Source organism: Copadichromis virginalis, linkage group LG14 (genome assembly GCF_057382275.1).
Source record: "Copadichromis virginalis isolate Kocher_CV1m ecotype Utaka linkage group LG14, C_Virginalis_male_GT1.1, whole genome shotgun sequence".
Lineage (NCBI taxonomy): Eukaryota > Metazoa > Chordata > Actinopteri > Cichliformes > Cichlidae > Copadichromis > Copadichromis virginalis.
This window is the reverse complement of record NC_140631.1, coordinates 37,524,867-37,585,814: the sequence shown is the minus strand read 5'-3', so window position 1 is coordinate 37,585,814 and position 60,948 is coordinate 37,524,867. Positions and strand designations below refer to the sequence as shown.

Here is a 60,948-nt window from a genome sequence, read left to right as displayed (position 1 = left end):
AACAGTTACAATGCCAAATATTGACTTTCAAGCTTGTTATATTGTTATAAACTCTATTTTACGTATATTTCCATTTATGTTTGCACATGTTCAAATAAATCATTGCCCCTGAGGCAACGAGGAATGGCTAAAGATTTCTGCCAGTACTCCATAACAAACATTAACTAAAAGTGTTTGATAAATGCATTCTATTTGCTTTTTTAAAAATCACAAAGTGAGAGATTTTTTTTTATTTAAGTGAGCATTATGTTAATGTTTTAAATGTCATGGCATAGGATCAGATAGCTTCAAAGTAAATTATATTTTGAAATGTACAATCCCTTAAACACTGTGTCCTGATCTTGAACTAATAACTACTGAGATCTCAAGTCTACTGCATAATAAGACAAACAGCACCATTTAGAAAATGTCTTTTTATTGCAAGTATTCTTAATGCTTTGATGTTTTGTACAGATTTTCATATTTACAGTGATAATTAGTATTCCTCTAATAAATAGTACAACTGAAAGTCATTCTCTAGCCTACATGTTTAAATACTGCACGTGCAAAGTATGTATAATATGTGCTTGTCCAATAGATATGCTGTCTTAGTAGCTATTTACAATGTTACATAAGAAACAAATGTGGGATCCAACCACCATGCTACTAAAGAGACACTGTGCGTTTCCCCTCCAAAACAAACCATCCACTTCAGTGATGGAGTCATGCAATCATTCTACTGGGGTGAAGACAGTTTAATTACAGCATCACTGCAATAACAGTATCCATCCCAAAAAAAAAAAAAAAACATCAAATAAAATTTTAATTATTTCTAAATAAGAAATTCGTGATAAAACAGTTTTCCAATTAACCACTACATAACAGTAGTGTCTAGTTCTTTTTTGGTAGGAAATGTCCACCAGTGCTGTAACGTTTTCAAAAATAATAGTAAAAGAAAAAAAGCATTTTGATGAAAAACTAAACCAGCGTGACCTACTGTACAAGTTTGTTTAGGCTGCTTTTGCAGCAGTGCTCTTTATGAAGTCTCCAGGGTGCGATAGTAATAAATCATCTGTGAATGAAACCTTTTACACGTTTAAAATCACTTTGTCTGCCATAGGCAAGAAATCTGTTCCTATAAATACACCGTTTAATTATGTGTTCGCATTGCAAGTGCTGCTCTGCCAGAAGTGTAGGTAGAGCAAAGTCAACCTATACATTATACATATCCTCATATTTGAACATTCAATATCAATATATTTTCCACATATTGTGAATATAACGCTGAGTCCTGCCTGACAGCACATTCCCATGAGTGTGCAGAGAGGGAGAAACATGCAAACACCGTGACGAGACATGAGCACGGCCAGTGTGATGTTACTTCACCTCTAGATGGCACTATTGCACAAACCTACAACCTTCTGCATCGTTTCACTGGAATGGATGACAGGTACAGTGCAAAAACAATAACAGGAACAAACGGAGTCCGATATGATATACATATTTATGCCAAAAAAATGCCCGTTTGATCTTGTGTTTCCATGTAGGAACAGGGAAAAATGTCTATATTGTGTTGTCTGGTTCACCTCGGCAGAGTTCTATGGCTTTGGCAGGAGGGTTGAGAGGAAACAGAAAGGGCCTTTACCGCCTGCACCTGGCATGTTTGTGATGAAGCAGCCGCCTCTACTCCTGCTGAGCCTCCTCCCTGTACCTCTGAACCCGAGTGAGCAGAGAGCACCGACGGTCATGCACACACACAGATACTGTACACTTCAACAGACACTGGAGACATTTCAGACATGGGTTACAGTATTTACAGAAGACACTGACTTGATCGCATGCACTTGATAATAGGGGTGTTTCTGACCCCTGGGGGGGAGTCAGTGCAGGAGTTCAGAGCTGTCCTCGGTGGGAGAGGAACCGTCAAATTATTCAGTGCTGTGAGAATGTTTGTACATCGCCTTAGAGAGTTTGTTTTGCCTCCGAATTATTTAAGAGTGGCACGATTTGACTTCTATCGCTGTAGTCATAAAATATAGTCTTCATTATGGTGAGTACTTGAGTCAGTGAGTCAGTGACATGTTTTTCTTCCACACAAGTTGGGTTCTAGCCTTGAAGCTGCATTTAATGTGCACATGATTACATTTTTCTTATTCTGTCTATTCTGCAGCCAAAGGGCTGCAACTTAAAACTGTTATTAGTATCAATTAATTTGCAGATTTTTTTCTTCAAGCGGTCAGAAGGTGTGATCTAAAACTGTCATGTCCAGGGAAATTTCCCAGGATCAAACAGATACAGAGAGCATTATGCATCTTTAAAGAACAGAAATAAAGATCTAGTTATCTAAAACAAGAGTACGAGTGGACTCTTTTAGTTACTCTTGCTGTGAAAAGTAATTAAAATCAATAAGGATTTTTTAAAAATAGTTTATAAATCAGAAGATTTATAAATCAGCGGACTCTGTACAGTTTTGGTTCTGCAGATAATCCAGTCATGTGTGACTGGATTAAGATTAAAATAATGCAAGCTACTTTCAGCTGCTCCCTTAATCACAAGGTGTCACTGCAGCAGGTAGCTCTACATGTTCGATTTGTCAGTTTTTCCATAATGGATGCTCCTCCTGACGCAGCCCTGAAGGGACTCAAACCTCCTCCTGGGATCAAACCTGAAAGTTTTTGTTTAGAAGGCAAATAATGCATAAAGCGCTACACTGTGGAGCCACCCAGATTTAAGTTAATACAGCTGAAAAATCTAAGTGTACCTTGTTAATTTTGAAAAACCCTTTGATTTTAATAATATATACCACATTTATGATGATACTAAACTTTTAAATTTGGGTTTTAGAACTGCTCAGCAATTTTTCACAGCATTAAGAAATCTTTAAATTGATGTGGGGTGATTTAAAGGACAAGAAAAAAAACAAAAAACACCCAAAATTCAAATGAAAAAAATCCACCCTGAAACACTTTATCACTCTCTTGGTGGTGACTTGTCTTTGGTTGGTTGTATTCTTCCTAAACGAGTTATGATGACGATGCCACATGATGGTGTCACAGATGTATTTCCAGATCATAAAATCTTGGTTAAATAAGTATTTAAAACAGTGATATGTTAGGGTTAGGTAGCAGTCCCTTGTCATCAAAGAGTAGCAAAAGACATGGTGCTGGAACTCTGACATGAAGCCTGAATGCTTCAACGCCACAAGACATTTTACTTTTAGATTAAAAGGCAAGATTCAAGTTTTCTCAGCTGGAAAAACGTCTCGCCACTCTGATTCTACCATTATCCTCGCTATTTCCACCTACACATTATGACACAGTTGAATGCAATGGATTCACACCTGTATACCACACACACACACACACACACACACACACACACACACACACACACACACACACACACACAGAGAGTAGTTAGATGGAGTGCTGGAGTATTATAACGTGAGAGAAGCTGTGGCCTGTACAGATCCTCCTGCTTCAGTGGTGGCAAGCTTTGCCATCATCTTTTCTCAGGAGCACTAATAAGAGGGCAAATATTTCCTTCCTTCCTTTCTCTCCTGGGAGCCAGACTGCAGCCCTGATAGCTCGTGAGTCTTCTGGTGGGTGACAGATCAGCAGAAGTGCATCACTTTCGGCTGCTGGGAAAGCGAACAGCTCTTAACTCCTGCATCGTTGTCGGATTTTTTATTTATTTTTTATTACACCAGGGAAACAGAGACAACAGTATGTTATGTGTAATGTCAGCCCTTGAGTGTCCCTGTCAGAGTAAAGGGGGAGGAGTCCTGCGCGACTCCTCATGCTGGCTTCATGGTTTTATTGGACGTCGGGTGGAGACGTGGCCCTCGTTCAAAAACACTAAAAACAATTTTAAAAACAGATTTCGTTGATTATTTCGAGCGTTGCTCCTTGCAGTTCTTTTCCAATCAACAGGGACACGACCTCACCCACTGGCATGCACATGCAGGCTGGCTTGTTTCCAGCTCACAGTGGGCACAGCTACTCCATGCCATTCCTCAGCATCTGATTGGCTGCGATGAGCATGACACTGATGATGAATGCCATGGCAAAGGCGCAGATGAGACTCTTCCTCACGCACGTCTGACGGTTCTTCTTTGAGGGGTGAACTGAAAGAGATGTGAGAAGCGGACAAACACAAATGAAGGACATAAATAAAAAATAAGCAGATTTAAATGATGGTACCACTTTTGCTTCTAATAAGACTCTGGATAAATCATTTATTGTGCCCAGACAACGATAATGAAGAAAAACAGAGGGCTCACTGACACACATCAGACTTTCAATGGTTTATTTTGCTGTGAAGTGTTACTTTTTCAGCTCATTGGTCAACACTTCTCTCCCAGGAAAGATTAATGCCATTCAAAGCTGAATAGTATTACAAAGTGCCCTAAGATGCTTAAAATGTAAGTCTTGCTCTGTTGTCTTTTTTGTGGTTTGGTGTCGAGGATAAGAACTCAGCTTGGACCAAGAGCAAAGGATGGTCCCACGTGGAAAGAGTCCGGATTATTAGAGGGCAGATGTTGAATTCTGGGGCTTGGAGGAAAAAGATCTGAATATGAGCACACCCACGCACAAGAAGCATTCAGGATATTGGCTTTTCCTTCTTTTTTTCATCTTCCTCGCTGGTCGCCTTGCCTCCGTTCCTTTCTTCCTCATTTCCTACCTCATTCCTTCCACTCCTGGTTTGCTATGTGTCCCTCCCTTTCTTACTTCCTTGTTTCCTAACCATCTTCATCTTTTCCTCATATCCGTACCATCTTCATCGGCTAACAAACAAAAGATTTCCCAGCTTGACCCCAGAAGGACACACAAATCCTTTGTGGGTTGCATGAATATTTAATTTGGAAAAATCTGCCAAATCAAATATGTGGTGACTCCTGAATAAGAGAGCAGCCAGTGGTAGCTTCTTCATCTCTCTCTCCATCCCTTCCTTCCTTCCGATCTTCTTCCCTTCTTTGTTTCCTTCCCTTCTTTCTTGAAGCCTTTCTTCTTTAATTTTTTTTACGTCTTCGTCCATTACTTCAGTCTCTTTGTGAGCTTCCTTGTTTTTGTGCCCTCTCCCTTCCCTTCATTCCCATCTCTAGCATTAATTTCCTTCCTGTCTCCCCACCTTCCACATTTCCTTCCCAGCTTCCTCCGTTAACTTATAACTTATTAACAAACCTACTTCGAATTGGGTTCAGCACATAAATATAATTTATTGTGAAATGTTTTACTATAGCCGAGAACAAAAGAAATAACCCTGAGGTGTGATCTCCCATAGGCCATGACAAGGAGAATTATTGCTCTGGATCCCAGCTGAAAGAAGCAACAGAGAGGCCCACTAAGCCACAACTCAGCGGTCCAGACATCACAGCAACAGCCAAATTTCACAAAACAGAGCCCAATTAGTCTAGCGGCTTTAAAGTGATAGGAGAATCTTTAAGCTAAAGATTGGATTATTTAAATAAATAGCATGTATTCTAACATTTCCTTTTAACTCTGTCAAACAGGCTCGCTGTACCTCGTTATATATCAACTCTTTTCCTGAAGCACCTTTAAATAACTCCTTTACATGAGATATTCAGATAAAACCAGCAGAAACGGGTCAGTAAAACCCAAAGAAAAGTACAGAACATGGACTGGAGGAGAAAAACAGATTTTTTAAAAAAAGTATTTTTAATGATTTCACCTATTGTGCAGCTTACCAGAGGGGAGTTTCAGAGCTCGGGGGCTCAGACTGAAAAACCCACCCAGTCACCTTTAGTCAGGAACACCAGATTCATGGCTAATATAGTCTAATACATGCAAAAAAATCCTAATTACCTTCTCAAAGGTAATAATTTTCTTTTCTTTCTTTCATTTTAATTGAAACTGTCTGAAAGGTAGCGATTCGACTCTTGAGCCATTTGAAAGCTGCAGTTTGTGCGGTTTTTTAACCGCATCACACTGAGAGAAGGTTTTAATATTTTTTCTACTCATTCACATAAACAGGAAGGAAGAGTATTATTGTATAATAATGAGCAGTGAGGGGGTATAATGTGTTTGGGGGAGATTTCTGTATTTCATCGAAAAACCTCAAACTCAGGATTTTAAAATCTCGTCTCCATAAACCCTGAGTTTAGACTAAAGGACAGGATGCTGAACTGAAGGTCATGAAATGGGATTTCAAACTGACACACATTTTCACAACAGCAGGCCAGGTTTTTACTTCTGGCTCTATCAATTTCTTTCCCTGACCAGTTATTTAGCAGCTCATCCTCCCTGCAGTGAGTGAAATGATTTTCCGGGCCACAGTAATTAGGGAGGCTGAGCCAAAGACCTGCAGACACACGGCACTATTCTTAACTTTCACACAAAAAAGTCATCAAAAATGCTTCTTGAGTGCTGCTCCAAAGAAAATGTGGAATGTGGGACAGAAAAGGCTGCATCATTTTTGGCTGAGGTGGTTTCATTACTTGGCAATTTTGAGCTGAATAATTATTTTCCAGGCTTTCAAATTTATATAAAACTTGTCATTTTATCCACATCTTAGACCACAAACTGAAATGCCAAGGTTACATAACCCAACACTGGGTGAGTGAAGAGTCTAAATGTGGTTTGCTCCTTGTACACAAACAATTTAGGGTAGTTTTCTAAGAACAGATCTTTTGGCTGCTTCTTTTGAGGAACAGCATGCTGACACCGACAGTTACTCACATTCACAGTGTCATCTGTTAGACATTTGTGTCACATAGATGGAAATTAAGGAGCTGGTAGAGAGATCACTCTCCGCTCAGTATTACCCTCCATAAACCTGTTTCCCTAAATCTTAATCTACTGCTGACACAACATGAAAGTCTTCATCTGTTACAAAACAGCGCTGCTGGCAGGTGAAATGATCTTTAATTGTTTTGCAGTTTCAGTGGAGAAGTGCACCATGAGTCTTCAGACAGCTAAATCTTCCTGTTTCCCATTTTTTCACGACTTCCACCATCTCTCTAAGCTACTATTTCTTAAAGACATTTTGGACAGTGGAAATTGCAAGCTGGAAGTGCTTTTAAATCTTTTTCATAGCCTTCCCCGGCTTTGTAGTCATAAATTTGCTTTCTTTTAAGTTCTTCTTCTTCTTCAGAGGAGCCTGTGATTGTTGAATGTTACCACAATGTCTGAAGGCAGTTTATCCCCAACCAGCTCCAAACAAGTCAATTAAATCTTATGGCGTTAATAGAGTTCAGGGACTTTACACATGTCACAATTTTTGTTAAATCAGTTTCGTTTAAAGTCTTGCTTAAACAAAATCTGCCCAATCTTTCACATACATCTCTGAGGATGAGCTAGCAGGGTACAAATGGAAAGAACATGTGTTCAGCTGCTGGACTGAAGATGGGAGGAGAGTTGTGGTCTAGACAATCGTTCTAAGTCCAGTCAACTGAATCCAATGTCGGCCTCATAAAACACCTCTGCAGCCGCCCAGCCTAATGATACAACTGCCAAATATCCACAGAGGACTTTCTCCGGGCCACTGTGGTCTCAAGGTAATAAAGTGCTCGGTGGCTTAGTGGCTGCTGACTAATGCATTCATCCTTCTGTCCTTATCCAGCGGGGTAACTTTAGCTGACATCCATACTGTGTTGGTTTAATTTATGACACTTCCACTTGTTACTGTTGTGATGCTGATTTCCAAACTGCTATTAAAAGACAATCAAAGAGCATTTGCAGACTATGATGCAGTGATTCTGTATTTGTTTGTATTTGTTCAGCTACTAGCAACATTTCTTCTTGTTCAGTACTGAGAAGAATCAAAATACATTGACTCCTGCAGAAAAGTAAATGTGTGCTTGACTGCTTGTAAACACCATGCATTTTTAATTAAGAAGGTTTAAGAAATATTGAAAAGGTAATAGATTCCCAACCTCATGGCTACAAAAGAACGGTGGTGCAAAAGTATGATTTGTCACAATAAATATTATAAACATATTTGTCACAAATTAAATATGAGCAGGTCAGGCTGTAGGCTGCAGTTGAAGAGTTGAGGTTTAATAAAGCACACAAAATGCTTTAATAATAATAATGGATTGCATTTATATAGCGCTTTTCGGGACCCCTCAAAGCGCTTTACAATACCACTATTCATTCACTCTCACACACTGCTACAGTTGTAGCCACAGCTGGCCTGGGGCGCACTGACAGAGGCGAGGCTGCCATATGGCGCCATCAGCCCTTCTGGCCATCACCAGTAGGCGGTAGGTGAAGTGTCTTGCCCAAGGACACAACGACCGAGACTGTCCGAGCCAGGGGCTCAAACTGGCAACCTTCCGATTACAAGACGAACAGCCAACTCTTGAGCCACAATCGCCCTGAAGCCTTTAGCAGAATCTGTGGTGCAAAATGGTGATAAAGGCATTAAAAAAGGAAAGCGAGTTAAAAGAGAGTTTTGAGGGCTAAACTGGGAATTGCTGCGTAATTTAGTTGCTTTTTAGTTGAACCTGTTAAATGTGTTCCAGGGGGATTTTTCTTTTATGCTGAAAGCAGCAACAACAACGCTGATATTTTGAAAAAGTCAGAAATCACACCTTACATAGCGCAAGTGCACAAACTAACCAGCGTATGCAATATAGAGATTCAATCTATATGCCCTTAAATCTCCACACCTGTGAGGCAGCTGTGACATTCATGGATCGCAGTTGATTTCCACACTTGCAAGTGGCACTCTGGATGGCTGCTGCAGCTCCAGCATGTTTCTCCGCACTTTATGCTATTGGTGCAATTTGTTCAGCAATGAATCAGCGTCTGGTGAACTTCTATGGATCAATGGTTACATTTTTTTCCAGTTGTTTTTCAGCCTCCCACCATATTGATCCAGAACGAGGAAAAGCCAGAGGGAAATCAACTGCCTCTTGTGCTACCTCATATATCAGAAAGCTGAAGTAATAAGCACAAGTGTAGCATGATGAATCGTATTCAGTATGAATCACACCATGACTTGATGTATCGATTTCTCCATGACTGAGCACTTTTTTGGTGTCCCTGTGTGGCAGGTGGTACTTGAAGACCTTGGGCTCAATAGATTCTGCAGTGGGCAGCCTTAATCATAAACCTAGTAGGGTCATCATGTTGTCATCACTCTACACCAGTTTTAAGAGCTTGATAAAGTGCTTGTACAATCTTTGTCCATTCTCAGTGACACCAGTGTTGGCCTAGTAAATCCCTTTTTTATTCACAGGCACGTGTGTTTGTGAGAGACATTAAAGTCTCTTATGCTTCTGAGAGTCATTTTGGTCCACAGAAGAAATATAAACGGCCGTGGCTACAAAGACAAATCTCAACACATTGGAATTTAATTCACACAGTATTAACCTAAGAGACTGATAAGCACAGACTCACTGCATAACGAAGCAGGCTGGGACGCTGCTTTGGGACATGTAGAAGCTGCTGGTGTTATGACTCAGATTTCTGTGCTTCTAAAAGTCATGTTTCTGGTGTTGAAACACAATAGATGCCATTTTTTAATCTGCTTTCAAAACACACATGGAATCAATTAATTTGCACATGCTAAAATGTAACAAGGCTGAATAGACACATGAGTTTAGGTGAGAAACTGGGGAAAAAATTCCAAAACATAACTTTTTATGTGCAGTTTTGAAGAGGCTGAAGCTTTTTTAAGTGGGGAGCAGAAGATAAATACATTCTAGTAACAAAGTTTGCTTGAACATATCTCTCGCTTGCAGAGCATCTGTTCAGTTACAGCCAAACAGATGATTATTAACACGATCCCCCCCACATACATGCTCAGAACTGCCTGGCCTGAATGCCGAGTGCTGTGACAAAACACTGCCAAGTTTCATTTCATTTCAAACTGCAAATGTTTTATGCAAATTGAGTCACTTTGTGGTCTGTTTAAAATGTATTTCTCTCAGCACCCAAAGCAGAGATGACTGAAAGGGATGATTCATCAAATCTGACTCCAAACCTGGCATTTAAAAAACATTTTAAATGGTTTTGAAAGAAACAATTGCATTTCCTGTTTTTATGATAAGAGTGAAAGTCTTATAATACGCTCTGCTGCTCTGATATCCATGAATCTTGGATGGATCTTGGATAGTTCTGCAGAGTGAATTCATGTATATTTCATCTGTGCCGCTTCTAAACAGGTGACCAGCTGACACCAGTTCCCACGAAAGCCCCCAAATTAATAAATCAGCAGGTGTGCTGTGACTGTGTTGGCTTTAGATCTCAATGAGACAGATCAAATTCTTCCTGACAGAATGGATTACTTTCTCTGTCTCTACCTACACACGACTAGCCCAACACACACACACGCCGGCATATATATATATATATATATATCTTCGTGCCTATGTGCAAAGCCAGCTCAGGGAATTCAGCTCACCTCCCTCAAACTCTGTCTGACAGTTGCCAGAGTTTTCCTTTAGGCTTTCTTCCTCATTGATGATGATGTTCTCAATGTCCTTCATGGTGAGGTGGTCACGGAAGGCGCAGAACAGGATGTGTTTCAGCTCCTCCAGGGTGATTCTCTGCATGTCGAACTGAGGGAGAAAGAGATGAGGAGGAGATTTTTATAAAGAAATAGACCATTTTCTCTTCACATAAATAAGCTTGCCGTACGTGCCTGGCAGGGTAGTGCGTGACACAATCCTTCCACTAGGAGTTCCACTAGACTGCAAACCTCAATAAAACATTACAAATACAGTCTCTATCGCCCTAAGCTGTGGAGTACAAAAAAGAAAAAAATAAATCTGAGTAGATTTTTGCTTAGGGCGACTTACAATAAGTGATGTTCCCTGTAAGAAAGGACAAAAAGTTCAAATGAATAAATCACTCTTCATGTTCCAGTACGTCCCTGTACATCTTACAGATGTCACTCCTATACATTTACTTTAATCTGAGCATTGCGTAACGCTGATGCATTGATTAAATTGAATGAGGTAGAGTTATGTTCAAAGAGTGGCTGATTTATGGTTCTGTTTGAGTGTTTACAGACACACCCACTTTTAAACCAGAGGTGTCTGAAGGTCAGATCAAGAAGATCTTGCTGGCGAGCGATGCTTTGCTGGAAAGCAGTGCTTTACTTAGGAGCAGTAGGATAATTTAATTTACTTTTTATTCTGCAACAAGAAAAGCTTCAGAGCCGGACTATGATACAAACCTGACTCATAATGAAATCACAAAGAGCAGTGTGTCCCGAGCCAGTTGCGAGGACAGCGAGTTCCTCTGAATTCGTCTAAACGCTTGTATAAACTCACTGATATTTACTTTCAACAAAGGCAACGTATATTGTTCCTATATTGATGTTGTGTCCATTGTGCACACTGTAGGAATAAAAATTTGGTAACACTTTTAGTTTATAGAGCTACAGAAAAGAATGAATGGATTAAGAAAGTCATGGTAAAAGCAAAATGCATCTGCTTTCAATTCCCAGGTTTCATGTATCAGGATATTACAAAATTATTCTGGTCTTAAATTTTGGTAAGTGCAGCATCAGATTAACAACAGATAACATATTACACCATGTCATTAAGTATTAAGTATATCCTTACTGCCTCCATGGGAATTAAGACATGAGTAGCTGCCAGATGCTGCTATTCAAATTCGCTTTAATTAACTGATCATCAGCAAGTGTGATCACCTCTATAAAAGCAGATATTTTAGCAGTTTGCAGGTTTGGTGGATTCAGGTGTGTGCCAACACAATGCTAACGAGGAAAGATATCAGTAATTACCTTACAAGTAAACTGAAGTCCATCATTCTGCAGTGAGAAAGATTATTTAAGAGCACTGAGTTACAGTCGTTCAGTCTTAGTTATGCTTGATCTCACCACTGCCTTTCGACACTCTTGATTATGATATTTTAATCCAAAGCCTTCATAACTGCTTTTCATCATATCTAAGGACCAGAACATTTTATGTTTCAATTCAATTCAAAAATTGAGGGGTTCCGCAAGGGTCAATTCTTGGTCTGCTACTCTTTAAACTTTACACACTCGCACTTTGTACTATCATAAAGAAATCATAATATATCTTACCATTCTTATGCAGAGGATATTTATCTGTATCAATCTATAAAATGCACATTATATGCATAGATTTTTTTGTCAGTGTACTATTTCATGTAGAAGAGTGTGAGCTCTCTACTCTGGAGGAGTACTCTGTTTTGACGGTCTCTCTGTAGCTCTGCAGAAACCAGAAATATTTGTTGTTGTTCCAAAAATGCGTTCATTTTTATCCCCCCCCCCCCCTCCACACACACACACACTTCAAAACATATTGAAAGTTTGAAAATTCTCATCTCAAACTGGGAAAATGGTCCACGCATTCATTTCAAACAGGTTAGACTACTTTACTCAGTGGTTATCACCTTTGCCGCTGTTGTCAAATACCATGGCCTTGAACACATCAGGTGGTTAGGCCTTTTCTCTGTTATCTGTATTACACACTCACCGCGGTACCCAGGACATGCATGGATGGGAACTGCCCCAGTATGACCCTGAAGTTGATAAGCTGTGTAACAACAGCTGAGCCAAATCAGTGGAGCATAAAAAGCTACGACAGGCAGAAGCACAAGGAGATCTAGGAAGTCAACGTTAACGGGACACCAGCTCTGTCTTCATTAAAATAGTAGCAATAACAACAATGATAACAGTGAAATAATTGCAAAAGTTCCACTGTTATCTTTATAAACCTAAAAAAAATTAAGCAGAAAACTCTGTTATATTAAACCAACCAAATATTTTAAAAAAAACTTAATTAACATAAATAATTAATAACAAAATACAACATCGGCCCAAGTCATTCTATTACAAAATAATTTCATTTTGCCTGCTCTGTGGCCTCATATGTGTTAGTATGGAGTGCACAAATTCAAACTGTGACACTAGTACAGTAAAATGACCAAATATGACACATCAATTTGTAATAAACATGTAATCTTTTTAGATAAGGAATCATGTCTCATCAAGTCTCATGAGCTGAATGAGTGTTAATCCTGGTCTCCTGTTTTTTTTTTTAATTTATGAGACCGAACAGTGCAGAGGGATAGACAGGAAAGTGGGGAGAGAGTGAATGACCTCGGGCTACAGCAGTCCCCGATCTGTCTTCTTTAATGCAGACCTGCTAGTGAAGAGAGAGTGAAGTATGTGCGTGAGGAAACAATAAGGTTCAAATACCTGGTGATATCAAAAATATGCAATCAACAATGATCCCATTCTTTTAACAAAAACAGGAAATAAGATGATGGAAAATACAACATCAATAAGCATTTACATAAAAAAGAAATGTAAATGCATATTCACATTTTTGATGATCATAAAAGGCTCTCACTGAACATGTTGTTTTTGAAACTTTGTGAACGAGGTGAGAAACACCACATCTCTCTCTGCTATACAAATACAGTTTTTATTATTAACATAATTATTAGTATAAACAGAAAGGTTTCCATTCTGGTTCAGTCAAGCAACTCCAGAGAGCTTCTTCACAGACCGTATATATATATATATATCTACATCTATCTATGTATCTATCTATTCATTCATATAGAGTTTATATGATTTACTAAATTTATCCAGCTTCTCAACACATTTGATCTCAGTTTACAAACACCAAATCCAGATTGTGTTTGGTGCACTCGGTGATATGATGATGAATGACACTCGTCCAGAGAGTGAAGGATAACATTCACTGGACTTTCTGGCAAGCCCACTGCATAAATCACACTTGGACACTTACCATCGATGAGATTTGTTATCGCTCAGCCTTCTCAGAGTGAGCTAATGAACACTCGCACCAATCACACCTCAAATGTTAATCAGCCTTCATGAAGATTCATTATCAGAGGTAATTAAAATTTTGGGTCAATGTTTCGTCTTTTGTTTGCCGGCTCATTAATCAAAGGTGAACGTAAATGTAAATGTTGGCAAGACAAAAGTAAAATAAAGTTATGCAACAATAGACTAATAAATCACATACATTGTGAAATGTAATTTAAAAGCAGGTACAGTTAATCCAGTGGAAATGTAAATATAACAGTGACAGAAAACATAAACCCATAAAAAGAAGGTACAGTTACTAAATATTTCCCCTGAAACCACCAGTACAACTAAAGGTTTATACCAATACAACAACTGATACTTCAATATTCTTCAGTTATTTGATTTTCTTCATTTTGCTGCATTTTTGTGAAAAGACAGAAGGAGCAACACGATGCATCACCTGGTTGAACAGGTGACCCATGCTGTGCAGGCTTTAGTCCTTAGTGCTGCACTGCAGGTTCGAGGTTGCTCCAGGTGCTTTTCTATGTGCCATTCCCCCTCACATACAACCCATCTGCCTTTCTACTCTATACTGTGTAAAAAAAAAAACTGATAAAAAAAGAAAATAATAAAATTTATCAATCATTTAAAAGAATAACACAGTAAGCAGAAAAAACTATGATGACCACTGAAACTCAAACACTGACTCCTTGTTGACCACCAAACTCAAAGTTTTCTACATTAGTATTGAACATACTTTTCAGATAATAAAGAGCCCCACAGTTCAGTATTGACAAACATAAACAAACACAAACTTTTTGTGAGACTAAATAGAGTATGGCATTAGTTTAGGCAGGAAACAAAGTCGAGCTCAGCCCATAATCCCAGCCGTTCAGCTAATACTCTTCCAAGCAACCAACTAGTGAATCTCAAACAGAGCCATGCATCTGCAAGCCTCTTCACAACCCATCATTCTCCTTTGTATGTGTTAGACTTGATCATTTTCATCCGCCTGCTCTCTTCAGGACACTGCTGCTGCTGTGGTCCTAACTGGAAAGCTCATACAGCAACAATCTCACATCAGCCACCATGTACAGCAGCATAAAAAGATGTTTTGCCTCCTGTTTCAGAAATGGATGCGATGTTTCACAGACTGCAGAGCTCTGTTTATTTCTCCTCGCATCTCCCTCTGGAAAACAGAGAGAGGATCTGTACTAAACAGACAGATCTACCTGGAGTGCCCCTGCAGCATCTGCCACTTAAAGTTACTGCCAACTTTTGTGTTACTTCCCCCCAAAGGAAAAGGTCGGCAGCCTAATTGTGTTTACCCAACCTTTATGCGGCCTCGCTTCCCAATAAAGACGGCATCGCTGGCACCCATCAAGAGACTGGCAGAACTTCATTTGCCAAGAAAAAGAGGGATGAGCCAGAGGATAGCTCTATTCACAGAGCACTACAGTAGAAGATAAGAAAAAGCCATTTTATTTTCATTTCCCATATCCCACAGACTTTCTCAACCTACATTCACATTCAAGCATGGACTGACCTTTATGGAGAATATGGTGAAAGAAAGGGGAGTAGAAAAGAATTACACACCTGAACCTAAAGTGACTCCCACAGAAAAGACCTTTAGTAGGACACCCAGTGGTTTGTGACCTACAGCTTCATACTGGAGCCCACGCTGGAAACCTTCAGTCTTCTTTGTTACACATTCTCCTAAGAAGTTCAGTCTGAAGTGCAATCACATGCCTCAGGCACAGAGAACTTTAATGGAGACTTTGGAGAAGTTGGAAATGTCACATACTGTTAAGGTCTGCTGTGGTCAAAGCTCAGAAGGAGCCTTGTATTGAAATGAATTGAATCCGTGACAGAGTGATGGGGATAAAACAGATTCACGTGATCATTAAAATCCTGTGATTAAACTGACATTTTCATTGTTGATATTTAAAGAGAAGAAAAATGTCTGGTAATAAATAGCAGGAATGTTACTGTGCCGTTTTGAACTAATCTTTAAAGCATGAACCATTTCTGGTAGGTGCTTTTGGCAAAGTTTTCATAGCTGTTCCAACTCTTGAAAGACATGTTCCTCTTTTGTGTGTCCAAACTGAAGGAACTTAGGGACTACTAAAGTTTGCAGGACCCCGTTTAGACTCTAAGGTAGATATGTGTTGTACAGCACAAGGAGCTTTGGTAAAAGTAAATGAACAGATCAAATATATATAATAAACCTTATGTTGATTGGTCTGGATCCGACATGGACAACTGGCATATTTTTTAAAGCCATGTATGACTGACGGACAAATCCAGGGGTTATTAAACCAATATGTTACACAGGCATTACAATTACATTTTGAACATTTAATTCCTTTTTGAAGGAGAGCAGCTCGGACTTAATGGAGGAAAGACATTCACCAAGGATAGCTTGAAACTCCGTTTTAAGTGTAGCAGCAAAGTCCTCGCGGAGAGCCGAAAGCAGCACCGCTTTGAGAGCGCTGACATCGCTATTGGTGGCGGCCTGGGCCGCAGTCCCCGATTCAGGACGGGTAAAAGGGTAGTCAGGAGAAGCAGGCTGCAGGTGAGGCCAGACCGAGCTTCCTCCTTTAGTCAGCTTTGGTGGCATTTTAGTGAGCAAAATCAAAAAATGTACTATTTTAAAATGAGATAGATATCGCTTGGGGTCGAGTCAGAGAATAATAATAATTTAAAAAAGGCCGACCCTGCAAGAGCTCACCAAAAGCGCTACTCGCACCAAACCGCCATTAGTCGGAAGTCCCTCCCATTTTGAACATTTAAGGGATATACCATAACTGTGACTCCTAAACCTACAAGCCTGTCGCAGGGTTAACAGAGAGACAAACAACATTCACACTGACATTAACCTAACCTCACTATCTGCATGTCGTTGGACTGTGGGAGGAAGCTGGAGTACCTGGAGAGAACCCACGTAGACACATGCAAACTCCACACAGAAGCAGATGGTTGATTTAAACCCAGGACCTTCTTGCTGTGAGGCAACAGTGCTAACCATCGCGCTTCCATGCTGCACCACATACACTGTGTGTGAAAAACCACCTGTTGTGGTTGTCAGGTTTTCCTCTTCTCCAATGCTAAAGTTCAAAGATTTTCAACAAGAACAGATGCAAACTATTTGCAAGAGAGACTGGGTTTGTTTATTATAGCTGGACTCACAGAAGTTTAGGGTCCAGTGTATAATGCTGATAAACTCTTTACAGTGTTGATAACATAAGTCCCACTCCTTTCTGAATTTGATTGGCTTGCGGGAGAAATTGTTCCAAAAGTTTTCAACTGACAAATCTTTGAGTAGAGAAAATGGACACAGGCCCTTACAATCACACCACTAATAATATTACTGCATTGACATAACTTTATACCATTTTAATAAATGCATGAGGTGTCATAAAGACTCAAATAATACAGTTACTTATTAAGAAGTGGACAGGTTATATTTCAAAATATGGATTTTCTGCTTTTAATATTCTCCTCAATTATTTCATGGGAACAGTGGGTATATTATAACTGTACTATAACATATCTGAGTCACTGTGAGAGCCTTTGATGCAAGGTTTAGAAACACTTTTACTAAAAGAGTCTTGAAGTTCATTAAAACTGTAACTACCATAAAATTCAATAAAATCAGTGTAAGGAGATGCACTGAGATCGTATTTGCCCACACATACAGAAGCACTATCCTTGAATTAAAACCATGAATTTATTGACTTTTTGCAAACTCTTGAATATTTGTTAAGACCGCAAAGTGGATTTGGGATTGTGGAGAAAGCCATGTTCATCTTTACACCCATAAATGAGGCGTACTCAGCTGCTCACACACACAGGCGGTGAGAAGGTGCCAAGAGCCAGCATCCATCCATCTGCTGAGTTCAGCCCTTTGCAGTACAGCCAAATTATAGAGCTACAGATAACATTCTCCACACACTGACGAATCCAATTATATGCATTTGCTAATGTAAATCTAATGCAATGAACTTGCAAGTCCTATTTTTTCCAAATGGTAGAAATATTAATCCATTTAAAACGTGCTGCAGCTGAGGAGGCACATCCTTGAACCCTGTTTGATTTGAATGCAGAAGAACATGCTCTATGCTTGTTTTAATGTAAACACTATCTATAGAAATAAGAGATATTTCATTTTTTTCATTTCAGTGTATTGTCAGAGGCTGATTATAAGAAAGTGTGAGGTGGTGGTTTTCCAGGGATCTGACTGCACCAGGGTTTTTGTTGTTTTGGTTTGTTTTTTTGCAGGGCAACATGACAGTAACAGAAACTGATCATGTAATCTGTGGATGCTGTTGTCAAGCTGGAGAAAGGAGAGTTCTGGACTTTGGGGGAGAATTTTACAGAAGCTTGACAGACAAGGCTTCAAATATGTCAAATATGTAATGTGATTTCCAAGTCCGACGAAATGGTTGTAAGTAACAAAAACTTACAGTTGATTAAGACACCTGGCATGGCCTCTATAGTGCAAGATCACACACACGTGCAATACTGAAAGGTGGTTTATACGCAAACAGCTGTGCACGTATGGTGTTCCCAGCTGTGCACTGTCTGCAAAATCAAAACAAAACAAAAAACACTCATCCATTACTCATATATCCAAATCTCAGTATTTTCACGATATCATGTCTGCTTAAAAATATAAATTTTCTAAATCTGAAAATTAAAATACTTGTCCTAATTAGGATGTTCAGAAAAAAAGGCTTACCGTCAAAACATGCATCTAATTAGAATAAAGGGAATAAAGAAAGCATTGAAATTACAGACCTTTAAAATTAAATGTTTTTTCTAAAGTAAATTACAGTTACAGAACACAAATGGAAAAAAAACTGACTCCTGAAAGAAAACAAAAGCAGAGCTGAAGACTGAAACTAATAAAGGTCAGAGTGTGAGAAAAAGGCAGTTCTCTTGTTAAATGAGGAGCGATTCGGTGTAATCGGGATGACCGGGAGTGATAAAGAAAGAACAAACAAGAGCCGTAGAGTGACAACAAAATCAAAGGTAAGGGAAGTGAGATAGAGGGAGAAGAAGAAAAAGCAAAGAAAGACTGCTGATCCAACTAGTATTAAATGGAAACAGACTCCTCCACTACGGAGTCTGCACAGTTACATCCTTAACAACCAAAACTTGTGATGGTGCACATCTGTTTTATGTTAAATACAGATGAAACTCCACAAACTTACAAGTGTGATTTCTGTGTAATTATTTCAGTGAAGACTAAATCATATGACTTTATAGACGTTTTTGATTAGCGCTTCAATTTATTAATATAAATGCTAATGATGAGGAAACCAAAAAGAAGAAAAGGAGGATTAGAAGTGGAAGCATTTCGTAAATGTTGGATTTATTGTCTGACTGACACTGTAAATAACTAGCTGTGTTTTCAAGCAAGTTCAGCCCCTGATCTTAAAACATCAGTCTGACAGCAGTATATAAATTACTGCAGATGTTATTTGTGAGTTCCACTGGAGAAAAGTGACGGCATCCAAAAGCTGGTTGGTGTATTTCTACCCTGCTCCTTATTAAGAGACCCTTCAACAATCGACATTGTGACTACACACAGGTACACTTGTTGCAGTGTGGGATGGTGCAGTTTGGAAGTGTAAAGTAAAGAGAATAGAAATCTTCACTAACACTAAGTATGCAACCTGTAAGGCAATTCAGTTTAGTCAATTATTTATGCCCTCCTCTGCTCAACACCCAGGTCTAACATGCACACATTCTCTTCCCTGTTAAAATGAATGCTCAGCGTCTTTATCGATCTCTGCAGCCTATCTGTTTCCGTTAAAAGGCCCAAAGCCTTCAGGAGAAATTTATGTCTCCATTACCGCTGCGTCACCAAGCCGTCAAAGGCCAGAAGATTAATTGAGCAAAATAAAACATAACACGTACCACGAGGGTAACAACAGGCGGGAAAATGAATTGTAGCTCATTTCTGGAACCAGTCATGTAGTGTTTTGAATTTACACAAACATTGGCCACATGATGAAACTGACGAAAATGACTTGCAGTGAGACTCTTATGGGCCACAAAAAGAGTTACTTCTGTCTTGAGGTCTGTAACCTCTACGCTCCAGTGCACATTTCATTATAGCCCCACGACCAACACACGGTAGATTAAAAAACAAAAACAAAAAAACTCATCCTAAGAATTTTTACAGCTTTTTCATATACAAGCAGTAATATCTGATTGAACAGTTGCAGATAAATGTTCATATTAGGCACTTAAAGTCTGCAAATCCTGGCATGATACTTGGATCAGGACAGCAGACTTTAGACAGTTTATTTCACAGACAGTTTGAGGAAAATACGGGAAGAAGGGAAAATGCCTAAGGCCACTTAGAAAGCTACCAATAGCCAATTACTGTTAGTATGATTAATCAAGGTGAGATTACTCCCATTAACCCCTGTACTGGAGCAGACTACAGGAGCAGCCTGAGGGTCACTGCCCTTATTATTGGCTTTCAGTGGATCTATGTGGTGTGCCTCATGTAATTCATTACCTTTTACTGCAGAAGAATGAACAACAGAGGAGACAGCAGGGAAGAGAGATAAAAGATATGAGAATGAAGTACAGCGAGAGACACACAAAGATGAGGAAGAAATGTAAACAACCAAATAAATCGTAAGCACAATTTTACTTGGAGGTGTTGGCATTGAATTGCAGTTCAATAGCTGATAGTACAGATTAAAACATGGTTTAATTAAACCCACGGTGTAGCAGGACCCCTGCTAAAGGACGACTGGTTATATATTGTATTTCTCATCTTAAAGTGGTAGAAAAATCTAATTAAAGCTCGATCCAAACAGAGAAGTTTTCTTATATCGGCTAGTGCAACATAGGCAACTCTAACTTCCATCGAAACCTTCAATTTAAGTTCAGTTTATACAGTTTATAAGGTACTGCAAAATGAAAATTTTGCAGATTGTCACAAAAAATTATTTTGTGTTTTTAGTCTGTAACATGGAAAAAGTTGGAGAAGCACCAATGTAATAATTCCCCAAAGAAAACATTCAACGTCATTGTAGATGCAGGGGAAAGCTGAGAGATCTGTCTACCCACCTGCTTATTTGTGTTGCAGAAATTAAAATCATCTTCAAAGAAATGTCACATAAGGTGTTCTTTTTCAGTATGTCAAGGACTGCATCACCAAGCCTGTACTTAAAAGTCAAGGGGAAATGTTAATTCATGCAGTATTGTGAGTTTGGCTAGTAAAAACGCCTGAACTCTGACTATTTTGTGTAAATAAATAAATAAATAAATAAAGAAGGTTTTGTGAATGGGGTGCAAATCTTTTGAAGTCCTATACATCCATATTCACTCTTCATCCTTTCTGTCTGCAGGCCTGATGGGACTTTGAAGTGCAGCTCGGAGGATAAAAGTACAGCGCTGTGAAATGATGAATAGTGGGAAACAGACCTATGTCTTTTTGATTACATTTAGCTGACAAATGATTTTCTCCATATATATCTAAATAGGGCTATACGCTGTGATTGCTTGGTAGATAAAAATGAATAAGATCGCCTCAAGTAAATCAGTGTCAGTGTAATGTAGTCAAAGAAATTTATTCTGATTGGCACATCATTAAAATTCTGGACACTCAATAACACAAATGCTCCTCCACAGTATGTGTGTGTGTGTGTGTGTGTGTGTGTGTGTGTGTGTGTGCGCACATGCAATTTTGTGCATATTTTAAGTCAAGCAATTGTGCAGAAAATACAGTGATGTGGTGCTGACACTTCTCAGAGCTGCATCGTGGATGAGAAAGAGCTGTAATGAAGTGAATCACTGAAGGAGCCAAGCTGACTCACACGCAATTAAAGCTACATGGAACATAAGGAGCGTGAGTTAGGATGAAGGAAAAGGAACAAAAATGTCATAGTGTACACAAAAAAAAAACAAAAAACACGAGGCTCCAAATGATGAAGGGAGCAGGCAGAGGCAGGAATCAAATTAAGAGTTGAAGCAGGAGGCCTGAGGGTGCTTGCTGCTGCTTTTCCACGAGCAGCAAAACTTCAAACAGCAGCTTTCTTGTTTCAGAGCTAAGAGAAGAAAAGTTATCAGCCTGACTCAACAGTACAGTAGCAATATAGTGTTCATCACGAACAGCATGGATGTAGATACAGTAAGTTTAAGGCTTTAAAGTTTTACTACTATTAATGGTCGTACTGATACAGCGTATTCTATGTTATATATTTCTGTTAACCAATAAATAAAGTCATAATCCTACTGCAACCTGCCACTTTATAATCAATAGCAACATGAGGTGAGGTGTCTCGAGAAAAGTGTCAGCGTTCCCAAAGATTACGTAAAAAGAAAAATGAAAACGGCCAACAAACAATAAAACCAATGTGCCAACTACAGATGGAAGCAGCCCCTCTGACATGATGCATTCTGTTGTCCTTAGGAGACGGATGTGACAATTTTAGAAATGAAGATGGAGTGCTAACTTATTAACACTTGGTTAATAAGCGGCATCCAAAGACCGTATAACTGGATCACACAGACACTAATACCTGCTAATAAGTGCCAAGTAGCAGACTAAAATAACACAAACCAAAATTGGAACACTGATGTGTAGCTTACAGCCCAAAAAAGAAGTCAGCAAATTATCAGGTAATTAAAAAACACTCTAAAAGGCACCGACAGCCCAAAGACAGTTGAAAGGTTCAGTTCAGTTGTGTGTATGTGTATTTTGGAATGAATGTGAGGCCATGTGGTTGATTATGTGTGTGTATATGTTTGTTGCATACACTTATCTTTAATGTGTAGCTTTTATTACTTGTATACTTTTATACCTGTTATTAATCTCTGGCTCGCTTCCACAGCGTGTCTTTTCTCCCATCTTCTGTCTCTCTCCCCAACCAGTCGTGGCAGATGGCCCCGCCCCTCACTGAGCCTGGTTCTGCTGGAGGTTTCTTCCTGTTAAAAGGGCGTTTTTCTTCCCCACTGTTGCCAAAGTGCTTGCTCATAGAGGCTCATATGATTTTTGGGTTTTCTCTGTATCTATTATTGTAGGGTCTACCTTACAATATAAAGCGCCTTGAGGCGACTGTTGTTGTGATTTGGCGCTGTTTAAATTAAATTGAATTGAATTGAAATTGAATTATTCAAACTGTGAAGCACTAATTCTATGAAAGAAGCCATCTATGTCCACTGTGAGCGACCATCTTTGAACAGAGGCGGTGGTTTACGACACCAACTGTCTGCCATCTATAATCCAGTTTTGAGATCCCTCCCCAGACGCCTTAACGCCCACTCACATCCTGGGCCATCTGACCTCAGGAAATCGCATGATAAGGTGGGGCCAGGTTTCACAATGAGCTCACCCGAAACTCTGGCTGATTGGGACCCACACCCAGTTTCACACCTTGGCTCAGGCGATTAGAGGATCATCAGGGGGTCCTTTTGTCCCTCTGTGGGGGGATACTCCCACTAGGTTTAAATCTGGGACTCTCCACCATTTGACCTTAGATCTGAAGAAGCTTCTCGGATGAGAGGTGAAACGTCTTCAAGCAACTTAAAGAAGTCCAGACGCTTCTCTTTGCAAGCTCCTTTGACTATTTGAATGAAGTTATTATTATTATTTTACTATTATTATTCAGGAAGTGGAGCCACTGTGATTGGCTACAGCAACCTGTAATGGTGTACCTGTCAATCACAATGGCCACGCCCAAAGCTTTAAGGCTCAAAAGAATAAAAATGGCCACAAAGAGGGAAATTTCACATGGAGATAAAACCATTTAGGCTCTAAAGATGCCATTTTTATGGCTGAAGTTGTTCTTGGTAACACTGAAGGGTTTGACTTGAAGAACTACAGTTTTTGGTACTACAACACTGGCTTCTTTTTTAAGCATGAAGAGATTACTGCTTGCTCTCATTCAAAGTCAGCATTGAAAACTCAGGTGGAGGTCATCGTGAAAATACATTTCTGTCTCGCAAAGGCACTGACGGCCTCAAGGAAAAGATTCTGGCCAGGGATCAAAAGTAATGCCCTTCTTGATGCATGAGACAAATTGAGTCATTTTCACTTTGATAATCCTCTATAATTCACCCCCCAACCTCTGTGCTTCAATGTGAGGAGGATCACATTAGAGTAGATCAGACTGCTGGAAGGAGGATGATTAGGCATATGGAACGAAACGGAGAACATGTGCATGCGTGTGCACACGTGTGGGTGTTGATTAGCTGTCTGTAACGCTGTGTCTCTGTGCCACCTTCATTGCCATTCAAGGCCATGCCTGGCGAGGGAAAGTGATTTTTCGCTCGTCTCAGCCTTCCCAGCCGGTGAGTGAACGCCCTTAGAGTTTGTTTACATCCTGCACGTTGGCCTTGAATCTATCAAGCACCCAGCAGCTGCTTGTTAGAGAAGTGCTGGCTCTTCTCATACTACCTGCCTGGAGCAGGACATCTGACAGTCAGCAGTTCTTCATCAGCAGACATCTTATTTAAATTTCAGTAATTTAGCAAGGCAATCTGAGAAACTTGGAATTATAACTAATCATTGCAATGAATGAGAAAGAAAAAAGAAAATGATTGAGGACATTTATCTTTTTTTTTTTTTTTTTTTTTTTTTGTTTTTGAGGACATTTATCAAATGTATCTAATTGGCAAATTCAAACGCTGATCCTGAATCAGTTCAAGCCTGCTGTATTACTAAGGCAATGGATATTATTGAAGGCTCTACCTGCATGGGCACAGGAAGTCAAGCTAAAGTCAAGTACAGCAGAGGTTTATGTTAAACATTCAACTTCAACAACAAAACCACAGACATGTGTAAGCAGTGTATGACCAGATAAATAACAGAAAAGAAATGTCATGTGGACGGATGCTTTGCTGTGAGTGGTTGTTGTGTTGTTAGCACTATCTGACAGAACACTTACACAACAATCTGAGGCAGGAGAAAAACCTCAAAAACATTCCTACAAACCATTCCCTTTTGGTGGGTACCTGCAGAAATCTTTCAAAGGCTCGGATATTTTTGGATATTATTTTTACTAACTAATCAGCAGCAAATGGGCTTGTTGAAACATTCAACAAGCCCATTGGTCCATAACGGACCCATTTAGCAGATGCAGAGCATTATCAGAAAGTAAAGCAGGCAGATTAGAGCACCAGCAGATTTAGCCAGTCTCAAAAACAAGATTTTGATTAAATTATGATGCCACTTTGCTGAAAACTGCAACCATTTTCTTTTATTGCAAAAGCTAGATGGAAAAACAAAACAAAGGGGAACTGAATAAAAAACATAAAACCACTAATGCTGTTAAAAATATATTTTTAATATATGATAGGAATACAGTGACTTGCAAAAGTATTCGGCCCCCTTGAACTTTTCCACATTTTGTCACATTACAGCCACGAACATGAATCAATTTTATTGGAATTCCACGTGAAAGACCAACACAAAGTGGTGCACACGAGAGAAGTGGAACGAAAATCATACATGATTCCAAACATTTTTCACAAATAAATAACTGAAAAGTGCAAGCCACTGTATTCGATGCAATAAAAGTTTGTAATAAGAATTTGACCATCCCAACTGATAAATGAAATTGACCTGGACATCCCATTTGGAATAAGCCTATTATATGATATTGCATATGATCTTTACATACACCACAGAGACAACCATAGCACAGAAACAATTACAGCGCTCATGGCAGACTTTCACTTCCAGGGTAACTCTGCAGGGGCCAACACAAATATTAACCTAATCTAAAATGTCTCAAGAAAAATCATTGTGACATGCATATTATTCATCACAGATGATTTTCTAAAGTCATTATAAATCCAAGATTGTGCCCTGGCGCCAAGGGGAGAAAAAAAAGATGATTAATGGATCTGATTTAAGGCAAAAATCTCCATTTACAAGCCAGACAGGCCACATGTCTAAATGTCCGGAGTTGGATTCTTCACCATGACTTTAACATGACTGGTAGACTTACATTAAAAAGCACTTCTGATAATGTGTTATGGAACGTGCCAACTGTAACATTTTGCATTTTAATAATAAACGATTATTTGGTCACGTGTAACAAAATGCCAGAGGCATATATTGCTGAGAAAGAGGAACAGCTTTTGCACTATTGAGAAACAGATTATGTTTCAGAACCCAGCATCCTTTTAACTGCTCTTTCAAACTCACTCATATCTAGAAAGAAGGAACAGCAGTGCATAGCAACTTACAGTTGTTAACTTGTGGTAGTTTAAAAGTAATTTTTAGTTAAGGTCTACAAAATCACCAGGTACAAATTTTTTGCCCAACAGTTCTAACATGTAAACAACACTTTACAGTCCAGGCTGCGGTTTGTTTTCTGATCAACATGCAGCCTAAAAAAAAAAAGCAAAGTCCTCTCACGCTTCAGTTCATTTGAGGAGTCCTCATGACCTGGAGGTGAATACCTGTTCGTTAGACTGACTGCTCCTCACACCTCTCTGCTGTGCACTGCTTCCTCCTGACATTTGCTCTCCAAACCATGCTACACCTCAGAGAAACCAACACTAAAGTCTCTCCATCAAAAATAACTTTCAGGGAAGATTAGCTGACATTTTTGCGGGATGTAATATTTTATCACAGGGTTAAAGCACCCAGAGGCACTCTGACACATATTGGTTTAAAATAAACAAAAAAAGACCCAAATCAGGGTCTGCTATATTTAGCATTACCACATAAAACTAGTTTTTATGTGTATTGTCTCTTTGTCTTTAAAAGTAGAAAAAAGATCGACAAATAAAACTTATAAAGATCTATTCTATTGAAATAACACTGATTACATTAACACTTGTATTCACATTAGGCACTACAAGTCGGTTCTGTGGAGTTACATTGTATACAAATATGACTTTAAGACACGGTCAGTTAGCATCAACCAAATAACAAGAACAACACTGGAGATACTTCGGTTTCTTGACTGGACTAAATGACTTTGTCTCTAAGCTTAAAGGAAACAGCCCATAATAAATCAACGTGATAAGGAAAAAAACATTATCTTATTACCTTTAAGAAAAAATAAAGAAATCATCATAAATGAAAGAAAGAAACAAATTACATGCCAGAAGGCTAAACAATAACAGCCAAACTTTGTTGGTGTATTTTTTTTCTTATTTAAAGTGGGTGTGCAGCACATGGGGTAATTATAGGGTAAATAGCTCTAAAATAAGAAAACCCCTGGTGTCCTGTCAAAGAGGTACAGGAAACCTGGTCACTCATTTCTCCTGGCTGCCAGTTTTACTTCTGAGAAAGGCTATTGGTATAGTTTTTATTTTTTGACAGTGGTCCTTTGATTTTTGTAAAAATACATTCTAGAGTGTCACAGTGAAGAAAAAACAACTTAAAATCCCTGATCATCTTCCTCATGTTCAGTTTATTTAACTTTATGCGTGAAAAATGTTTTAGTTTTCCTCATTTTTGCACAACTTTGTCCCCACAAGTGATAGTTGGTCCCCACAAGTACAGTGGAATGCCAGTTTTTGGTCCTCAAAGCTGTTTAAACACACACACACACACACACACACACACACACACACACACACACACACACACACACACACACACACGGGACTGTCTATTATGGTTGGTGTGATTGTTGACCAAGTGTAAAATGTTGGAACCTGAATATAATGTTTGTTGCTGCTGTTCACAAACAGCTTATTCAGCAGTACCAAAGCGTTAGACAAACTAAACTGTTATTGATTTTTTTATTTTTTAATGCTGTCAGGTCTGGGACCATGAAAGTGTCTGCCAAGTTTTCCCGAACAAGAACTGCTTACATGGCTTGAAAAACTGCAAACATTATCATAAGCTTCCTTGGATTTAGTACCAGTGCAGGGTGTTATTTTGTTGCACGTAGGCTAAGAAAATAAAGTTTTACTCGCCATTTGGGCGTATGCTCTAGAGGCCAACTGATGAACCCTTCACAGGTCTGCTTTTTTTTACCCTTGTGGTTTGCAACTTACAGAAACCAAACTTTACAATTTTATACGCTAATGCAACAGTACCTTTAAATAAAATGCACACAAAAACACTAATTCATGTATTTTGTACATGTTCCAAAATCTCTTGCTCTAAAGCTTTATCCAATTCATATCAACATGTACACCAAGTTACAATTATGAACTGAATTGAAAGGAAACCAGAACACCTGAAGAAAACCCCAAAAGTAAAAAGACCTTCTTGCTGTTAGGAAAGAGTGTAACTCCGTGCCACTGACATACAAGACTGATAGAGAATCTATGGTCTATTGAATGAAATTTATTAAATTCTTTTTTTTATTTTTGTTTAACAGAATATAAATTTCAAAACATATGGGTATAGTTAATATTGAGAAATGGTGCAAATAAGTAAGTTTTATTGTACCTTTATGATCCTTGAAAAGGTACACACTATTACCTTGAAGTTCACTAATTAAAAACTGATAAATCTCAAGTGCACAAAGAGGAAACACACTGCGTTTGACCAGATCTGACCTCTGACTCATTATCTTCACAACTTATATGATCTCCATTTCTACTATTCTCACTGGTGAGTCACCATCCTACTCAGGGATTAATTAGCACAATGCAAGGTACACTGACCTGCAATTAAAGTGCAGAGGAGCTTTGATCTTATATAACAAGTATTCCATACATCTTCAGTAATTTTCAGTTGAAGGAATTAAGTGCTTGCACATGAAAAATGAAAATTTAAAATAATGTTGATCTCAATCAAGCAGGCATTGAAAAACGATTTTTCGAATGTTCATTGTTTTGTTTACTATTCGTTTGTCTTGTTAATCAGGCTGCTGCTGCTGACTTAAAAAAACAACTTTAATGTTTGCAGTTGTTAAAATACAAGCTCATAATTATCCAATGGGATAATTAGATACATTAACAAACTGTTCAGGAGCAGATACGGGTGAGTAGGAAAGTGAGTGTGTGACAGCGAGTGAATCATTATCCCATCACCCCAGCTGGTGAGGATGTGACACTTTGCTTGATATCGCTGGAATGAAAAAATCTCTCTTCCAAGTCAAGAACAGAGCTACTCTCAGGGTTCAAAAGGACTGAACCACAACAAAATATAAGGTTCATTTGAGTGCAGGGTGTGCTTGTGTCACACTCCTGCTGAACGAATCCCGCTCTGCTCTGATGGACGAGCACAGAAAACAAATGCTGGCAAAGAAGGAAAGTGTACTCCGTAAAATGCTTTGAAAACTGAATTTGTTTAAGTGTTGCACAAAATGCCTACAGCGAAAATATTATCAGTATTGTGCACGTTGTTTCCTTGTCACGATTATTGAATATATTGCTTCCATCAAAGCAAATTATTAAGATGTGCCAAATCAATGTAAAGTTCAAGATTTGAAGGATGTTAATTCTAATAATTATAAGCATAATTATAAAAAGTTATATAAAGCATGTCTGGGAAAGGTTCTGGGAAACATATAGTAAGCATATACTATACAGCCAGAGACTGCTTTACTTGGTTGTAAAGGCAGAACAAATTTCTTGACTCCTCAGGTCCAGTCCATGGGACTACATACTATATTCTAAAGATTTTAAAGATTTCTATTCAGTTGCAGACATCACTGTTATACCTGAACTTACACTCACCAGCCCCTTTGTTATGTACCTCTCTTCAACGGCTCTTAACTCTCTGCAAATGTCTAAGGAGCCAATCACAGGATAGCAACTCAGTTCATTTAGGCATGTAGACATGGTCAGTGCAAGTATGTAAAACGGAACATCAGAATGGTAAGAAAGGTAAGCATAACATCCTTGTTGTTGACAGACAGGCTGGTCTGATTATTTCAGAAGCTCCTGATCTGTTGGCATTTTCCTGCACAACCATGTGCAGAGTTTATAGTGAATGAGGTAAAGGAATTATCCAGACAGTGGCAGTTCTCTGGGTGAAAATGCTTTGAGATGATAGGAAGGCAACAGCAACTCAAATAACCATTTATTACAACCACGGTATGTCTCTGAACACACAACATGTTGAACCCTCAAGCAGATGGGCTTGAACGGTCTCTGGTCTGATGGGTCTCGAGCTATTCTGCAACATTAAGAGGATAGCCTCAGAATTGAGTATGAACAACATGAATGCATGGCTCCATCCTGTCTATTATTAGCGGTTCATCCTGTTGATGGTCTACTGGTGTGGGGGGTATTTTCTTGGCACTTTAGGCCCCTTGGTACCATGTGAGCATCGTTTAAATGGTGAAACCTAACTATCCCTTTGTGACCACAGTGTACCAATCTGATCACTGCTTCTAGCAAACTAGCGGACCATGTCACAAAGCTCGAATCACCTCCTACTGGTTTCTTCTGCATGAGCTCCATGTACTTAGATGACCTCTACAGATCTCCATTCAACAGAGCTTTGGGGAATCTGCCTCATGGATATAAAACTGACAAATCTGCAGCTGTGAGTCTATATCATTGAAATTATTCTTAACTGTTATATATTCAACGGTTTTAAAAGCTACTGAAAATTTAAAATGTTTTACGTCATGATGAGAATTATGAATGTCATTATTGAAGCCCAACTTTGCACATACAGTATACCGTTTCCTAATGTAGTGGAGTATTATATTTACTTTGTTGTTTCCTGAACTATACTTGTGCCAGTTTCTCTAAGTTACCATTATGGGGAAAATAAAAATTACATATTAGCTGACTGACTTACTATATCATTTATTTGTTTTATTATTACTTATTTTTTTAGTCTTTGCTCTCCTCTCTTGACTTCCCTATCATTCTAGTTTTTGTAGACCTTAACCATCTTCCCTCAGTCTGGTTCTGCCAGACTGGGTTGTGCTGCATAATATTTTAAGGTCTTTACCTTGGCACCATAATGAAATGGTTAGCAATGTCATTTTATACCATGGGTTTGTACCTCTTGGTCCGCTGTGTAGAGTTTGCATGTTCTCACGTGTCTGAAAACATATTAGGTTGATTCTAAATTAGCTGTTGGTGTGAACAGCTGTCAGCGTCTTTGTATTACACATGTTCAGGCTGTACCCTGCTCGTCGCCCAGCTAGGACTGACTCCAACATCCTGCAATTCTAGTTAGGTAAAAAAAAATGGATGGAATTCGACTAAAAAGCTTATTATGGCTAAAGACTTTGCATTCTCTGACAATTTGCACATTATGCCCGATGCAAATCACAGCTAGCATTAATTTGGAACTAAAGATTACAGTTTATATCTGACACCAACTCTCCTTAGCATTTGTTTTGTCTCCAACAACTTCTATTGAAATATGGTTGGGCTGAAACAACAGATGTTATTTTCTTCAACAGCCTATTTTTACTGCAGTAAAAACCAACAAACACTCATAATGTGCTCTTGGTTCATCTCTACCACATCTTTCACATTTCACATAGTCATTATGTTTCTTTCCTGTTAATGGCACTGAATTGTGCATCTTCAGCGAGTAAAACTATAATGCATTAAGCATCATTGTCAGCAAGAAGGAAAAAAAACATTTCTACTGTCTCCCTGTCTCGCTCTCTCTCTCTTTCTTTTTTTTTTAAAATGAATGTGATATATTTTTTTATCCTGTTGTTTACGACCACAAAGGAATTGCATTTTTCTAAGCATGTAAGAGCTGTTGATTTGAAGTGCTGATTCTGAATCTTAATGAGTGGGACATAATGAGCCAGCAGCATGAGTTGTCTCAGCTGATGGTTTATTCAGCGTCTGCTGAACTGATGGGAAGGCTTTTGAGCTGATAGTGTTATTTTTCTCCATGCTTGCATTGCTAAGATCATTTTCATTTTTCAATTGTCCCACCAAACAGAAAACACTGCATGTTACTGTCTGCAGAGTGGATGCAAGATTTATTGAGATATTTCATAAAAATCACTTTTAACACCCTGGTACTAGGATGCAAGGTAAAAAATTCAACATCTACTCCAATATTCTAATAATTAGGAAAAAAACACTTATGTATTCAAAGAGGAACACTGAAGCAAATTCTTTGAATAAGGCTCAGTTATACACTATTAACAATAAAATAAACTAGGCACAAAATTGTAATGTCTCAAGCAAGTAATCATCTGTGAGGTGAGTGAAGAAATAATTATGATAAAAGATGGTCTGCAGTGCATTTTCCCTCTGAATGTGCTCCACACATTTGATGAGGTGTTTGATTTCTGCGTCTGGGCATTCGTCTTGACTTGAAATGTGGGTTTATTAGTGCAGGAGTAACAAACCGTAAACCACAACCAGTTTTACTTGAGGGGTTGAAAAAAAAAAAAAAGAAACACACTGTTTCAAGCCAACCGCTCTTCTTTACAAGCCAAGGTCACTGCATCGGCCAAATGTGGCTGGCAGTACATTTGCCGTCCTGCACTCATACCTCTAAAGACTTGTGTCCTCACGGTGTAAACCATAAGCTCATTCCCCTGAGAAAAAGCCTGGGTCAAGCTGATGATTACATCAGGGGGGCAGGCTTGCCAAGTGTTACTATCAGTGCCAAATGCTCTGCTCTTTCTCTCACACATACCAGATTTGTCTACATGCCCATTCAGGCTCTGTCCTCCATTCTATTGTGTGTCTGTGTGTGTTAAACACTCTAGCTCACTCAAAGCAAAACTATTTTACTCAGACATTTTTTACTACTGTTCTCAGATTCTGAAACCCCTTTATGCTGTGAGTCGGTCACAGTACAACTCAACGGAGATCAGTATATATAATATATATATATATTTGCAGCCCTGCGACAGACTGGCGACCTGTCCAGGGTGTACCCCGCCTCTCGCCCTATGACAGCTGGGATAGGCTCCAGCGCCCCCCGCGACCCTGAAAAGGATAAGCGGAAGCGAATGGATGGATGGATGGATATATATTTGCACTGCCCTTCAAAAAAGGATTGAAAAAATCTGGAAATGGAGTTAAATTCAGAAGACTGTATTTCACTGCAGAATCCATTAGTGCACAGAAGACACGTCACACTTTAGCTGCTCCAGGATGTCGTCACTTTAACACAAATATTCTTTTTCGGGAACATAAAATCTAAAATATATTCACAGAGTTGATTGCGTAAGAACAAAAATAATTAAAACTCTGCACAGCTTCATTAAAGATGTAGAATATATATGAGCTCTATTTTGCTTTCATAGTACAGTTAATTAGTGTAATTAGGTTAATTTGGCATTGGTGTTTTGTTATTTTTTAATTCTTTAATACTAAAATTAAAATGTACCTTTTCAGTTGGTCATCATTTGCGCCGTAATGATGCAGTAACCAATCATGTAATGTAATGTGAGAGATCTAGAGGAAACCAGACAAACTCGACCACACTTTTTAACCTCCTGTTATGTTGGTTTCCAGGAACACCAATTATGTTCCTGGGTCAATTTGACCCGTGCATGTTTACTCATCCAAAAGTGTGAGAAACCCTGGCATTGATTATTTTACAATTTTCTTGTATAATTTTGATTTTTTTCATTTCCTTTAGTGATGCAGATGACATGTGACATCTCTTCTGTTCTGGGTCAATCTGACCCGCAACATAACAGGAGGCTGAGAACAGTAGACTGAGGACAGCATTCCTGGACCAACATGCAGCTTTTTTTTTGTAAACAGATTTAAAAATCCTGCTCCTTGGTTTTCAGTTAAAACAAAGATGTAGAAGAATGATGCTGCATTTATATTTCAGCTCAGACATATAGCATCTGTCTCATCATCACATCCAGTTCATTTCATGACTCAGAAGTGGTAACAAAACAGATGTGTGACAGAGAATAAAGGTAAAAAAGAATCAAGATTTACCTGCCAGAAGATGGTATCGATTGTGCTGCCCAGAAAGCCTTCTCTTGTTTCAGATGAGAGGAGCTTGGGACCAAGAATCGTCATGAACTCCTCAAAATCAACCTGCCCGTCCCCTGATGGTGAAAGAGAGGACAGATTGTTGATCAATGACGAAGCACTCATGGCATTTGTCATCTAACAAACATCTAAAAATTTTCCCAATAATAAAATCCATCATCGTTAGTTGTTTTCTATCCTATAATGTGATTTATTTTTCTTCTGTGAGCTGCAGATGCACAAAGGAAAGCAGTTATTAGTAAGCAGGAACCTGTGGAGCTGAAAAATCAAGTGCAGTTCCTCTAATGGCCACTTGTGGCAGATATAGTAGAATAGAATAGAATAGAATAGAATAATCCTTTAATTGTCCCACAAGGGGAAATTTGGGTGTAACAGCAGCAAGAAGACACATATACAAACTAACAGTACATAAGACACAGAACAGAAACATAAATAATTTTTACATATTTACATCAAGGACAAATACACATATTTACAGCCTGGTAGAAAAAATAAATTTTGATCTATGCAGCAACTTCCTTTTCATTAAAAAGCATGTGGAGGGTGCAGTTTTTACAGTTTAAATACAAAGTTAATTTATGCATTATTAAGAATGTGGCCAGTTTGACTGGCCTCTTGGAAAAAAGTGAATGTATAGACAGTCTTGAGGCCTCTGGAGATTCAAAAGGTTTCTACAATGTGTGGGAGAAAGTGTTGTTCCACCATAAACAGAATTCTGGATGCTGCGCTGTCTTCGCCCTATATTATTTGAGCCAGCATGCTTCAAATAACACAGTTCAATATGACATTTACTATTGAGATGAGACATAAGAAAAAAAACTGAGTTCTGACTAGATCTATAATGCAGACTGTGGAGCAGATCAAAGTTTGCAGCTACTTCATCACTCAAAACATGGAGTCCTGCCGTGAACATCAATTCCAGCAGCACTGATCTCAGATGCCTGCTGATAGTTGTTACAGCTACTGCCAGAACAAAGCATCAAAACTTTGAAGACGGGAACAATTCAAACAAACAGATCAGAGTTTTATATTGATCCAGCTGAATGCCCTTAAATGTATAGCCTTTTTTGTCTTATATAATGAAACCCCCAGCAGGGTTTCATTATCTTCCCTCTGTAGCGTTTGCCCGGTTTCATAGTTTCAGTGTTTAAATGACCCAAACCTACACTGACAATAGTTGCTGCACATTATAGGTTATGGGAATTGTGAAAAATGAGATGAGTTGGAAACAAAATCACCAAAGCCCATAGAGAATTGCAGTCTCCGGATTTCAAATAAATTTGCTCACAGACACACTCTGAATTCAGTCCTATTGAACAAAGGCATGACATAAAACCTAAATAAAGAGAAAGTTGATTTTGAACAACAAAACACGTTGAATTCTTTGTCATCTTTGGTCTTTCAAAACCTAGTTTGTCTTTCTTTTCTTTTTTGTGTCCTGTGTTTCTCTGTCACTGTTGTAAACTAATTGCTCTTCTCTCTTCTTCCCACCTGCTCCTGCTTTATGTGCAGATGAGTATCGGGCCTTGTCAGTGGAAAGTTACTGATGCAGGACACCTCTATCTGCCCCTACCACTCCCTTCAATAGCGACACCCACTCTGGAGGATGCTTGGCACAGTAACATGTCATTGACTTCTGCCCATACATATTCAGCAGGGCAAATGCAGGGCTACAGGCCAGATGAAGCAACATCAGGATTCGAGGATGTCAAGCTTGGAAGATGGATGGATGACAGTAGAGGTGAAGGTGGACTGGGTGAAAGGGTTCAAGGTAAGACAGGATGAAAAACAATCATGCATACATTTAGAACAGACTAGTATACACACATGTTATGGGAAGTTGTTTAAAGCGCCACTATTGTTTTTATACTAGGTAAGACTAAAGCATCTCAGGAAAAAAGACACCACCACCAATACCAAAGATGAATCATAATACTCCATATGCCATATTGTAACATGCACCTCCCACACAAGGTGCACTCTGCACTGCAGAGGCTGCAGCCCCCCTGGAGGTCCAGAGTGGAAATCAAGTGGGCAGAAAAAAATAAATGAATGAACGAATGATCAGCGAGTTAAATACCTGTTTGCGGCAATCCTAGGATATTTTCTGCTCTAGGGAATATGAAGAAGCTCCTCACAAAGCATGGGGGCATGAAGGAAACCGCTTCAGAATGAATAATTCTAAAGTAGCTCTGAAGTAATGACTAAAATAGCACTCCACTCAGCCACCTGCTTTCCCAGGAGTGACAGTCTGCATTTACTGGAACGAACTGATGGGCTTAAAGAATTAAAAGAAAAGTTTTCCTTTATTTTCTTTTTTTAGAAGGTTATTTTCTTTTTAATGCTGTAAATAGTAAAAGAATGTGATAAAAAAGGAAAAAGGAGAATGTAAGCTGGGGAATAACTTGCATTAAATGGTTGTGTCAGCTGTTAATTAGCTGTTGAAGGCATTTGGGGCCATGTGAGATGCCCTGAGATGCCCGTACGATTGTGTCAATTTGATTTGAGGTCCAAGTAGGACAGACACTGTTAAACACACAAACCATAACACCTACAAACATTAAACCTTATGGAATAATCCAAAATCCTCCCCCTACTACTTTTAACTAGTACGCCTAAACTACTGAACATAGGTGGTAACTTTTCTTTTTTGACTGATATCTTTGAGAAATGTGGTTTAAATTAATTTGTCACTGAAATCTTTGCCTCTCTGTGTTTGCTCAATTTGTCTGTCATGCCAAAAATGTAACATTTTTAAAACTTTCCGCTCTCTTTTGACAGCTCCTCAGAAACCCATCAACTAAAAAGTGAGTTAAAGTGACTCTTAAGGATTTGCTGCATGGAAGGCAGATCGTGGACCCAAATGCAGAACTTGGCAGACAGAAAATAAACTCAAAATCCACCTTTAATGCTGATCACTCACAGGTAATCCAATTCACAGAGCAGGGAATCCAAAATGTACAAAAATCATAACACACAGGGCAAGGAAACAAACCGCAAAGAGGGATGACATGACAAAGGACAATAGGAGATAATATATACACAGATCAGGCATAACATTGTGACCACTAAAACAATAACAAAAGATGTCTCTTTATCATGGCTCTTGTTAACAGGTGGGTTATATTAGGAAGCATGTGAATGTTTTGCCCTCAGAGTTCATGTCTTAGAAGCAGGGGGGGAAAAAGGCAAGCAATCTGAGTGAGTCTAAACACAGGCCAAATTGTGAATGTTAGACAAATGGATCAGAGCATCTCCAAAACTGCAGTTTTTGTGGAGTGTTCCCAGTTTGCAGTGGTCAGCATATATCAAAAGTGGCCCAATGAAAGAACAGTGGGGAACCAGAGACAGGGTCATGGGCAACCAAGGCTCTCTGATGCATGTGGGGAGCAAAGGCTGGCCTGTGTGGTCCGATCTAACGGATGAGTTACCGTTGTTCAGATTGTTGAAAAAGTCAATGCTGGTTCTGATAGGAAGGTGTCAGAATACACAATGTATTACAGTTTGGATGAGACTGCATAGCTGCAGGCAGGCTGACCCCTGTCAGCTGCCAAAAGCACCAACAATGGGCATGTGAGGATCAGAACTGGACCATGGAGCAATGGAAAAGATTGCCTTGTCTGAAGAATCGTGTTTTCTTTCACATCATGTGGCTGGTCGGGTACTTACCTGGGGAATACCTGCTACTAAAATGCACTATAAGAGGAAGGCAAGCCAACCGAGGCAGTGTGCTGCTTTGGGGAATGTTCTGCCGGGAAACTTTGGCTTCTGCCATTTATGTTGAATATGAATGTTACTTTGACACTTACCACCTACTTAATCATTGTTGCAGGCGATGTACATCCTTTCATGGGAACGGTATTCCCTAAAGTTGGGGTGGGCAACTCCAGGCCTCAAGGGCCGGTGTCCTGCAGGTTTTAGATGTGTCCTTGATCCAACACAGCTGATTCAAATGGCTAAATTACCTCCTCAACATGTCTTGCAGTTCTCCAGAGGCCTGGTAATGAACTAATCATTTGATTCAGGTGTGTTGAGCCAGGGTGAGATCTAAAACCTGCAGGATGCCCGCCCTCGAGGCCTGGAATTGTCCACCCCTGCCCTAAAGGCTATGGCCTCTTTCAGCAAGATGATGTGCCCTGCCACAAAGGAAAAGTGCTTCAGAAATGGTTTGAGGAGCACAAAAGTGAGTTTCAGGTGTTGACTTGGCCTCAAAAGTTTCCCAGGCTCAATCCAATCATGCATCTGTGGGATGTACTGGACAAACAAGTTTGATCAAGCCCCGCCGCATAACTTACAGGACTCAAAGGATCTATTGCCAGCATCTTGGTGCCAGCTACACAACACATCTTCAGGAGTCTAGTGTAGTGTGACCAGCACAATATTAGGGAGGTGGTCACAGTGTTATGCCTGATTTGTGTGCATATGTCAGATAACAAGGGGAGAGGTAAAAGGTGGGAGGAGAGCTAAAACGAATATAGAAAACAAGACAAAGGAAGTAAAACCCAACAACAACCAAATAGAACAGAAAAACAAGACTAACTTGACACAAGGAGACAAAATTGAAGAAACACAATGGCAACACAAAAGGTATCAACAAGGACTAAAAAAGGTACAGACAACAAAAACCTCATAAACACGAAAAAGCCAAAAATAACACGCTTAAAGAAAACTATAAAGAATATAGAGCTTTAATGTCTGAAAACCAAAAGAAAGCATGAACCTGCAGAAATTGAAAACAGTAAAAAAAAATTAAGGGCATTAAAAAATTATCTCCAGTGTGAGAAAGCGGAGCTATGAACAATCTCAGGATTTAGCAATACACACAAAATCCACTGATTTATGTGCATATTACTACAGCGAGCATTAAATCGTTTACCCCAGTGTTGTACATTTTATTCCCTCCACTTCTAAGAAGGTGTTTCTCCCCAGTGGTGCTGTCAGGAAGGCAGCTCCTCTGGGAAACAATGTGTTCAGTTTGCTTCTTGCTACATTGTTGTATCGGTTTATGTAATTCCAAGCCTGTGTGCATGAATACTTCTACAACGTGCATTAACACATGCATTAGTTCAGTTGTTTTAGTAGCACCCAAACTTTTTACTTTCATTACAGAAGATAAACCAGATAAAAACTCGTGTGCAAACTGAATGACAACAAGCCATGTTGATTGTCCAATTTGATAATTACTACTGTTTAAATTATTCCTCGATGCTGTACCAAACATGCACAAAGCCTCAAAGAAAAACAAACAAACCACAGTACAGGGTAATTCACTCTTCCCTAAAACACCACAGTTGCATCTCAGCTCCCATTTTGATGTATCCGCAGTTTCTGACAGCTGAACATTATGCACAAAGTCACTGAGTCACTTTCTGTGTCTGTCATAGCCCAAGCCACCTGCTTTTGAACAGTTTCTTCCTGTGTTATGTCACAACCAAGCATTTCATTTCAGCTGGAAACAGAACAATGAATTATTAAAGAAATATGCAGAATCCTGCTCACTGTAAAGATAACAAATCAGGCAAATGACAGGAGGGAATAAAAGCAAATGTTGGTATTCAGAATTGACAGATTGAAGACATGACCATTATCAGTACAACAAAGAACAAGTGTAATCTGAGTGAACAACAAAGACTGGTGCAATGCTGTGATTAGGAACAAAGAAGAGGAGTCACACCTCTGCATGAAGGGCAAACAGAGCTCAGCAACTATCACATGGATTGGTTTGGCAGAAGAGAGAAGCAGAACACATAACCGATCAGTATCTTCTGGAGATCAGCTGGAGTTGGCAGCTGGGCAAAGAATCAATGGCTGTGAAAGAGCCTCACAGCTGCCCACCTGGCCAGGATACAATCACCATCATCCATTCCCACTCATCTGCTAATACCCTTACTCTCCCTCATTCAGCGCCCCCTTGACGCTCTTCATCAATACATTGCTGGACATACACACGAGAAGAGAATTGCTGAATTGCAAAATAATTTCTTTCAAACAACATGTGCTGAATTTTTTTCTTATATTTGTTTGTGCACTGTGTGTTTCTTTGAGGTCATTTAGCTCATGCAGGATTTGATGTGTGTGTTGGCAGATGACAATACCCATAACATTTCCAGTTAAGCTCCCAGTACTCCACAGTTCCATGTTTTAAGCCTATTTGGAAACACAACCTACCTCCTACTGGCCTCCTGCATTAGTGCCATCTCTTTTTTGATCCGAGTTACCTTATTCTATGTTCATTTTCAAAATTAGACTGTATCCTGACTCTGTATTCAGCCAGCTCCAGCATTCAATACTGCCCAAATAAAGAAAAATCCCCAGTATTTTGCTAAAGACATTTATCGATACAAACAAATTGACCTAGTTGATTAAAAGAGGTTTTTGAAACCACAGCAAACTCAGATTCAATACACTAAGATAAATGACAAGAAAGGGAATAAATAAACAAACAGCTCTGGACGTTGGTGACAAAAGCTGCTGTGACAAAAGTAACCTCAACTTCTGGTTGCGGCAGACGATGCAACAAGATCCGGCCCTGAGGCACAGCAGCAGTTAGGGTCTCCGGGGATTCTGTGGTGGATGAGTCAGAAGCATAAAGGCAGTCTAACTTCTTAAACTTTAATATTCAGCCTTGAACATTTATAGTATTCCACTCTTTCTGAGACTGAAAAGTACTTATCAAAGCCTCTGATAGAAACATGAAAAATGTGAATATTTTTTCAGCAATCTGACATTTGCATATTGCATTTTCCCATCCCAGTTTTATATAATTTTAAGAGTCTACCCTTTATTAAATGTCAGTCACAGTTAACGTAGACGACCGTATTGGCAGAAATGCTCTGTGCAAAAGAAGAGAAAGCTTAAGTTTGTATTTTCTTGGTGCTGAGAGTGTTCTCTCTGAGGACAAAAAGTTCAAATGTCTCAGGTGAGGACAGTGCTGCAGAAATAAAACTCAGCTAATTTCTTTATGTTGCAAGAATCTTATACATGTTGTTGTTATAATGCATTTTTTTAAATGTACTTTCACACACCAGACTGTCAAGTTATGAAGGAACTACAATGACATTATACAAATTGTACTTGCTGGGCAACCATTGTGAAAACCCACCTAACCGACAAAAACTATGCCCATCTCACGCATGCATACTTTTGATTAATCTCCAAATTTCTTCATTTACTTTGCTCTCCTTGGGCATCAATTTCACTTTGATAATTCAATGTGTCAAGAGGATAAAGCAAGTAGCTGAAAACAAGAATAGTACAAAGTCATGCAGGCATGAATAAATGTTTTATGCATGAGACGGTGGGAGATGTAATCAGTGCATCTGAAGCCTAAAGAGTGAACAGAGAAATATTGCAGTTTACCGTAGATATTTGTGAAGTTACCCGTTGATAAGACAATAAAAACTGACGGTGTGTACATTTTTATTATGCAACACATGAGGGAAGATCCCATTCTGCACTGCACAGAGCATTTTTACATGTGTGTGTGTGTACATGTGACTCACCATCCATGTCTAGTCTCTGCATGATAATGGCCAGCTCCACCTCACTGGGCATGTAACCCAGAGACCGCATGGCCATGCCCAGCTCCTGTTTGGAAATGAACCCGTTTCCATCACGATCCAGCACCTTAAACGCCTCTCTGATCTCTGCCAAGACAAACAGGATATCGACTCAGCATCTATAAATAGGGCTTACCCCTCCTGCTCCCAGTTTGGGGAATCAAACACTTATTCAGCGTAGTTATTTTTCTTGGTCTTTCGCATTTCTGGGATTCCTTTCTTTGGCAATGATATGCTTCTTGAGACTTTTATTTCACAATACATTCAATGAAGTCAAACTTTCACCTCATTCATCATCATCATCATCATCTTCTTCCCTCTCCCTTACTTCCTGTCTGACCTAGCTTTGGGCTGTGTGATGCAATTGGTCTCGCACCACTGCCTCAAGTTAACAAGATCAATTCAGACCATTGATTCATTTTCTCCACCTGCTGTCACAGCCACTGTCACCTCAGCTTTTCATGATTTCACCTTCTCCACTGTAACCTGCTGGTATATGATATTATCTTTGATTGGCGCTTTTTGAGGAATGTATACAAAAAAGAAATCAATTTGAGCCAAAGGTTCACACTTCAGAATGCTCTAATATCCCTAATAGGGTCAACGCAGACATGTAGTTCTGGCTGTGAACAGAAAAGCTGAATCCACCTTCTATTTAAACCTTCTGTCTATGAGGGGCAGCCAATCAGGAGAAACTTGGCTCAAAGTGGGAGAGAAAAGGCATTCAAATTGTTCATTTAAGTCAATGAATGAACTTAAGAACTGCACTGAGGCCGATTATGAGGCAAATTATTATTATTTTTAACTGTATATTATGTCGACTCCAAGAATAAAAACATAAAATCTAAAATGAGCAGATTAGGTCTGCTTCAATCATCCAAAGCTACGCTAAAAGAGGTAGTTAGAGTGGGACTTGCTTCACTGCTTTTCGTCCCTTATAAGCGTTAAATTTGTGACCTTTAGGATATTGGATTTTTCCTTCAGTCGATAGAACCATTTACTGTGTAGAATAACACCCCTACCTATGCTATTCAACAGATAAGAGAAAAACACATTTTCATCTTCCCATCCTGCTAAACATCCTTCTTTGTTGTTGCCTAATAAACACTGAAGCCTTGTTTTTTGCTGTAGTGTGGTTTAGCATGTTCTGGCTGTTCGAGTCACCAGTGCTTATGAGAATACATGTAACAGCAGGGAAGATAAACTACAGGGGAATAATAAAACTGAAAATACCAATTTGGTGAAGCTCCTGTGTAACGTTCAGCTCCTTTTGCGATTGAAAGCAATGTTGATTCAGCTAAATGATCATTTTACAGTGTAGTTTGCCTTCTGTTGAATAAGACTGCAAACATACAGTCAGAGAAGGACTACTTTTGTCGCCACCGTTTATCATTGCACAGTGTTTTTAAACTCACAAGGTATGTAAAAATTTTGCACTGTTAATGGACCATTCATCATCACAGAACGAAAAAAAAGTTTATTCCCACAGCCACAGGTGTGAATGTATGTGTAGTAAAGCAGTGAAGACAGTGTAGTGAAGACAAGGGATGAGTGGATCTGCATTCTTACACAGTGACCATCAGAAAATCTTGACCCAGATACACCAGAAACCCCAAAATGTTACCCGGTGACTTCCTAGATGCGGCTTCCCACACTGGTCACATCATTTGATAAGAGAATAAGTTCCTCATATAAAAACTGTTTCTGCTTTATAGAATGATTTGAGAAAGCTTTAAATTGATAATGAACATGCATATTCAATACCATTTATCTGGATGTACCGTTTTCAGTAGGAGAAACGTTTCATCACTCATCCAAATGACTTCTTTAGTCATCTGAGCAACTGAAGCTGAGCTCACCAATTCTCAGACCAGAGACAAAAATGCCTTATTTTTACACAGCTGGTTCAGTAACTGCTTGATGTGTGATCAAGCCATCAGTAAAAGAAGTCAGCAGGCTTCACTGTGCTTTAATAAATACATATTTCATAAGTGTGCCTACAGATAAGAGAGGATGCATGGTAAGAAAAGGGAGAGAGACGGACAGGCGTCTGGTGTTTTTTTTAAATAGAAGAGGAATGTCACTTCTCTGAAGAACACTATGACTGCATGACATGCATGAGCACGCTGTTGAGCACTGAATAATTTGAGACGGGAGAGCACAGTAGATGGTTTATGGGGGCGATCGTGGCTCAAGAGTTGGGAGTTCGCCTTGTAATCGGAAGGTTGCCAGTTCGAGCCCCAGCTTGGACAGTCTCAGTCGTTGTGTCCTTGGGCAAGACACTTCACCCGTTGCCTACTGGTGGTGGTCAGAGGGCCCTGTGGCGCCAGTGTCCAGCAGCCTCGCCTCTGTCAGTGCACCCCAGGGTGGCTGTGGCTGCAATGTAGCTTGCCATCACCAGTGTGTGAATGGGTGGATGACTGGTTGTGTAAAGTGCTTTGGGGTCCTTAGGGACTAGAAAAGCGCTACACAAATGCAGGCCATTTACCATGGTTTAACCCAATCCTTCCCAGGAAATGTAAAAGCAGAGGACATTTACCAAATCACTATGGAAGCAACAACAACAACAATAAAAAACAGTCACAATCAGTTTACATCACATCCGAGACTCAGAATCAAATCCCTGCAAACAAAATGTATATTTGATGGTAGCTAGTGTTTGTTTTTGTAATATTCTCACAAGTGCATAAAAGTAATCAAAAAATGGTTGGATGATAGCAAATATTTTAATGACAAATGAGAAAGAAAAAAAAAAGTCTTAAATAAATGACATTGTGTTGCAATTAACTGCTTTGCAAAGCAACACACTAAAAGCATTTTATCTTCTCGCAAATGATTGGGAATAATAAAGGATAAATGGTGTGTAAATAATGAATTGTGCCATTAAGCAAAGAAGAGTGCCAACTGTAGATAAATAAGAGGATTTTGTCCCTGTTGACCTTTTTCAAAATGGCACGCTACTCCTTCCCCAACCAGCTGGTCCTGAGCACGTAAAACATCATCATCGTTTGCAAGAACACGAGACACTTTTCTGGAAATAATGTGTCCCAGGACACACACACACACACACACACACACACACACACAAATGCTAACAACCCATCACATCAAAGGCATACATATTAGTTTTCCTGCAGTGTACCTCATGCATAAATGATTGATTTATGATTCTAATTAGTTGTAAGTGTAGGTGTGTGTGTGTGTGTGTGTGTGAGTGAGAGTGTGTGTGAGCAGATGCCTGTCTCCCTGTGTTAGAGAGAGGTCTTATATTCATACCCCCAACACAGTATTACATGGGTATTTTTAAATTGGTATTTGTTTTAATGTATTTAAGTATTTTTAATGTTAACAAATTGTTGTATATTTGTGTTACATAGAAAACCGATTTTATTCATTTGTACCTTCATTTTTTTTTCACTAATTCTTATGTTTTTTGTTTCTGAAATCTCAAAAGGCCTGATTTGGATTGTGGGATTGTTTAAAGAACATTATTAAAAAATTAAGTGGTATATTTATAATACCTCAAGTGCAGTTTGACTTCAATTTTCAGAGAGAATAAAATAACTGATTGATGCAGACACAATGAATGAACATTACATTGTTAGATAAATGTCTGAAGACATTTTTCAGAGGCTGCCTGACTTTAAATTATAATTTTAACCGTTTTTAAATAATAATAATAATAATAATAATAATAATAATAACAACAATAACAACAACAACAACTTTTATTATTAGAGTTTGGTGCTGTGTTAATGACTAAGTATTGGATTCTGTACTGTGTTATCCAGTGTGACTGGGGTAAAGGAAAACACAGGCAGCACCATGGACAGTTCCCCAAGCTCCTCCTCAGATGAGTTGTTTATTGAAAACTGTGTGACTGTATGTGTGATTCTTTGTGTTTGTTGCAGGATGCAAGAACTATACATCAGGTACTCTCCACGCTAATTGCACAACCAGTTTCTTCCCTATTGGTAACTGTCCTGGTGCTCGTAGAAAACAGAAGTGGGAACAGCTTCTTTTATCCCACTGGAGTTGGAAATGTTTGTTGTGTGTCTCTTTGAGTCTCTCTTCAGGTTGGCTGAAGGAACTCTAAATTACCCGTAGACTTCCTGCCATCTGCTCTAACTCAGCATGCTTTGTGAAAGAAGAGCCAGGAAGAATTTCTTGCACCACCCTCACAAAACCTTTAGAAAAAACTGAACTCACCCAGGTCTGCCTCTGTGGATGCATATTCATCTGAATTTGTGGTGGAGTGTTTCGATACTATTTGATATTATGGTGTCTGTCATCCGGGCTATTACATTAGAACTGTCCCAGTGCACCTTCAGAATTACACTGAATGAAATGTCAGCTGTGTGATGAAAATAGTTCAATAAATTTAGTTTTCAGTCATAAAAGATTTAAAAATTCATTATGTCTTGAAATTCAAACTTTTGAACTAGTTTAAATTCTCTCAAGCTGCCCTGTGGTAACAGATGAAGTCATCTGATTTGCATAAAACTTGAAAGATGAAGACTCTCTAGGAGTTTCTGTAAATTCACACATGCAACCAAAGGTCAATGACCTCATGCAACTCTCACCCTGGAGTACTAACCTCACTCAGCAACAGCATGACTAAGAGATCACATAAGGTCAAAGCATACAGTTAATCATTTGATCTTCTGTAAGTAGCAGTTTTCAAATATTATGAGATTATGATCAATTTTGTGAAACTTCACAGCCCCAATATTACTGAGAGTCATGTAATAATAACATCTTTGTAATAAATGCTCAGTTTGTTCTTCCAGGATCTAACGCCACAGACTAACATGGTTTTCCCTGATATATTCCGGATGGACCAGAGAGTACACAGGGAAGGAAAAGTCTTGAAGTTTTGTTGTTTGTGCTTGTACTTGGTAAGGAAAGGCTTATTATTCTGCAAAAAGCTCTTTTCTGGGCCTTCCTTACACCATAATTAAATTTATGTAACGAATAAGACAAAAACTGTCCACTTTTAAAGAAACCAATGAGGTGCAAAGAGGTTACAAATGGCTTTTAGAGCTTCTTAAGATTACACTCAGGTCACAGAGCAAGGGCAACGCTGCAAAAAGGCTTGTGTGGAATGGCATGAACAATATTTCACATTCAGATGATCAGAGAACAGCTTATCGAGTGCGTTTCTGAGAATTAGTTATAAATCCTACATCTTACAAGAGATTTTCCCCATTCTAGTTATAAGAAAATACACGGAAACGTGAACTCTCTTTGATGCTGTAACATGGAGTGAAAACACTGGTCAGGATCAACCTCACATATTAAAGTTGCCTTTCTTCCAGTGCAGCTTCTGGTGAACAACTGCCAGCAGTCTCGTAATGACTGACATATTTTAAATCTTACAGTGGTGTACCTACTGTGAGAAACACTTAAGAGCCTGCTGTTATCTTCAGTAATCCCTGCTGGCAGCAGCAGCTCCTCCTGAGAGATAAAACATTAACAAACTAAACAACAAACTCAACAGCTGAATGATTCCACACTACCAGTCATATGAGAGCTCAGCCTGCAGCTGCAAGGTTTTTAATACACCTGGACACACAGTAAATATTGTGAAGCAGAAGTGTTACATGTGCAGAACGCAGAGGCTGAGTAATCTGTATCAGGGGACTGAAACTGAAGGGCTACAGGGGTTAAAAGTTTACAAGTCTGTTATTTTTCCAGAGTGGAATGATTGCCCCACAAATATCTTTAATGACTCTAAAAACCAAAAAATTTGGGTGCACACATTTGAATTTATTTTGGATGGACATACAGGCTCAAATAGTAGTGCTGAAGATTCTATAATGTTGTTTAACTTTACAAGGCCAAGGCCAATTAACCTATCAGTGATCACTATTGAATAAAGCTGGCAGTTTGTCTTTGTCAGGATAAGAAGGATTTGTTAGACAGCACTCACTGGATTAAACAATACTCATAACAATGGGAAAGTCAGAGTCAGTGAAGACAGTGATAATCTAAAGATCTTCTAATGATTGAAAACTGTAGATTAACACAAGATAGAAAAGTCTCTTGGAGTCAATTTTAAACAACTGTAGATTCAAAGTTCAAAGTTATTTGGACACCATTTTACCAAAGTCTGGATGAACACTGAAACTGTCACCCTCAGATGAGAGGAAATTGCCTGAGATGTTCAGGGACCAGGAAACTGCTGGATCACTAGCAGCACTGTCCACAATAAATTGAGTTTTATATCACCATGCACTAAGAGGGTGCGGCTTAAAAAAGAAGCTCCTGCTCCAAAAATCAACACTTTCAAACTTGACTGAAATTTGTAGCTGCCCACTTGGACAAGCCAAATGGCTTCTGGAGAAAAGTTTTATGGTCAGACAAGATAAAGATTGGCCTCAATGAAAAAAGATGTGCTTGCATGCAAAAAAAAGTGAGGCTTTCAAACTCTGTATCAACTGTGGTGGTAACAGCATGCACTGGGGCTGTTTTGTTTCAAGTGGTACTGGTACAGGTGGATGGAGTACTGAGGAAGGAGAACTACCTCCAAATTCCTCAACTTCACCTCAAATCAACATCTGGAAGGCTAAAACTTGGACACAACTGGATGTTCCAACAGGACAAAGATCCCAAATACACATGAAAGCAGGCTAATATTCTGGAATATTGTAAGATGTATAACTTCTGGAACTACCTTACCACACCATAGTTGTTTTTAAAAAATGGCTTAAAAAACAAACAAACTAATCAATACTAAAAATTAGGATCATCACCGACAGTCCCCTCTTTATCTCCTCTAGTTGGCACAAAACTTCACACTGCACCTGCAGACAGCCAAGCACACAGTTGCTCCCCTCACCACAAGTCGTGGTTTTATTCCGACATGCAATTCCCCAGAAAAGCTTCTTGTTTCTTCTTTAATTTCTAAATGACATAGTGGACATTGGTAGCAATCACAGACATCACTGGGAAAAGTAACCTGCACGACTGAGACACATTTTGTTAACAATATCAGTTATGAGGGCCTGAGTGAGTCACACCTGGTTCTACTGACTTTCACTATTCAAACTAGTGACCTGTCTGCAAACCCACTGTAATACCATCCAGCATATAATTCAGGGTAAATACTTATGCAGTAATTACAGTGCTGGCAGGCTACAGTGACTCAGTCATAGCGTTTTTAAATGGACCTCATCAGGACCCTATAACCACAGATCATTTCGTATTCACTAAACAGCGTGAACCCATTGAAACAGGAATGAGGAATTCACACACAGCAAATCCCTTCGTGCATATTAAAACTCCGTCCTGACAGAGTATCTGGCCATTACCATGCCTTGCAATGCCAATTTTCCAGGCAGCAGCTTAATGTTGCATCAAAAGATTAATATTTTCAAGGTCTTGGGAAGTCTAGCTTGTTTGCTACCTGTGAGGTTGCTATTGCTGACTCCAGCAGACCATTATTGATCAGGTTTGTGTTGTACGGGCCCAGGTGATTACTCTCAGACATACTGCAAAACAAAGGGTTCATAAACACAGCGTCTGGGACAGAGAGAGGCCAGCAGACCACAAATGCTCCTGGTAAGATAAGCTATGTAGAGAATACTGCATTTCTGTGGCTGGTTGACTCGGTGAGGCAGATGCTGCTCGTGTTGTAGCGCCGCATTGTCTCTCAAAGCGTTTCTGGCAATAAAATGAACAGAACAGACTCTTTTGGGGGGGAAAAGAGATCCACATAGATTTAGAGTCTACAGTGTGGACAGGCTTATCGTCCAAAATACTTGTTTTTTTATTTTACACATAATTTTTTCCCTTTACACACAGTCAAATATTCTTTAAATGTTCAATACCTTTGTTGGGTTTCAATTACAGGCTAATTGTTCTCTGACCTTTTTGTAACTTTTTCCTAAGTTTTTTGTTGCTAATGCACAACCATGTCCTGCAGTGGTACTTCTGAGAAAAAAAAACTCGTAAAATATGTATGTGGGGTAATCAGGTTGTTAGTTCTTAACTGTTGCAAATCTGCAACGTCTGCCTGGAGAGGGTTAACTCTGTTCCTACACCCTGCTTAAGCTGGCATGAAGTGTAACTAAACATGAAGCCACAGTGGCTTTATAATCATTTGTATGCAGCAACATTTCCAGGTCACACTATTTAAGTCTAAAAAGTGTGTTTTGTTTTTTTAACTCAAGGCCTGGACTTGTGTTTGTTGCATAAATAAGTTAACAGTTGGTGAATAAAAGCCTAAACCTGGCTTTGCTTTTGCTGAAGACACAAAACACATCATTTTTTATTTATTTTTTAATAGAAGATCCTTTATGGATGATTTTCTTCTCAGGTTTGAGTAACAACATATAGCAGTAATGAATATTAATATATTAGCTGCATGATGTTGCCAATTACTATGTTGGTAGGAAGATTGTAAGCAGCCTATTCACTTTGAATAAATCATCAAGGATAAGGAAGGGAGGACAGTAGCCAGTTTACAGAAGAGTCCTACCGTCAAGCTCCTCAACAGAGATGCTGGCCAACACATCGCTGTCACTGTCGGACAGCGAGCGGCTCAGGTAGTTCCCCTTGTAGAGCAGGCCTGCCGTTACATGGTGGAACGGCATCTTCTCCCTGAGAGACAATAGAAGAAATCATTTAGACAGCAGTGAGGGTAGAAAAGAGGAGCTGTACAGGAGTCTTCTCTCTTGGAGGATTAATTCCAAAAACAAACCATTAAAAGCCCACCTTACACATTTCTAAAAACAGCAGCTTCTGTTTGTGACATTTCACGGTCCCCACAACATCACTGTAGAATTGACTTATTAGGGTTTCAAATTAGCCACAGAAAAAGAAAAAACTGTGAGAATTGATTTGCGAGCTGCGCAGGTTCCCTTTCAAACAAAACTTACAATTAAGTCAAGAAGAAAATAAGAAATAATCAGATTTTAAAGCGACAGTTTCGCTCATTTGTGACTCTGGCACTGCTAAAACAAATCCAATAGGCGCGGCATAAACATGCTTCATAAATGAAACAGAACTCATTCACTAAATGGAAAGTAACACAGCGTGTAGCTCGAGGTGAATGTGCTGAATTCATGTCTACGTTAGGTGCATATGAGCATGCCTGTGTGCAATGTAGGTGCAAATGAGTCTGAAGTAATTAATTATTCAATAAATTAAAGCTCAAGGGCACAGGGGGAAAGTAAAAGCACTGAGATCTTAGTGATAAGATCTCCGACAGGATTTCATCTAGATGAGCCCTTTGAGGAAATGCTTCTTTGACATAATGGAGGATTTTTAGAATGAACTGAATGATCTGCACCAAACTAAAGAATCACATTTTTCATTGTTTCATCTCCTTTACGGGTTAAGTTGACAGCAGAGCAGAGTTTCATACATCTCACAGTTATGAGAGCTTAGACAAAAATATTTAGAATACATCTAAATGTGAAAAGGGAAAAGATTTTACACTCTTAGGGTTACAGTAATTTTATGCCCTCAAAATCTGTTAGTTTATATTTAGAGGTTTTTATGACAAAGGCATGCTGCTCATTCTTCTTGCAAAACCAAAATAACAACAACCATAAGCCAGGGGTGATCTTTTCTTAGCCTTCACTGAAGGTTTTAGAGGAGTTTATAGTTATACATTAATATTGCCCTCTTTGTTTGTTTCTTTTATCTCAAAAGGTTTATTTTCCTACATCCTGCAACAACGATCAGCCATCTGTCGCCTCGCAGTTCACAACCGGCCTCTGCATCTTGCATGTTTGTCAGTTTAATAAGCATGCACATCAAGACGTCTGCAGCTCCGCCTATTAGGAGCAGCTTTTTCTTGCGCGTAATGTCAGGATTTTTCATTTCCTAATTCATCAATTATTCAGCCATTTCTCAGCTGTCATTTTGAATATTACAATCATCCCTCTTGTCCGCTCTTTCAACTTTATCGCTACGAGCCAACCCACATGATATCAGCTGATTTACACAGGTACTTTTCTGCATTTGTGTTGCCTGGGGAACTATTGATCAGAATGGCTACCATGTAAGGGCGACTTTCAATTCATATCAGAAATCAACACATGGCTTATTATGATAACAAGAATCATATTGAAAATATTTTGAAAGCAGACAATGGAGACACAAATTAATTAAAAGGCAGTTTGTGGTGCAAACTTTTGGTTTTGTAGGATGAAACAGCACTGTGTGTACTCTCAGGGTGGAGGGAAATTGTGGCTTCCATTGTGAGTTTTCTCACTTTCATTCGATTCTGCATTCAGCAGAAAAGCTCACACTAATCAAGACTAAGAATGAATGACATAATGACACTCAGCAGCAGAAATCCAATTCTTACTTTTTACATTCCTGGGATGGTTGTTGAGCATCTTAACAGGTAGTAAGAGTTTATGTGCAAGCTAGAATTATTAGTCTGTTGGATTGCTGGAATTTTAAACACCAGCAGTAATTAAATTGTTGAGTTGTTATTATTATTATTTTTTTAAATCAGTCATCTGTGTACCTGATCTCACCAAAAACCCAGTTTAGTAGTTGTTTGGTTGAAAATGAATCACATGGTGACATTTTTTCCTTAAATTCCCTAAATCAAGCATGACCTTTAAGTTATACTAGGTTTAACCTGGTATGCTGCTGTGGCAGACATATTCAATTATTTCCACACATTCATAGAGTAAAGAATCATTTTAGAATACATAAATGAAGCATGATGTTAGTTCAAGCAGAGCACTGAAGTCAGTGGTATTAGCCATTTCAGATCTTCACACGTTTCAATCTGACACTTCCCGCTATCACTCTGCTGATTCAGTTATGCCCACACCACTCCATCACAATTCCTTCGATCTCTTCCTCATGTGCTATTCATGCTATCATTTGATTTGACTAAGATTTGTTAAATTAAATGCACACTGTAAAACACTTCCTGATAGGTTTGTAGAGGAATATACTGTCTTGTGTAAATACTGGCTACTTGCAGTCTTCCTACCACTGCACATATTTATGGTGTAATACAGTATTTTTAGTGACAGTGGAAATTAATGTAAATGTTAAAATTGAAATAGCTGACTGACATCTTACAGTTAATGGCACAAAATATTTATTCATGCCAAATATGTCCATTTACGTTTCAATTTCAAAATGTAAAGAAAAAAAACGACTATGAAATATAAAAATAAATATAGACTAATGTAATTACACATCAATACGGTACGGAGCCCCGCAAGGGACATGGGAGAAAAAAAAATTAAGACGGACTTTTGCGAGATCTCGCAAAACAAACTCGGGATCTTGCAAACGTTTTAGCCGCATTCTTCGGAGGCCGCCAGCTCAAAGCCGACTGGGAGGACGGTGTTCGGCTGTAGTAGGTCTCGACCTCCCGTTAGCTTCGAGATGGTGCGTGTCAGACATCTCCGAAAACGTCGGAGCACTTTTTCAAATATGTGATCTTCTAATCCGAGCAGATATTTGACGTTTACACAGCTACATTTACGCCTCAAAATATTTTAAAAGTTTATTTTGTGACCCAGAAAGAGTAATATTACAACTAAGTAGCTGCCGCCATTGTTGGAATTCAACATTTGCGAGATGTCGCAAAACTTTTGCGAGATCCCGAGTTAGTTTTGCGAGATGTCGCAAAAGTTTATCGTAATTTTATTTTCTCCCATATCCCTTGCGGGGCTCCGTACATCAAGGCTATGGGACATTAAGAAAGGATACGATTTAGATAACACTTTACTAAAATATCTCAAGGATATGGTGTTTAATAACGGAAAAGATAAAGTGTGAAATAATGTGCTGAGACCATGAAACACTGACCTTCAACCCCTTAAAAAGACAGTGTAGAACAGAGCGCTTCACAGTTTTCAGCATCATTAGATCTGATTAAATTGATCAAGGTCTCAGCTGAAGAAGCTAATTTGCCCTTCAGGAACAAAGCATGCAGTAATCACTTAAATCAGAAGTGATCTTCCCTTCATCTAATCCTCACTCTCTGCATGCTGTGATATATATATATTAGATGAACGGGAAAAGGAGGCAAGATCATGGAATTTAATACTCAGATCGAGTGCCTGATAAAAGTGAACCACAGAAATCAGCAGATGTTCCTGAGGATTTTACTGAAATGGCACAGAATGACAAATTCTGTATATGTATTTGAAGATGGACGATTACAAACCGTTACAAACAACTGGTTTCACTCGTTTACTTATTTAAATCACCGATTGTTTTAGAAATATTACAACATGATCCGCTCGAATGTCATCACTGCGCTCGTTCTGACTGACAAAAAGCCTAAAATCCAGCTCACAATGACAAAGAATTAAGAAAAGCACCATATCCTCACACATTTAAGAGACCATCCATAAAGCAATTAATCCACTAATTGTTTCATTTTTACTAGAATGGATTAGAAGATATTTTGCCCAAAAGTACATTTTATGTAAATTCACAAAAGAACATGGCACTAAAAGCAGATGAAACCCGCCCTTTAGTTTTATAGGATAGTAACTCAAATTTTACAATAGGTTGAGGCCATTAGCTGATGCTGTTACACAAAGTGACTTTCAGTCTGTGAGGGAATGAGCTAGGAGTCAGAATCTGGCTCAAGGACAGTGTATGAATTGACTGAACACTATTGTTGATGTTCGCACTAGCTGTGATTAGACCTGTGGCATTTAATCATGGGCCGAGCGGTCACATCAAGAGTCTTGATTTTTTAAGAGGTTCTGTACTAAAGGTGACAGCTAAATATGACAGGTGAGAAGGAGTTGGTCACAGATAAAAGTCTGAAGTCTCTAATTTTTTTAGATCCTCAACTTTCATCCCAAAGATAAAAGTAATAAGATTAAAAGCTCAAAAAAAGAACACAGAACTGTTCTGCAATGTCTAACCACAAACCTTGACATTAAAACTTAACCACGAACATGATTTTAAAAACAGATCTTCCTCAGATGGATAAAAGTCCATGAATGTTTTTAACAGTCATGCTTTAAAAAAAAACAAAAAACAAAAAAAAGGCTGAAGTTGAGTATGAGCAAAGTGAAGCTCATGTTTCCTTTTTTCATGATTAAAGTTCCCACAGATGACTCATGGTAGATGGTTGTGTAAATACGGATGACAATCAGTAATATAATAAAGACATTTTAAAAGCCACTTTTTATTTGAAGGTGGCAACTCTAAGAAAATTAAATGCCATTTGGAGCATTCACAGCTTTGTTTTCAAAGCATTTTAATCACTTTAAATATTAGTATTACACATTAGCTGAAGGGAGAACAAACTATTAATGCACCAATTTAATACTCTTAAGACTTTCTAGTCCTGTAAAGACTGGGTCACTGCAAAAATGAACCCTATTACACCTGAGACATAAATAAAATCTCACTAAAGTTGCATGCCTTACGGGGAAAGCATTACTTGTGCTGACACTTCAAGGATAATACAAAGGTGACATGACTAATCAAAACTGTTTGACCTCAAAGGAAGAAGCAGGAAGCTGCAATTATGCAGCTGCCATTAAAATGTCTTATGTCCTCAAATAACTGGCAGGAAGACATGACGAACTCATTCCACTGCAAACTGTCCATCAACTGGATGCCAAAGATTACAGTCACAAAAAATGTTGAACATGCACATCAAAAGCCAAAACAATCCCAAATGTTAAAAATTATAAACCACTAAATATTTCATTTTTATGGGCAGATACTCTCCAAATGCTCTTTTTTAATGTTTGTTTGAATATAATGGAATTGAGCTGTAATAAAAATACGTTCTTTCAATTCAATAATTTTCATACCATTTTAGCACTACAATTTAAGCACAATGGACTTCCATTTAAGGTGTATTCATGTAAATGTCCAGAAACAGTCACTATCTCTCTGAACAAAAAATATATGATGTGATATAAATGATCAAACTGAGTTTCACCAATATACTGATGCTTTGCCTCATAACTATACAAACAACTCAGTCCCTTGAATCCCTCACCTCTCTTCTCCTATAAGAAATCACTAATTGACCCATGACCGCATCAAAAGTGCAAAAGCAGCCCGTCCTCATTTCTGAGGTTTCACGTTTGAAAAAAAGCAAAACCTGATGAAAGAGCACAGCCTTACTCAGAGCTTCCTGCATGACAAGGAGGCCAGATGGCAATTTCTTACATCAGACCCTGCAGCACAACAGCCAACAGCAATGGGCCAATACAGAGCGGGACACGAGGAGAACAATGTGTACCAACAGCAGCCGCTCCAGCCACAAGATCAGCTTCGTAATGGACATAATACAGTGACAGCTTTGTGTAAAAATACATTCTCCATCAAAGATGTAACAGCAAAACAAAACCACCTGATGCGATGTCACAGACTGAAGTTTGGCTACACTGGCAGATTTCTTGAAAAGGTCCAACCACAGAAATAAATGCAGCAGAAACTTTGTGTGTAGTTAGATCATTTTTCATCACAGAGATTAAAATGAGAGCATAGTCTGTCAACTGGTCATAAAATAAATTGCCAATTAGAGAAATGACAGATGTTAAAATAAAAACAATGAAAAAAATAATAATTTCCAGACCAAACCAGAAGTTGGTCATTTCGGTTACAATGGTGTTTCTGTGGTGTGAGGCTCTTTGGTGCCATCTGATGACTCAGTTTGTGTAAACACATTGACCATAAGACGATATTATACAATACAGCGAATGCACAACACAGCTGCTAAAACAGACCTGAAAACAAAGTAATCCCTTCTCAAAAGTCATGGTGACACTTATTTAATTGCCTGTTGCTTTTGATCATTCAACTTTATCTATTCGAATGGTGTGCAAGGTGACAAGTCACAACAGGCAATGAAACAAATTTCTGTTGAAATCATAACGTGAAAAACATTTCCATTTGTCAATGAAATATGGACTTTTTGTGAAATTAAATTATGGCTCTATGACTTCCAGTGCCATCGACTGGGCAGCAAAGGCACACAAGGGGTTTAAACATTGGCCAAGTGAGTGCAAAGCCAATTCATCAAACCATCACTACAAAGCTGAATTCAATCTCCAAACTGAGAAAAGAAAAGACGGGAGTGTTCCACAGAAGTGCCACCTCTCTGCACATATTATCAGCTGCTCCCTGCAGCAACAGACCATTTCTCTGTTTCTCCCATATGATGATTCTTACCCACACTGGTGGCTGAGATTGTACTCTGTAGGATACTGCAGCACAACAGGCTCTCTTGCCGGACTCTCCACCACGTCCACTGTCCCATCATCCCTCAGGTATGGGTTGCCCGGCAAGTCTCCATTTACCTCCGCATGTGTCTCTGGCGATGGCATGCTGGAGGGCTCCACCATCTGAGGATCCGGCTCTGTGACCTCCTCCTCCATCAGTCTTTTATATGCAGTGCCTCCAGCAGCAGCAGTACAGTGCCTGTCCACAAACCACTGAACCCGGCTGCCTCCACAGTTTGGGTTTGTCCCAGAGCAGCAGCATCAGTTCCCTGAAATCCGTTGTTAATATTTGAGCAGTGAGAGCAGCAGGTACGGTAGCTCCTCTCACACTCCACTCTTGGCTTCTTACTCACTCCCGCCGTCCCTCCCTCTCCTGTCTGTCTCCCTCGTTCCCCCCCTCTCCTTACTCGCTCGCTCACTCTACAGCGCAAACATTCCTCCACATGGGGAAATGGAGTGAGGGCTCATTAGTGAGTCCCGATGACAGACTCAGCTCTGCTTGCCTGCCTGCGGCTGTACTGGCAAAGTACACACGGAGAAGCTACAGAGAGGGAGAAAGGGCGAGGCGAAAAGAAAGGGAGAGATACAGAGGAAGAAAAAGAAAATAAAGACACGTGAATTATTAGAGATTAATTAGAGACGAAAAAAGACGAAAAACAGGGAAATTGAAAGAAAAATGATAGGTAACGTGAAAAAGGCTGAAAGGGTGTTTTTGTACAGACGGTCCCAATAACCCAGTGGGTTTTGCTTACAGTGCGCTCTGCAGGTCTACACGGGGACCTGCTGGGAGAAACCACAGAGAGCGGAACATGTTGGGAGAGTCTTATAAGAGCGTGCGCCACCGTGTGGAGCAGGAGTGCGCGCTGGACGCCTCGCAACAGGAGGATGGGGATGGTGGAAGGGGGGCGGCGTCCCGGCAGGGGGTCCACAGTGAGAAGTCCTTCCTCACATCGACCCAAGATACATACAAGACAGACACTTTCCGCGCTTTCTTGTCATCAGTGTGATAGAAATGACATTTTCCAACAGCTACCATCATCACTAACAGCATCCACCCTCTCATTTAAACACCTTCAGCTCAGATCTTATGCTGTTTGAGTCAAAGCTCACATGCGTCTCAGAAACACCTACTTCAGTCGAAAATATATCTCAACCCGATTTTGCTTAAGCTAAACCACATTCATGTTTTTGTTTTAAGGAACAATGTGCTAGACTTTATTAGACTGAAATCTTGCGCAAATGTCAGTGCATAGAAGGGAAAACGAAGTATCATGCGGACTTATGTTCAAGCCTATTTTTCACCCAGTCTCCACAGTGTCTGCATAGGCACAAAAAACTGCAGCGAAAATCACCCGCAGATTCTTACGAGTGGACATCCGCTGGTTCTGACGGGGCCAAACAACAACAGGTGTGGGGCTGAGCGCAGCACTTGCGTGATTAAATGTGGACAAAGAAAAAAAATCCCCATTTTCCAATGATACGCTGCAGCCAATTCATTGCCCAGTGAAGATATTTTATACCCTGAATTCCACTGCTTACCTCTGAGGCTGTTAGATGTCTGAAGGTGAGCTGTCAAATCCGTTAATCGATGCTCGCAGTAGGCTCCAGTTTAGAGACTTGGGGTGGACTCCTCAATCAGCCGTGTCGATCGATCCTGACGACGGTGATCCTGTTGATTGCTTTCTTATTAGTTAGTTATTCCTTTGTTTTGACAGTGCAGCGTGGCCATGCTACACCGGCAGGGCAGCGTGTGTTTTAATAGCTTCTGAAGTCCAGCAGCAGTTGGACACATCTATTCGAGTTGCACTTTTTTGCCAAACTCTCATCAGCATTTAAAATATTTTATCATCTAGCTGTAGCCCCTAATACTCACAGAGACTGCGGAACCTAATAAAAAAAAAAAATCACTGCCCTGGGTCTGTTGTTTCAAACTCACAATCCAAGGAGTGAAGATCCACACACACAAGTGCCGAGCGTCAGTACGATTGATGAGAGCAGCCCAGTGCCCAACAGAGACGCTTCAATCCAAACCAATACGCAACCGAGCAGGAAAGCAGCGGATTGGCTGTTTTTACTTGTTTGCTTATATCGTGGTCTATCGTCTCATTTCCAAGCGGAGGAAACACCTGCACCGTTTTGAAAACACCTAACCGGACACATTTCTTCTGGTTACCCCGCCTCTTCTCCGAATTTCAGACGTGACATCGTGCCAAACCAGCCAAAATAAGTTTGTGTGTTAGGATTATTTCAAATTAATTTACTGCCAGCAACAGAAAACATATTTCCTAATACATTCTGTTTCCAATACAATACAACAATTTCTCTTCCCTGCTCCAATATTCATGTATTTGCTCCTCAGAGAGCTTAGTTTTTACAGGTTTTTCACCAACGCTCAGTCATCATTTCTGCCCTGCTTCACCAAACAAAGCCTTAATCACACATTCTCTCTCCACTTCAGACTGCTGAACAATGGCTTATGTTTACCAGAACCCAAAACAAGACTGATGACTAAAAACGGCAACAAACTCTCTGATGAATGACTGAATATATCAGAAAGGCTTGCAGTGACATTCTGCAGGTGCAGTGTGTTCTTTTGAACAACATGTCTCCTTAAGAAAAAGAGAAATTTATAATGAATGAAGTTCAGAACTGAGCAAAGACATGCATTTACAGAATGAAGTTATCCTGTATAGGAGTAGAAGTAGAAGAAGAAGAAATCTATAGCTGAAAGCTGCTGCTAAAAATAACGTTACTATCCTGATATGTCGCCCAAACAAAAAGCTAAAGCAATTCTGATTATTAGTGCACTGCCAGACAGTCATCTACCATACAGTATAATATGATGTGAAGAAAGAAAGACCCCTAAAAAGCCCATAAGAAAAGAAATGGATGTATTTACTTCCCATTGTGTCATTATTAGTCTTTTTTTTATGATGTGTCTCATTAACTAAAAGGCTTCCCAGATTTTTTCCACCCCTCTGTTTATCACTACCACCACCACATTCCCAAATTTCTTCTTTTTCACTGCACGCTATTAAATGTCCATATTTGGTGCACTGATCATGTATATGATATATTGCCTTAAGGATATTTTGTCTTATTGGCGGACATGCAGGCAGATTCAAACAGAAACAGGGAATTAGTTTACCTTAATGAGGAGAAATACTGTGAGAGAACAGCCGTGAGCAAACCACGGACATCTCCCAGAAAGTCTGAGAGTATCTGGTACCTAATATGAGAAAGGAAGTTGTTTACCTCAACCTCCTTTACTATACCAGTTTGAGCAGAATACACTGCAGACCTCATTAGATAGGTGTTTCTCAGGTTCTCATGTCTCAGCAGGCCCACGTGGCCCTTCAGTTTGGTTGCTTTTTGTTCAAGGTTAACGTGAGAGTGATATACGTTTTACTTTTCAGTGTTGCCAGTTCACATTTTAATAGTTAATGAAAGCTGTTCCCAGAAAATAAACTTTCTTCAAAGGAATCAAAATACAGAGAGACTTAGTATTTAGTTGGTGATTTGCAGGTGAAAATACTTTTCAGTGTCTGTGTTTAAATATGAGGACTTTGTTTGCAATTAGCCAGCATTTCAGCAACCGGAGGCCCCAGCTTTGTTGCAATACAGTACGTGAAATGCTTTTTTGATGATTATTTGCAGCCTCTATGCATACAAATACAAAATTTTAACCAAATGTAATTTTACCTTGACATTTTTTTCAGTTCTGAGGCAGTGTTTATATACAGAAAGACTATAACAATGGGAACTTATCTCCAAATGAGTCGCTAAAGTCATTTAAAGAAGCTGACCAGTAATGAAAATAATACGTGGTTTTCTGTTCAATAATGATTAGAAGTCAGCGGCTGTTTTCTGCTGAAGGCTACGAGGCTGACGGCAGAGCTCTTTCCACACACCCACTCACTTTCTTTATTCCTATTCCTGTCAGTTTAATCAAATGAATGCCTATGTCTAACAGAGTATTGTATGTTTAATAGTGGTATTCTAGATTCAGGGTAATGTGCCCACTAGGAATGCCAAAGGACAAAAAAGGTCCTGCCAAAAGTGCCACCCACGTTTATACTGTCAGGGTTGCAACAATTATTTTTCACATTTTAGGCATTTGGAAGGAGTCACCCGGTCTGACTTGGAGTGAGTCAGCAGGCAGACAATTTGGTTACAGTGTAGTCTGAGAAACGCTGGATGTACTGCATATTGACTAATAACAGTTTTCTCCAATAAACATGAAATTCCTTTTTATCAAGCGAGCACAAAACCCCGTGCATTGCAAAGCTGCCACGCACTGCATGGGGTTATTAGAAGCAAGTGTACATGTGACTCTTGTTCAAGAAGGTCAAGGCAAAAACAAAGGTTTTATACACAGTCCATGATCTGTTACAGACTATCAAGAAACTACTTGTGAATATAAAAGATGGATGAGATCAACACATCTGTTAGTGAATCCTGTTTTCATGTCTTACGTTGAGTGGTTTCAATGTTGCCATATTGGTGTTTTGAATCCAGATGTGATGAGGGAGGAGCAATGTGAGGGACAGTGCTTGTTTTTAGGGTCACAGCTTGTCAGTAACACAGTATACCTGCCATGACTATAATGAGGACCAGAA

At 39.3% G+C, this 60,948-nt stretch overlaps 1 protein-coding gene across 2 annotated transcripts; it reads right to left on the bottom strand.

The window, feature by feature from the left end:
- Window positions 1-395: 395 nt before the first annotated feature.
- caln1 (calneuron 1) lies at window positions 396-58,467 on the bottom strand. 2 transcript variants are annotated; one of them, XM_085430774.1, is made up of 6 exons: window positions 57,869-58,467; window positions 49,618-49,739; window positions 41,079-41,222; window positions 33,520-33,632; window positions 10,351-10,507; window positions 396-4,105 (listed from the first exon to the last, which is right to left on the bottom strand). In XM_085430774.1, exons 2-6 carry the CDS (start codon window positions 49,730-49,732, stop codon window positions 3,978-3,980), a joined length of 657 nt encoding a protein of 218 aa, XP_085286900.1. In that variant the 5' UTR covers window positions 49,733-49,739; window positions 57,869-58,467; the 3' UTR covers window positions 396-3,977. The 2 variants fall into 2 exon arrangements, with proteins under 2 accessions (XP_085286900.1, XP_085286898.1); XM_085430772.1 differs by lacking the exon at window positions 57,869-58,467 and adding an exon at window positions 56,280-56,682.
- Window positions 58,468-60,948: the final 2,481 nt, after the last annotated feature.

What these genes read in the sequence shown, in the direction of transcription:
- caln1 (XM_085430772.1), bottom strand. Translation starts at nt 56,485, where the DNA reads ATGGAGGAGGAGGTCACAGAGCCGGATCCTCAGATGGTGGAGCCCTCC. An exon ending in AATCTCAGCCACCAGTGTGG is followed by an intron (nt 49,740 to 56,279) that starts GTAAGAATCATC and finishes ATTGTCTCTCAG; the next exon opens with GGAGAAGATGCCGTTCCACC. An exon ending in TCGATACCATCTTCTGGCAG is followed by an intron (nt 10,508 to 33,519) that starts GTAAATCTTGAT and finishes TTTCTCCCTCAG; the next exon opens with TTCGACATGCAGAGAATCAC.